Here is a 71,354-nt window from a genome sequence, read left to right on the forward strand (position 1 = left end):
GTGGAATGGTCGTTAAGACACTAACAGCTTACAGACGGTTTTCAATTAAGGTCACAGTTATGAAAACTTAGGACACTAAAGAGGCCTTTCTACTGACTCTGAAAAATACCAAAAGAAAGATGCCCAGGGTCCCTGCTCATCTGCATGAATGTGCCTTAGGCATGCAGCAAGGAGGCATGAGGACTGCAGATGTGGCCAGGGCAATAAATTGCAATGTCCGTACTGTGAGACGCCTAAGACAGTTCTACAGGGAGACAGGATGGACTGATCTTCCTCGCAGTGGCAGACCACGTCTAGCAGCACCTGCACAGGATCAGTACATCCGAACATCATACCTGCGGGACAGGTACAGAATGACAACAACAACTATCCGAGTTGCACCAGGAACGCACAATCCCTCCATCAGTGCTCAGACTGTCCACAATAGGCTGAGAGAGGCTGGACTGAGGGCTTGTAGGCCTGTTGTAAGGCAGGTCCTCACCAGACATCACCGGCAATAGCGTCGCCTATGGGCACAAACCCACCGTCGCTGGACCAGACAGGATTGGCAAAAAGTGCTCATCACTGACGAGTCGCGGTTTTGTCTCACCAGGGGTGATGGTCGGATTTGCGTTTATCGTCGAAGGACTGAGTGTTACACCGAGGCCTGTACTCTGGAGCATGATCGATTTGGAGGTGGAGGGTCCGTCATGGTCTGGGGTGGTGTGTCACAGCATCATCGGACTGAGCTTGTTGTCATTGCAGGCAATCTCAACGCTGTGCGTTACAGGGAAGACATCCTCCTCCCTCATGTGGTACCCTTCCTGCAGGCTCATCCTGACATGACCCTCCAGCATGACAATGCCACCAGCCATACTGCTCATTCTGTGCATGATTTCCTGCAAGACAGGAATGTCAGTGTTCTGCCATGGCCAGCGAAGAGCCCTGATCTCAATCCCATTGAGCACATCTGGGACCTGTTGGATCGGAGGGTGAGGGCTAGGGCCATTCCCCCCAGAAATGTCTGTGAACTAGCAGGTGCCTTGGTGGAAGAGTGTGGTAACATCTCACAGCAATAACTGGTAAATCTGGTGCAGTCCATGAGGAGATGCACTGCAGTACTTAATGCAGCTGGTGGCCACACCAGATACTGACTGTTACTTTTGATTTTGACCCCCCCCCTTTGCTCAGGGACACATTATTCCATTTCTGTTAGTCACATGGCTGTGGAACTTGTTCGGTTTATGTCTCAGTTGTTGAATCTTGTTATGTTCATACAAATATTTACACATGTTAAGTTTGCTGAAAATAAAAAATATAAAACATTTCTTTTTTTGCTGGGTTTATATAGTGTAATTGTGTTACTCTTTAAACTGTTCCTTCACATTTTTTTTATCACTGGGCAAATTTCAGATCTGCTGAGCGCAGACTTGAGCATTGTGAAAATTCTGTGCAACTTCCGGCGCGTGTTTACTGTGAACACCGAGGCTGTACCCGCTTTAAGTTAAGTGGTCAAGTAGGCTACTGTGGCAAATTGATCATAATGTAGGCCTACCAAAAACAATGTAGAAAAAGCATTCAATAACATTTTAACATGGAAATAGCTGTTCTATCGTTCAGCCTACAGTAGCAGCCAATGTGTGGTGTTCAATGCAGACCTACATTCCATGAGACTTTTGGGGAAAAAAACATGCAGGGCTTGACATTAACCTGTTTATCCACTTGTCCTTCAGACAAGGTGACTGATGCCAGAAACCACTTTACAAAAGAAAATGCATTATTATTTCCATACCATTATTACAGAGAAACAAATAAATTATGCTACCCTCTGCCTATTGGCTACTTAGGTTATTGAAGCCTGTCTCAAAATACAATATTGCCCCTTTAAGACAAAAAAAAGCTCTTTACCTGACTCGCTTTTCAACGATGTCTAGAAATGCACACGATTTGTGCTCTTTTATGAAGCAATCACTTACAAATTGCTGAATAAAAATGATCTATAACTGGGCTAATAGCTCACTAACTAGCAAAGGATATGTACAAATGTGCCAACGTCGCTACGCGTAGCTCTCGCTTTGACCTCAAAACAAGTACGTCTACTCACGACCGCTCATGCTGTTAACACAGCCCAGTTCAAAGTGAACGCCACAGATCCATATATGGCAACGGTCTATTTGCATTTAGGCCTACTGCAGCTCTGATTGGTTATGGCGCACTGGTTTGTGTAGAGTACAAGGGGAAGGGAGAATCTGTAGACATCCTGAGATAAAAGAACATACTCATTGCCAGATTTCAGCCAGCCTTCACAAGACCATAACATAAGCAAATATGTCCCCTTTTGTATTTCACACCTCCAGCAGAATAATTACATTTCTGAGTGCATGATATTCAGTTTCATTGGCATATAGTACGTTCTACGGATGGTCTTAAAGTGCAGTAATTTATGTCTGAAATTAAATGAACATGACTGAGCATTCTAACATATCTGTATCCAGTCATCATCATCAATAGCGTCTCTAAGGCTTCCTCACATTTTTGTTTTACATGTTTTGTGTCATTGGGAAAAGCCTCTATCAACACTTGATACAGTTTGGTAATCAACTTTAAAAGCTTGTCAGACTGTCTTAAAATAGTTTCATTCTTTGAAGCGTCTTGCTTGTCCAGTGTTTGCTGCACAGAGAAAATAAAGTCCTGTATCTGCAAAAATCACCTCAGCTCAGTCACAGACTGGTCTTCCCTGGCTACCCGACCCTGATGAGACCCTTGTCACCATCTGATCCCGCTCAGATGAGCCATGACAAAGAATTACATTGGGGTACATTTATACATTATATATACCAGGAATAGAATCAATGGTTATTAAACAATTGAAATGACCATTATTCCCAGATCGCATCCATCAACTCAAGATGGAACTATATTTATTCACTGATTGTTATAAAATACTGCAAAATTCACCTGAGATCTCTAGACTAGTCTTCCATGGCTGTCTGACACTGCAGGGACTCCTGTCACCATCTGATCCAGCTAAGACATGATGAGCATAGTATTGTGTACTGACTGTGCACCATGACAGTGCAGCCTGTAGAGCTGTTTATACCGTGTCAGTGTGAAAAGTAGGGAATTAGCTAGGGAAACTGACAGATCAATAACGTTACATTGCTGTACTGACTAATAAAAACATACAATGCGCTGAAAAAACATCACAATATCTGTCGTCAATCATTTGGCCGCTGGTTTCATCGGTTGATTCAAGTCTACTGTGATTTAGGCAAAATAAAGCTAGCTAGCTAACGTTAGCCAACTTTTGGCTAGCTCTGCTAACTAATGGTACAATAGTATATAATTGAATGCACTTCTGTTGAAACGGGACATAACAAAAGCTACAAAACATTTCCAAACAACAGCTGTTAGATACTGCTACCTGACAGATAGCTAGAGGCTAGCTAGAGCTGAACTGGCTGTGGTAGCTACTAGCGAGCTAACTAGCTGCTAGCAGTTCATTCACTTCAGTCAAGAGGTGATGAAACATTAGCTAACGTAACATGCCAGTTACACTACTAGCTGCACTGAGAATATTATTATTTCTGTCAAACAGCAGTTACCTTGCCAGCTAGATCAGTCAACTAAGGAGCAGACAGTTTCTGTTCTGCTTGTTTTTACAACTCTGAGAAAAAGTGCAACACAGACAGAAGCTGCCTCTGATCATCTCTCTTGTGCTGGTCCTATATGCCAGCCTTTCAGAAGCTTTGCCTTCATACATGCTGTCTGCATGCTCTGTGTTGTCTGTGCGGACCGAAATCCAGCTAGCTGAAACCAGAAAACAGCCTACCCGACCTCTCTGAGGCTTTTGCATGGTCGTAAAGCATACCGGAACCACGTTTTGTATCACACTGCAAAGATTAAACAGTGCAATTATAAAAACCCAAGGGAAAGTTGCGCATTAATACATTTATTAGTATTGGTTTGATTTTTGGTCCTGTTTTCAAACTTAATTCGATAAAAATAGATTAAGAAACATAATTTTTTAGCCCCGTCGGTCTTTGAACTGGGACTTATCAATCAAACATTTAAATAAAATACATTAATACATCTTTCTCTGGAACACACACACACACACACACACACACACACACACACACACACACACACACACACACACACACACACACACACACACACACACACACACACACACACACACACACACACACACACACACACACACACACACACACACACACACACACACACACACACTACTCTCAGTCTACACCCCCCTGCTCCAGTATAAAGTGTGACAGTGAATTGATGTCAGTCACTGTAGGATTACACTGCAGCACCAGAGTAACCATGCTATCCTGTCCTGGGAACACCTGGGATAGGCTCTCCCTAAGCCTGGAGGTCTCTTCTGCACTCCTCTTCACCCCCAGCCCCAGACCAAGGCCCATCCCTGTGACACCGCGTCCAGCCCTAGCCTGGCCATTCCCCCTGGCCTGGCTGGGCTCTGGCTCCACAACGATCCCTGGTGTCCAGTCACGGAAATGAAGGACCTCTGTCTGGGCCCTTGGAGCTTGGGGAGAGTGGAAGGAGGATGCCACGCCTGCAAATGAGTGACTGCCTGGTACAGGAGGCCTGAGAGAAGAGAAGAGAGAGACAGAGAGGGATGACTACCTGTTAAAGGTTGATTGTGTTTCCTGATTTGGCATTGTTTTAGATGTGGTTTATTAAGAAATTCTAGCGGCCATGACTTAAACTTCTTCGGGATCGGTGTCCCTTCCACGGGACGGTTGAGCTAACGTAGGCTAATGCGATTAGCTTGAGGTTGTAAGTAACAAGAACATTTCCCAGGACATAGACCTATCTGATATTGCCAGAAAGCTTAAATTCTTGTTAGTCTAATCTAATCTAACAATTTACAGTAGCTATTACAGTGAAAGAATACCATGCTATTGTTTGAGGAGAGTGCACAGTTTTGAACATGAAAAGTTATTAATAGACAAATTAGGCACATTTGGGCAGTTTTGATACAAAACATAAATGCAATGGTTCATTGGATCAGTATAAAACTTTGCACATACACTTCTGCCATCTAGTGGCGAAAATATAAATTGCAACTGGGCTGCATTAATACATTTAAGCCTTTCTCTTGCATTTAAAAGATGATGGTACAAAAAAATACAAAAGAACGGTTGTTTTTCTCTTTGTATTATCTTTAACCAGATCTATTGTGTTATATTCTCCTACATTCCTTTCACATTTCCACAAACTTCAAAGGTGTTTCCTTTCAAATTTTACCAAGAATATGCATATCCTTGCTTCAGAGCCTGAGCTACAGGCAGTTAGATTTGGGTATGTCATTTTAGGCGAAAATTGAAAAAAAGGGGCGGATCCTTATTAATTAAAACGTGAGTTGGTTTTGGGGTGTGGTTTGATGTGGGTGTCTCTTGTGTGTATTTGCAGGTGGGAAGAGTTTGCAAAATTGTTCAGCCAATTCAGCCAGCTGGTGTGCGACCGTGGAAAAGTCGGTTTGACCTTCAAATAACACAATGTGAATGGGACACTATTTTCATGATACACATGTTTTAGTTGCCTCATTAAATGCTTTCAATATTTGTATATGAATTTCTACAACTGTGACTCGTTTCAAGAAGCTAGGCGTATGTTGCACATCACTACTTCGCAGGAGAGGCATTTGAACGTTTTATTTATATTTTTTATGAAAATGCATTTTCTGGCAGAAATGTCTTCTGGAACAGGTGAACTTTAAAGTGCCTTAATAACACACTTGTATGGCATCTGCAAATACAATCGTTAAATTACGAGCCTAGTTGGTTTAGCCACGGAAGAATACAGGAACTTTCCTGCTAGCCATGATTGGCTGAGATAATGGATGGGCTGGACATGTCAAGAGATGAGTTTGGATTGGTCTGCCATGTAGCATGCTTCTGTCTATAACATGCACTGCTCAGTATGTGTGGATAATCCTTTCTACCACAGATTTTTTTGAAAGATATCATGAAGAACTGAAAAAGTGTTGCATTGCTGCCCTGAAGTTAATAGTGCCATCGGCAAAGATCAGTGGGAAAAAGTAGTGATGGACTATAATCTGGAGGATTATGCCATGCTGACTGAATTAATCAGACGATGAGGGAATTCCTGATTTAGGTAAAAACATTTTAATTGAACCAGTCATTGTAGACTTCTCTCATCACTGTCAACAGAAGAAACGGTGATAAATAGTGTTGTTGAAATGGAAGAATTTGACCGAGTTTTGAAATCAGTGGAATACCCGGTGGAAGCCAAGAGATGATTGCCAAATGCGGAGAGAGTCGAAAAGAGAACACAGGAGGCTGTTGTATAAAACACCTGTCTCTGGATTACATCTTCTAACTAAGGGCAACCATGGCATCCATGACAGAGGGAGAAACGTTCATTCATGTATACAGGTAAGAGTCTACCTACATTTTCAGATATTATATGTTTCTAATTTTGTCAGAAAGTCCTTTTCATTTAAAGCGTACTATTAGCTAGCTAATGTTAGTTGGCTGGCTCGCTAGCTAACATTACGTGTATGATCTGTGTAGTAATATTATTTGTATCTCAGAAATCCATTTGCATTGCTAGTTATAGCCTAATGTCAGCTAGCTAACAATGAACATAATTGGTTAGCTTTAGTTAGCTGCCAGCAAATTCATGCATAGTTCATGGTAGCACGAGTTGGGATTATGGTTCATTGTTTAGCTAGCTACATGTCTAAACAAAAGACTCCACTATGTAAGTAACCATCTCACGGTACCGTTTACACCTTCTGTATCCTGCGCATTTGACAAATAAACCCAGATTTTATCTGATATAGTGTATGTTTACCATAGAGGGTAATGTGAGGAACAACATGACCTGCACCAAAATCAGGTTAGGATATAGGCCAAGGACTAGATAAAGTGTATTTTTGCTACTACTTTCACCACTTTTAGTCTTGATCTTTGGTTGTTTACTACACTGTGAATCCTTAAAGAGATGGGTGGGGCTAAGGCTTAAGAGTATGTGAATGATGCTGAATGGGTGTAGACAAAGAAGAGCTCTCCAGTAGGTGTACCATAAACATTCACAGGCCATTTTCTCAAAAGTGGTAGGGTATGGAATGTCAAACCAAATTGACCACGGGCATTACGATCAAGTCGCTTGCAGCTTTGCTCCGAACTGATGATTACTTGGATGCTGCAAGCTGTGGGCAGGATTGAAATAAACCCAACCCATGGAAAACTGTTACGGTACCCTTCATTCTGTTACGCTACCCTTCATTCTGTTAAGGTACCCTTCGTTCTGTTACAGTACCCTTCATTCTGTGACATACAATTTTTTCCTCTCATCTCGCAAATCTACATTTTGGTCAAGACTGACTTTACGACCAATATTATTCTATTTACACATTGTAGTACATTTTAATACTAGAATGTTTCTGACTCCTATAGATGTCAAATACACACATTTCAAAACGAGAAGTTGCTTTTTAGGAGCAGTTGCTCTTTAATATGGGAGAAATTAAGAGAGTAAGAAAGTATCATGAAGGGTGTGTGTGTGTGTGTGTGCGTGTATGGGTTTGTGTGTGTGTGTATGGCTTTATGTGTGTTTGTTACCTGTGCTGGGAGTGTAGGAAGTCATCTAGGTGGGGTCCTCCTCGGCCCAGCGGATCATCCGGTACCATAAAGTGATCCCCCACAAACGTGTATTGGAGGAGTCTGGGTAATGAACAGAAACTGAGGTTACGGACGGATATGAGACAATTTTGACTGGATCAATTTAAAATCAAAGGGATGTTGGTTCATACACAAGGTTTACCTTAGTGGCCAAATCCACTAAGGTAGTGACAAAGATATTGTTGCACTCTAACGTTAGGCAAAAATCTATCCAAAATCTATTTATGAAAATGTTTCTGATTTCTTTAGACAATTCCTAACATACTAAATTACAAAACATATTCCATGCCCATTGTATCTTCTCCTCCATCTCTTTCTTTCTTTCTTTCACCTTTTCTTGATGATTTCTCTCCATACATGAGACTCATCCAGCAGGTCTCTGAGGTTGTCGTTTGTCACGATCACTCCATCCGTCTTCTGGGCCAGCTGCAGCATGAACCTGCAGAGAAGAGAGGGATGAAGGAAAAGAGGGATGAAGGAAGAGGGATGAAGGAAGAGTGTAAAGGGGAGGTCACTTCATCCGTTTAGAGAATATTCACAAGCCTTCTACTGTAAATTTATAATTGTAACAAACTGAAATAACGTTCATTAGTCACCTACTGCAGCTGTCTGGTGAATGTGACAATAACATGTTTTTTTTTTTTTTTTTTTAATGTATAAGCTGTTTATACACGTTTTTTTGCTGTTTATAAGTAGACCTTAAAGTTAATAAGCAGTTTATAAGCAGATATTCAGATAAAGTTTATAAGCTGTTCAAAGGTAGATATTTTCTGGTAAAGTTTGTAAGCGGTTTACAAACAAGGTATATATTTAGTATAAGAGCAGTTTACAAGCAGATCTATTGTATGACAGAGGAGAGCGACTAGAACAACCTGTCGTCGTATGAGTTGATCCTCTTCCCTTGGACTTCTCTGGAGGGGGTGTAGGAGAGCAGACCCAGGTTCTGGAGCTCACTAAGGTAGTGCTGCTCTGAAAATAACACAGACACACCAACCTCTCCTTCATGAACGTAGTACACACAGTCACACACATTTACCACCATTAATCAATGACTTAGGGGCTAAACAGGGTTGGGGGTCTATTCTAAAGAAAAATACATATGCATACTTCCTGAAGTAACTTCATTGAAAACTGAATTGATAAAACTGATGACATGAAAGAGCTAGGTGGATGTGAAGTCTGGGCTTCCAGACAGACATATAGTGTTACCTTTGCCCCGGTAGTCTCTCTTCTGCCTCCACTGGGGCAGGAAGGTACTGATTCTGCGATGCCCGCGGTTCCAGAAGTGTTGCACGGCCAGGGCGATGCCTCGGCATGAAAAGAAATGGCCCAGCCCGTGACTATAGAGAAGGAGTTGGATAAAAGCTAATTAAATGACCCAGCCCGTGACTATAGAGGAGTGGGATAAATCCTAATTAAATGACCCAGCCCGTGACTATAGAGGAGTGGGATAAAACCTAATTAAATGACCCAGCCCGTGACTATAGAGGAGTGGGATAAAACCTAATTAAATGACCCAGCCCATGACTATAGAGGACTGGGATAAAACCTAATTAAATGACCCAGCCCGTGACTATAGAGGAGTGGGATAAAACCTAATTAAATGACCCAGCCCATGACTATAGAGGACTGGGATAAAACCTAATTAAATGACCCAGCCCGTGACTATAGAGGACTGGGATAAAACCTAATTAAATGACCCAGCCCATGACTATAGAGGACTGGGATAAAACCTAATTAAATGACCCAGCCCGTGACTATAGAGGAGTGGGATAAAACCTAATTAAATGACCCAGCCTGTGACTATAGAGGAGTGGGATAAAACCTAATTAAATGGCCCAGCCCGTGACTATAGAGGAGTGGGATAAAACCTAATTAAATGACCCAGCCCGTGACTATAGAAGAGTGGGATAAAACCTAATTAAATGACCCAGCCTGTGACTATAGAGGAGTGGGATAAAACCTAATTAAATGGCCCAGCCCGTGACTATAGAGGAGTGGGATAAAACCTAATTAAATGGCCCAGCCCGTGACTATAGAGAAGGAGTGGGATAAAACCGAATTAAATGACCCAGCCCGTGACTATAGAGGAGTGGGATAAAACCTAATTAAATACTGTATAATGTTTGATACTTTGTATAGTTCAGTATGTGCTTTGAATCATGTAAACTATAGCTAGCTGTCAGTTAGAGCATAGCATTACCACTAAAACTGCCGTGGATTGAAGTACTGCAGGGGCCACACAGGTTTGTATGCTGCTGTTCTTTCTACACTGCTTTCAATGAAAGCGTTAACATAAATATCTAAATGAATGATTGAATGAATAACCGCAACATTTTGCCTGCTATTCTTGTCTGTGGTTACATTTTCTACATCTTTTTTTTTTTATCCCTTCATCCCCTCACCTCTCTTGTTCTCACATTTCCTCGTACTCACCTCATGGCAACGTTGCTCCCATCGATAATGACCATCCTGAGTCCCGGGTCTCCTGGTTGGTCGGTCAGCTTGAGGTCAAATGGAGTCTGGAGGCCTTCCATGAAGCGCTGTTGCCCTGTCACCACAGCCCCCGCTGCCATGGTCGGAAGACCTCGTCTATCAACAGCCACCGCTGTTAGGGCTGAGAGATCCCTTCCCTCTACTGCTAAGGGAAAGAGACCACGTTTCTCCTTCGCTCTGGTTGCTGAGGAGTTATTCATGGTAAGGGTGAGGGGTAAGGTGGTCTGGGGTGGCTGGGTGGGAGGGTAAACGAGTTGATGGGGAAATAAGAGAGGGTAGGTGGGTTGTGCGAGTAATGTGCTGGGGTGGGTGGGTTGTGGGGATAGTGTGTTGGGGTAGGTGGGTTGTGGGGGTAGTGTGTTGGGGTAGGTGGGCTGAGGCGGCCCTCTGACTAAAGGGGGGCTGGCTCGATGGGCGGTGTGTGTCTGTGTGGGATTCTTCTGGTGACTGTGAATCGGGAACGGAATCTGGTTTGTCATGGCATTCCATTGAGCCAGATCGGGTTCAACCTTAACTGTACCATCGACGATTCGGTTCCGTGCGGTCACTCCTACCTCATTGGTCTTCCTGTCACTCTTTCCTTTCACACTCTTTCTTTCTTCTCCTCTCTTCTCAGTAGCAGTTGACTGCGGTGCTGGTGCCTCCATCTCTTTACCTCTCTCCTCCTTCCTGTCTCCTGCTCTGTCCTTTCTCTGTAGCTCTGAGACAACCTCATCCACCTCTCTTGGTTCGTCTCGTACCTGGTCCTGGGAAGCAGCTTCTGTCTCTCTGGCTCCCTCCCTCTGTAGCTCCAGGAGTAGCTGGCGTGTGGACAGTTCAGGTAACATACTGTACACTTCTGCTACCTTCTCCTCTGTGTATCCACAACTGGCGGCAGCCCTCTTCACAACTCCCAGGACAAAATCCTCCTCGTTCCACCCTTCGCCTCCCTCCATGCCGCCCTCGCCCCTCTCCCTGCCTTCCTTCAGTGAATCCTCAGACAGGTTAGCGGTAGACCCTCCACTCTCCCTGCCTTTTCTCCCCTCCTCTCTACTCCTCGCCCCTTCCACACCTCCCTCCAGCTCCACTCCCATCCCTCCATCTATACCGCTTCTCTTTCCTCTCACTCCTTTACCTTCCCTCCCCTCCACCTCTGTGTGCTCCATCTCCACTGGGCGGTTCATGGCCAGACCGGTCTGGTCATGTTCTTGCTGGACCAGGTCCAGAATCTGGGAGGCTTCTCTGGGTCCGGTCCGGGCCAGGACCCTCATTACCACATCTTCTGCATAGCCCATAGCCGTGAAGAACTTCAGCAAGAGCCCAAACTCCTCCCTACTCCCTACTGACAACATCTCTCCCTCTCCTTCCTCCCCCTGTTCCTCATCCTCTACCTCCGGTTGGGAACGTCCTTGCCCCTCCTCCTCGGTTTGGAGGATAGAGTGGAAGATGGGAAGTCGAGATGCTGCGTCTTTCTCTATCCCTCCCTGTGACCAATCTTTGCCCATCTCTCTTTCTTGTACATGTAAGGTAGTGAACGTCTTTTGTTGAGAAAGCTGCCCAATATTCCGTAGACCAGGGTCTTGGTTGTGGGTGGAATTTACAGGAGGTTTTCTCCTTGATGTGGAAATCCCCTGCATTCCCTCTATGTCCCTAGCCTCTCCAGCTCTGGTCCCTACTCTGGTATCCATAAGTGTTAGTATGTCCAAGCCTGACTGGCTGTCCCATCGTCTCTGGCTATCAGTGTCCATTAGACCCACTCTGTCTCTAGACCCCCCAAGACTGAGGTTCGAGCCCCCAGGACCGGGGTTGGATCCCAGCCCAGACTCCCTCACCAGATCCAGTAGAGTCTCCTTCACCACCCCTGGTAGCACCAGCAGATCCAGAGTGTGCCTGTCCTCCCATCTCTCCACCAGGGATTTGAAGGCCCGACGGGAATCTAGGGTCTCGCCTGATCCTCTGTCGCCAGGCTCGGTTCTTCGTCCCTGGGTGACCTCGTAGTTCTTCACCAGGTCTGTGATGAGGGAATAGGCCCTGACCACTGGTTCTGCCAGTCCTGAGATGAGCAGGAAGCCTGGGGAACCCACCTGGAGGAAAGGAAATGGGAAGAAATTGAGATAATCTTAACTTTAGCCTTATTCTTGCCATCTCTCTAAAGAGACTTAGGGGTTCCCGAGTTGCGCAGAGGTCCAAGGCACTGCATCTCAGTGCTAGAGGCGTCAATACAGACCCTGGTTAGATTCCAGGCTGTTTCACAACCGGCCGTGATTTGGCCGGGGTAGGCCGTCATTGCAAATAAGAATTTGTTCTTAACCTGTCTAGCCCCGGGGTTCCGCTAGCGGAACTCCTCCCACATTCCACTGAAAAGGCAGAGCGCGAAATTCAAAAAATATTTTTGAGAAATATTTAACTTTCACACATTAACAAGTCCAATACAGCAAATGAAAGATAAACATCTTGTGAATCCAGTCAACATGTCCGATTTTTTAAATGTTTTACAGCGAAAACACCACGTATATTTATGTTAGCTCACCACCAAATACAAAAAAGCACAGACATTTCTTTCACAGCACAGGTAGCATGCACAAAACCAACCTAACTAACCAAGAACCAACCAAACTAACCAAGAAACAACTTCATCAGATGACAGTCTTATAACATGTTACACAATAAATCTATGTTTTGTTCGAAAAATGTGCATATTTGAGCTATAAATCAGTTTTACATTGCAGCTACCATCACAGCTACCGTCACAAATAGCACCGAAGCAGCCAGAGTATTTATAGAGACCAACGTGGAATAAATAAATACTCATCATAAAACATTTCTGAAAAATGCATGGTGTACAGCAAATGAAAGACAAGCATCTTGTGAATCCAGCCAATATTTCAGATTTTTTAAGTGTTTTACAGCGAAAACACAATATAGCATTATATTAGCTTACCACAATAGCCAGAAACACAAGCCATTTACCAGCAGCAAAAGTTAGCGATCGTAACAAACCAGCAAAAGATATATAATTTTTGACTAACGTTGATAAGCTTCATCAGATGACAGTCCTATAACATCAGGTTATACATACACTTATGTTTTGTTCGAAAATGTGCATATTTAGAGCTGAAATCAGTGGTTATACATTGTGCTAACGTAGCATCTTTTTCCCAGAATGTGCGGATATTTTTCTAAAACTCACCTATTCTGACCAAATAACTATTCATAAACATGACAAAAAATACATGTTGTATAGGAAATGATAGATACACTAGTTCTTAATGCAATCGCCGTGTTAGAATTCTAAAAATAACTTCATTACGACATCCAGCTTACATTATAGCGAGAGCGTGCCCAAAATCTGGGCGCTACCTAATAGTACACATGTTCGACAGATATATGAAATAGCATCATAAAATGGGTCCATCAGAATGTTGTACAAGGGGTCCTTTGTCGGGAACAATCGTTGTTTGGTTTTAGAATGGCCTTTTTCCCTCGCGAATTAGCAAGCAAAACTAGTCAAGTGGCGCTAAGCTGTCCATCTTCACCAAACGCAAAGAGCGCAACACGTCTAAACTCCCGAAAAAATTTCAATAATCTAATAAAACTATATTGAAAAAACATACTTTACGATGATATCTTCACATTTATCAAATAAAATCAAAGCCGGAGATATAAGACGTCTATAACGATTGCTTTTCAGAAGCCAATACTGGTGACCTTTATGCGCTTCCTGAACAAACGAATTCTGGGGTCATGTCATTCCAAGCTGTCTCTTTTGACCATAGAAAGAGATTGAGACCCCATTTCACCTCTCACAGCCTATTGACATCTAGTGGAAGGCGTATGAAGTGCATGTATAGTCACAAATCTCAAGTAAAATGATAGGGAGGCCCTGGAACAGAGCCTCGATTTGAGATTTTTCACTTTCTGACAGGAAGTTTGCTGCAAAATGAGTTCTGTTTTACTCACAGATATAATTCAAACGGTTTTAGAAACTTGAGAGTGTTTTCTATCCAATAGTAATAATAATATGCATATTGTACGAGCAAGAATAGAGTACGAGGCCGTTTAAATTGGGCACGATTTTCCCCCAAAGTGTAAATAACGCCCTCTATCCTCAACAGGTTTTAACTGACTTGCCTAGCTAAATAAAGGTTAAATAAAAAAATAAAGACTCAAACCCACAACCTTCCTCTCCTCTAATGTGCATTTCCTTCCTTTACATCATCCATCTGATCAACTTTGTGTGTGTGTGTTCCTGCGTGCCTATGTGTGTGTGTGTGTGCAGCCTGTACGTGTGTGTGTTGTCTATTTGTCTATTCTTACCAGTATGTAAGCAGAGGTGTTTCTGATCAGGCACTCCATGAACAGCCCTCGTGCTCCACAGAACACACAGTGAAGGACACCTGGATATGGAACCTCGTGCTGGGCCTCCTGGTTCACAACTCCCTTCACAAACAACTGGATGAGAGAGAATGAGAGCGAGAGGAGGAAGTGGGGAGAGAGAGAAAGATTTAATACTATATTATGTTACAAAATACAGTATGTTTTGGAGTTTTCCCTGGTCAGATGACGTGATCAGAAAAACCGCATGGCCCAAATTGTGACACATATAGGAAATTACCACCTTGCATTACTGCAAAACACATAAGGTTAACCTCAACCTCAAAACATGTTAACATAACATTAATGTTTGGAGTTAAAAACAACAATAATAGGAGCCATTTCTTACTTTGGCAGCCACAGCGTCCTTCCTCACTCCTTTTAGTTTGAGCCAGATCTGTCCATCATGGGGTAACACAGCATCCTCCTCTCTACCGATCGTAAAAGACACCCCAAAAATCCTCTCCACTGAGGGATGGAAGGACCACAGGGCACCGCGTAGCGCTCCAGAACACGCAAATTCATCCTCCACCTGCTCCTCTCCTCTTCCATCATCACTCCATCCTTCTCTCACTCTTACAGACATTGGAGAGAGATGGCTTAGGGCAGAGGCCATGGCACTGGGTAGATGTCAAAACTCACTGAGATGGTGGGAGAGAGAGAGAGAGAGAGGGGGGAGGGAGAGAGAGAACGAGAGACAATACACAGGGAATTTTTGACATGTAAATTAAGCATTTTGATATTGAATTTGAAAATTGAGAGAGAAGACACCGAGAGAGTGAACCATGTCTGTTTATTTAAAATAAAATATGAATAACTTAATATATTTATTATTGTTATTTTCTAGATTATGTGTGTAATTAGAAACACAAGCATTTCGCTGTGAAAACATCTATAAATCTGTGTACCCGAACAATAAACTTTGATTTGCCCATGTCAGCCAATGACAACCATATCAGCATAGATCTATAGGTTAACGAGATGAGATTTGGAAGGATGGCCTCGCAAGACTCATCTAGGTAATTAAGCAGTATTCATAACCCAAGTGGGACATTGGTATTTACCACATACGACTGGGAAAACCCCACTTGAACGCCCCTCCAACTGGTAATTACCAGTGATGATCCGTTATTCAGGGCAGGTGGCCCCACCTGTTTAGCTAAAAAAATAATATATATATATACATATATGCACAATATATTGGTGAACATATCTGAATCGGCCGATATTAGCTAAAAATGCCAACATTGGCATCGGCCCGATGTCTAATTTAACGCCGATGTACAAAACCAATGTCAAAGCTGACGTGCATACCTATATAATGTAGGTACATGAAGTAATGACGCCACGTAAAATTTTGCGCTGCACGTATAACACAGCATTCCTAACCTAGCCCACAATGTCTGCCGTGTGGATCGAGCAGTCAACTTGTCGAGCAGTCATTTGAAAGAGTAAGAAAATTCAAAGGCGAAATCCATTAACGCCAAGATAATGGAAGTCATTGCCCTTGACAATCAACCGTTCTCTGTCGTGGGTGATGTTGGCTTTCGCAGACTGGTCGAGCACCAAGTGCGCTATTTTTCAGACGTTGCCCTACCGGAGTTACACAGTAATAGCGTCACTGCTATTAGCTTCACGACTGATATTTGGACCAGCGATATCAGCCACATGAGCATGCTGAGTCCGACTGCACAGTGGGTCGTTGAGGATTTCGTACTGAGGAAAGTCATATTGTATGCTCATGAATGTGCCGGTTGTCATACCACTGCTGCAATTTCAATGGCATTTGAGAACATGTTTGAAACTTGGAAACATGAACACACTAGCTGACTCCATTCAAACAACTGACTTGAGAAGTAAGCTAATCAACTGCGCCTGCAGCAAACGTGATACCCTCTGTCATGGCATTGAAACGCCTGCTCAACAAAACTGCTGACAAAGGCTGTGAACAAGCGATTCGGTGGCATTCTTTCTTTACTGTGTCGCCACCATGCTCGATGCTATGTACAAGGATCTGCGATTGAGATTGCATTATCTGTGGATCTGTTGGGGCGGTATGCGAATTGGAGTGGGTCTATGGTGTCCGGGAGGATGCTGTTGTGAGCCATGACCAGCCTTTCAAAGCACTTCATGGCTACTGACGTGAGTGCTACGGGGCGGTAATTATATAGGCAGGTTACCTTCTCTTCCTTGGGCACGGGGACTATGGTGATCTGCTTGAAACATGTAGGTATTACAGACTCGGTCAAGGAGAAGTTGACAATGTCAGTGAAGACACTTGACAATTGTTCTGCGCATGCTTTGAGTGCACGCCCTGGTAATCCATCTGGCCCAGCGGCTTTGTGAATGTTGACCTGTTTAAAGGTTTTGTTCACATCGGCTACCGAGAGCGTTATCACACAGTCATCCAGAACAGCTGGTGCTCTTGTGCATGCTTCAGTGTTGCTTTCCTCGAAGCGAGCATAAAAGACATTTAGCTCGTCTGGTAGGCTTGCGTCACAGGGCAGCTCGCGTCTGGGATAGAATTATGGTCAGATTTGCCAAATGGAGGGCAGGGGAGAGCTTTGTATGCATCTCTGTGTGTGGAGTAAAGGTGGTCTATTGCCTGCATTAAAGTCCCCGGCCAATAGAAGCGCCGCTTCTGGGTGAGCATTTTCTTCTTCTCTACCAGACGTTGCGTCTCTGTTCTGCCGGTGCATGGAAAATCCCGCCAGCTCTATATTATCCGTATCTTCATTCAGCCACGTCTTGGCGAAACATAAGATATTACAGTTTTTAATGTCCCGTTGGTAAGATAATCTTAATCGTAGGTCGTCAATTTTATTTTCCAATGTTTGCACATTAGCAAGAACGGATGGTAGTGGGAGTTTACCCGCTCGCCTCCGGATTCTCAGAAGGATGCCTGATCTGCGGCCCCTTTTCCTGCGTCTTTTCTTCAAGCAAATGACGGGGATCAGGTCCTTTTCCAGTGAAAGCAGTATATCCTTTTCATCGGACTCATTAAAGGAAAAAGTTTATTTTAGTCTGCAGTGAGTAATTGCTGTTCTGATGTCCAGAAGTTATTTTCGGTCATAAGAGACGGTAGCAGCAACATTATGTACAAAATAAGTTAAAAAATACGTTACACAAACAGCAAAAAAATACTAACAAAATAGCACAATTTGTTGGGAGAATGTAAAACGTCAACCATGTTCTTCGGAGCCATCTATAACTCTAAGTGTAATACAAAGTGTATGTTGTGTAGTAAGCTGTTAGTAGCCCATGTGCCTCACCCTAATAATTTGGTCAATTTTTGTTTGCCCCATAAAGATTTACATGCTAACATCGCCACTGGTAATTACAAGTGGGGAAGTTGTCTATCATTCCTGAGCTCCTGGAATCAGGAGGATAGAATTATGGTCATATTTGCCAAATGGAGGGAGGGGGAGAGCTTTGTATGCATCTCTGTGTGTGGAGTAAAGGTGGTCTAGGATTTTTTACCCTCTGGTTGCACATGTGACATGCTGGTAAAAATGATTTAAGCATTAAAGTCCCCTGCATTAATCACAAGTGGGAAAGTCGTTAATCATTCCTGAGCTCCTGTTGGCTTCACGTTCATGAGGAAAATGGGCATGATTTTCCGACATGATTTTGTTCAATTGCTTTTGAAGTCGGAACAATTCATCAACCAATACGATTTTAGGTAGCTTGTTAATCTAGCTAACGTTGCTAATAATACAATTAGCTAGCTTGCTTAACATTGACAATATGGTCTAGCTAAATTATCCATATCGATAAGGTTGTAGTTGTCAAAAACGAATTTGTTGTCATATTTTGGTTGTAAAGGTCAAAGGTCTGTGGTGAAACGTCACAACTCGGGCAAAACTATTTTGTTTCCCACATGTAATTCGACTTGGAGGGTCTTTATATTGAAACTTTGTTGATGTCACCTACTAAGGAAATTACCTCGATAACAGCATTTTCGGCAGTTAAATACAACAACAAAACATTATTCATAAAAAGCAATCTATTGTTTATGAAAACTATCATTTGTTTACATCCATGAAAATGTATTTTTAGTTTATCTTTGACCCAGCTTGTTGTTGGCGATTGGCTAATCGACGTTTCTCAACGAGTTCAAACCACGTGAATGCATCCAATTGTTATTTACAACTTAAATAATAAGGCCTACCACCACTTGGTTATGAACACAGAATTATAACAGGTACTAACACACTCTCTAAACACAGCATCGTCCACAACAACAGCTATAATCGTTTATTTAATTTACAAAGTTAATTGTAGGCTATATTTAAATAATATTATGAACAAACTCAACAAAATAATTCTCTAACCTCATTCATCCTTTCCCCGAAGTTGCTTCTCTCAGTTTCGATTTCTAGTATTTGAAAAACTTTGTTTTGCCTTCTGTAATCATAGATCAATGCAGTCCAAAGTTCACAAGTACCGTGCACACAAAAAAAGGCGTGAATGAGCGACAGCAAAGGTTGGTACAATTATACAAGAAAGTTTGTGAATTGAGCGACAGAGTTAGGCTACTGTAGAAAGTACTGTCTGAAGTTATGTGGGCTTTAAAACAGACACTATACGGACACAACAACATAAAGGCTGGAGTATCTGCGACATACGTAATCATGTAGGCAGAGTAACACGCACGATTTAAATAGGTTATTATCGGTAATATCACCGACAGTTTAATACTTTATTAAATATCTTTGGTGCTTTCGAATTATGTGTTGTAGACCTACATAAATATCAGATTCGAAGTGACTGAACACACTTGTACATAACAACAACATGCTATCGTAAAATCCCTACCTCTATGAAAGAACATAAATGCGCAAATACACCAGGCTGTACGATAAAAAAAAACGAGAATTAACGGTCGTCACTAGTTACAACATCCACAAAGTCTCAAACCCTGCCTATTTCTACAATTTATCTCCTTACATTTTTACTTCAAAAAATCTAACCTTAACCACACTGCTAACCGTATGCCTAACCATAACGTTAAATTAAGATCAAAAAGTACATTTTTGTTTTCATGAATTTGTACGATATAGTCAATTTTGACTTTGTAGCTGTGCTATCTAGCGGAAACCAAAATAAACCGAGCGATCAGGGAAATTCCATGTACGTCACGTGCAACATAAAAACTCCCCATTCCATAGATAGGTGTACCGCTGTAAATTAAAATTAACTTCGTCTTGTAATTAATTATTTGCAACAATCTACTATTCAGTCAATAATAATGGTTGTCAGCTGAAGTAGCCTAAGGCTTCACCTTCACTCTATTTCGCAGCCAGGTGAGGCGCCCCTGCTCTGTCATTCAATCAGTGCGTCCTCCCTCTGATTCTGCCAAATCTTGATGGGAAGTGAAAGAAGTTTATGAGAAGTACACCGCCATTAGAAAAGATATCTCGCAGAAGATGAACTGACATATTTTTAACACAACGGGTTTACACAACGGGTTTGATCATTTTTGCTGCTATTTCATTGCAAAATAGTGTTTTTAATAACACCTATTGTTATAAAGAGCATGAAAACCACAAAGGTAAGCATGGTTCTGTTTGGTTCTGTGATTTTTTTCTTATTTTTATTGAATGGTAGATTACAATTGAGGAAGTTAAAAGAGTACGAAGGAAAATACCATTATAGTTGAGAGATTGAGTCTTTACTCTCTCTCTCTCTTTCAATGAAATTCAATTCAAAGGGCTTCATTGGCATCGAAAACATAATGTTTACATTGCCAAAGCAAGTTAAATAGATAATAAACAAAGTGAAATAAACAATCCAAAATTAACAGTAAACATTACACTCACAGAAGTTTCAAAGGAATAAAGACATTTCCAATGTAATATTAGTGTTATAACGATGTGCAAATAGTTAAAGTACGAAAGGGAAAATAAAAAAACATAAATATGGGTTGTATTTATGTAACGGATGTGAAATGGCTAGCTAGTTAGCGGTGGTGCGCGCTAATAGCGTTTCAATCGGTTATGTCACTCGCTTTGAGACCTTAAAGTAGTGGTTCCCCTTGCTCTGCAAGGGCCGCGGCCTTTGTGGAGCGATGGGTAACGATGCTTCATGGGTGACTGTTGTTGATGTGTGCAGAGGGTCCCTGGTTCGTGCGAGGGGACGGACTAAAGTTAAAGTGTTACATTGATGCTGTTGACCCGGATCACTGGTTGCTGCGGAAAAGGAGGAGGTCGAAAGGGGGGTGAGTGTAACAGATGTGAAATGGCTAGCTAGTTAGCGGTGGTGCGCGCTAATAGCGTTTCAATTGGTTACATCACTCGCTTTGAGACCTTGAAGTAGTGGTTCCCCGTGCTCTGCAAGGGCCGTGGCTTTCGTGGGTGACTGTTGTTGATATGTGCAGAGGGTCCCTGGTTCGCGTCCGGGTCGGGGCGAGGGGACGGCTGTAAAGTTAAACTGTTACATTTACAATAGTGTTTGTTCTTCATTGGTTGCCCATTTCTTGTTGCAACAGGTCACAAATCTTGCTGCTGTGATGGAACACTGAGGTATTTCATCCAATAGATATGGGAGTTGATCAAAATTGGATTTATTTTCTTTCTCTCTCGCTCTCCCCCCTTTGTCTTTTTTCTATTTCTGGCATGAGGGTATTCTTTATGGTTGTCTGTTCTTCTCACTTTGGCACAGTAGCTACAGTAAATCAGTTACTTTGTGCACTATTGTAGCCTACGTTCTGTACATTCTATTGTACATCATCACACATGCTGTAACAATCCATTGTTTCACTTGTGGTTTAGTTGCAGTATTTCTCCTTGGCCTCCTGGTGAAAGATGGAACTGTCCAGTTGTCCGGCTCCGTTGCTGATTGGTGATGACAGCCTGCAGAAATGGTGTGTGATTGGCTCAGGAGGGTTTGGACAGATCCACAAGGCCAGACATGTAGAGTGGGGATTGGACGTGGCCATCAAGTTGTTGCATTATGATGACGGGTAAGTATGGTCTATTTTAAAACTTTGCATAAAAGTACTTTCTTGAGTTGAGTGCATATTGATATTGCAGCGACCATAGTTAACCCAACACCTATTGATCTCATCAAGGGGTTCGGATCTCTTGGTGTAACGACTGTTAGGTTGACAGTCGTTTGACCCGGGTTCGAGTACTGGCCCAGGCAAATGAACACATTTTCCTCAATAACATGTTGCCTATATCTCTGTCAATTATTTTGTCCCTCCACACACACACCTCTACCTACCTACCTACCTACCTACCTACCTACCTACCTACCTACCTACCTACCTACCTACCTACCTACCTACCTACCTACCTACCTACCTACCTACCTACCTACCTACCTATCACACACACACACACACACACACACACACACACACACACACACACACACACACACACACACACACACACACACACCTCTACCTACCCATCACACACACACACACCTCTACCTACCCATCACACACACACACATACACACCAGCTCCAGCTCATCTCTGCTCAGAGAGGCAGACCTCATGCGCCAGGGAGGGAGCTCATATGTCCTCAGGATCCTAGGGGTGTACCAGGGACGGCCCCCAAGGTCCGGCCTCTCCACCCACCTGGGGCTGGTCATGGAGGTAAATAATACCTACTGTGAATAAGTCTGACTTAGTGACTCAGAACATGCACGGGTGGTAATTAGGAGCATATACAATGTGTGGGTATTTATTCTACTTTATTTGTAATATTTCTACAGTTTATGGAGAGGGGGTCCCTAGCGACCCTCCAGGAACATCTCTCTGGCCCCCCACCCTGGCCCCTGTCCTTCCGCCTGGCCCACCAGGTGGCTCTGGGCATGAACTTTCTCCACCACCTCAATCCGCCCCTGCTGCACCTGGATCTCAAGCCCAGTAACGTGCTGCTGGATGACAGCCTCCATGCCAAGGCAAGTCCCAGGCTCCTTGGTTTGATACAGTACCAGTCAAAAGTTTGGACACACCTATACATTCAAGGGTTTTTCTTTATTTTTGACTATTTTCTACATTGTAGAATAGTAGTGAAGACATCAAAACTATGAAATAACACATATGGAATCATGTAGTAACCAAAAAAGTGTTAAACAAATCTAAATATATTTTATATTTGAGGTTCTCAAAGTAGCCAACCTTTGCCTTGATGACAGCTTTGCACACTTTTGGCATTCTCTCAACCAGCTTCATTAGGTAGTCACCTGGAATGCTTTTACAACAGTCTTGAAGGAGTTTCCACATATGCTGAGCACTTGTTGGCTGCTTTTGCTTTACTCTGCGGTCCAAGTCATCCCAAACCATCTCAATTTGGTTGAGGTTGGGTGATTGTGGGGGCCAGGTCATCTGATGCAGCACTCCATCACTCTCCTTCTTGGTCAAATAGCCCTTCCAAATCAAATCAAATCCAATTTTAAATAGTCACATGCGCCGAATACAACCGGTCTGTAGACCTTACAGTGAAATGCTTACTTACAAGTCCTTAACTAACAATACAGTTTTAAGAAAAATAAGTGTTTGGAAAGTATTTCCTAAAATAAACTGAAGTAAAAAATTAAGAAATTGAAAAACAACAAACATTATGTACCAAATAAGTTACAAATAACACACACAATAGCACAATTGGCGCCATTATTTGTATTATTATTTGACCTTTATTTAACTAGGCAAGTCAGTTAAGAATACATTCTTATTTACAATGACTGCCTACCAAAAGGCCACCGGCAGGGATGGGGGCTGGGATTAAAAATAAATAAAAATATAGGACAAAACACACATCACGAAAAGCGAGACAACACAACACTACATAAAGAGAGACCTAAGACAACAACATAGCAAGGCATCATCACATGACAACTCAGCATGGTAGCAACCCAACATGACAACAACATGGTAGCAACACAACATGGCAGCAGCACAAAACAGGGTATGAACATTACTGGGCACAGACAACAGCACAAAGGGCAAGAAGGTAGAGACAAGAATACATCATACAAAGCAGTCACAACTTTTAGTAAGAGTGTCCATGATTGAGTCTTTGAATGAAGAGATTAAGATTAAACTATCCAGTTTGAATGTTTGTTGCAGCTCATTCCAGTTGCTAGCTGCAGCGAACTGAAAAGACGAGCGACCCAGGGATGTGTGTGTTTTGGGGACTTTTAACAGAATGTGACTGGCAGAACAGGTGTTGTATGTGGAGTACAAGGGCTGCAGTAGATATCTAAGATAGGGCCTAAGAGGGTTTTTATAAATAAGCATCAACCAGTGGGGTCTTGCAACGGGTATACAGAGATGACCAGTTTACAGAGTAGTATAGAGTGCAGTGGTGTGTCCTATGTGGAGAATTGGAGGCAAATCTGTTTGCCGAATGGTAAAGAACATCTAGCCGCTCAAGAGCACCCTTACCTGCCGATCTATAAATTACATCCCGGTAATCTAGCATGGGAAGGATGGTCATCTGAATCAGGTTTAGTTTGGGAGCTGGGGTGAAAGAGGGGCGATTATGATAGAGGAAACCAAGTCTAGATTTAACTTTAGCCTGCAGCTTTGATATGTGCTGAGAGAAGGACAGTGCACCGTCTAGCCATACTCCCAAGTACTTGTATGAGGTGACTACCTCAAGCTCTAAACCCTCAGAGGTAGTAATCACACCTGTAGGAAGCTGTGCATTCTTCTTACCAAACCACATGAACTTTGTTCTGGAGGTGTTCAGAACAAGGTTAAGGGTAGAGAAAGCTTGTTGGACACTAAGAAAGATTTGTTGTAGAGCATTTTACACAAAATCCGGGGAGGGGCCAGCTGAGTATAAGACTGTATCATCTGCATATAAATTGATTTTTTATTTATTTTTATTTCACCTTTATTTAACCAGGTAGGCTAGTTGAGAACAAGTTCTCATTTGCAACTGCGACCTGGCCAAGATAAAGCAAAGCAGTGTGACACAGACAACAACACAGAGTTACACATGGAGTAAACAATAAACAAGCCAATAACACAATAAACAAGTCAATGACACAGTAGAAAAAAGAAAGTCTATATACAGTGTGTGCAAAAGGCATGAGGAGGTAGGCAATAAATAGGCCATAGGAGCGAATAATTACAATTTAGCAGATTAACACAAGTGATAAATGAGCAGATGATGATGTGCAAGTAGAGATACTGGTGTGCAAAAGAGCAGAAAAGTAAATAAAATAAAAAACAGTATGGGGGTGAGGTAGGTAGATTGGGTGGGCTATTTACAGATGGACTATGTACAGCTGCAGCGATCGGTTAGCTGCTCAGATAGTTGATGTTTAAAGTTAGTGAGGGAAATAAAAGTCTCCAACTTCAGCGATTTTTGCAATTCGTTCCAGTCACTGGCAGCAGAGAACTGGAAGGAAAGCCTGCCAAATGAGGTGTTGACTTTGGGGATGATCAGTGAGATATACCTGCTGGAACGTGTGCTACGGGTGGGTTTTGTTATCGTGATCAGTGAACTGAGATAAGGCGGAGCTTTACCTAGCATAGACTTATAGATGACCAGTGGGTCTGGCGATGAATATTGAGAGAGAGCGTCCTACGGCCTGAGCTATGTTGTTGATGTAAATTGAGAAGAGCGTGGGGCCTAGGATTGAGCCTAGGCAGTGGCTGAGACAGCATATTTTCTGACTTTATACACTGCACTCTTTGAGAGAGGTAGTTAGCAAACCAGGCCACAGACCCCTCAAAGACACCAATACTCCTTAGCCAGCCTACAAGAATGGAATGTTCTACTGTATCAAAAGCTTTGGCCAAGTCAATAAAAATAGCAGCACAATATTGCTTAGAATCAAGGGCAATGGTGACATCATTGAGGACCTTTAAGGTTGCAGTGACACATCCATAATCTAAGCGGAAACCAGATTGCATACCAGAGAGAATACTATAGACATCAAGAAAGCTAGCCAGTTAATTTTTGACAAGTTTTTCCAACACTTTTGATAAACAGGGCAAAATAGAAATAGGCCTGTAACAGTTAGGATCAGCTTGATCTCCCCTTTAAATAAAGGACAAACACTGACTGCCTTCTAAGCAATGGGAACCTCCCCAGAAAGGAGAGACAGTTTAAAAAGGTCAGAGATAGGCTTGGCGATGATAGGGGCAGCAACCTTAAAGAAGAAAGGGTCTAAACCATCTGATCCAGATGTTTTTTTGGGGGTCAAGTTTAAGGAGCTTCTTTAGCACCTCGGACTCAGTGACCGCCTGCAGGGTGAAACATTGTAGCGGGGCAGGGGGAAAAGAGGGAGGACCATCGGGGCTTTTATTTGTTTATTTTTATTTCACCTTTATTTAACCAGGTAGGCCAGTTGAGAACAAGTTCTCATTTTCAACTGTGACCTGGCCAAGATAAATCAAAGCAGTGTGACAAAAACAACAACACAGACTTACACATAAACAAACGTACAGTCAATAACACAATATAAAAATCTATATACAGTGTGTGCAAGTGTAGAAGAGTAGGGAGGTAAGGCAACAAATAAGCCATAGATGCAAAATAATTACAATTTAGCATTAACACTGGAGTGATAGATGTGCAGATGATGATGTGCAAGTAGAGATACTGGTGTGCAAAAGAGCAAGAAGATAAATAACAATATGGGGATGAGGTAGTTGGGTGGGCTATTTACAGATTGTCTGTGTACATGTACAGTGATCGGTAAGCTGCTCTGACAGCTGATGTTTAAAGTTAGAGAGGGAGATATAGGACTCCAGCTTCAGTGATTTTTGCAATTCGTTCCAGACATTGGCAGCAGAGAACTGGAAGGAAAGTTGGCCAAAGGAAGTACCTAGCAAAGACTTATCGATGACCTGGAGCCAATGGGTTTTTGCGACAAATATGTAGAGAGGGCTAGCCAACAAGGGCATACAGGTTGCAGTGCTGGGTAGTATATGGGGCTTTGGTGACAAAATGGATGGTACTGTGATAGACTACATCCAGTTTGCTGAGTAGAGTGTTGGAGGCTATTTTGTAAATTACATCGCCGAAGTCAAGGATCGGTAGGATAGTCAGTTTTACGAGGGTATGTTTGGCAGCATGAGTGAAGGAGGCTTTGTTGCGAAATAGGAATCCGATTCTAGATTTAATTTTGGATTGGAGATGCTTAATGTGAGTCTGGAAGGAGAGTTAACAGTTTAACCAGACACCTAGGTATTTGTAGTTGTCCACATATTCTAAGTCAGAACTGTCCAGAGTAGTGATGCTAGTCGGGCGGGCAGGTGCGGGCAGCAATCTGTTGAAGAGCATGCATTTAGTTTTACTAGCATTTAAAAGCAGTTGGAGGCCACGGAAGGAGTGTTGCATGGCATTGAGGCTAGTCACATTAGAAGGGGTGGTTGATGAGGAAATGTTGAACGGGAAATGAGGCATGGCTGAGTCAAATAGGAATCCTAACTTAATGAAGTGGTGATTAAAAAGCTCAGCCGTGTGCTTCTTGTCAGTAACAACCACATCATCAACATTAAGGGACATGGGCAGCTGTGAGGAGGAGGGTTTATTCTCCAGGTCTTTAACCTTTTACCAGAACGTCTTGGGGTTAGACCCACAGAGAGAGAACTGCTCCTTAAAATAACTAACTTTGGCCTTCCAGAGAGCCTGAGTGCACTTTTTTTCCATTTGCCTGAACAAGAGCCAGTCAGCCTGAGTATGCGTGTGCCGAGCCTTTCGCCAAATGCAATTCTTTACTTTTTATTTATGTATTTTATATTTTTGTATAATTTTTAATTTTAATTTTATTTAAATATTTTACTTTTTACCCCTTTTTTCCCCACAATTTTGTGGTATCCAATTGGTAGTTACAGTCTTGTCTCATCGCTGCAACTCCCGTACGGACTCGGGAGAGGCGAAGGTCGAGAGCCATGCTTCCTCCGAAACACGACCCAGCCAAGCCGCTGTGCTTCTTGACGCAATGCCATCTTAACCCGGAAGCCAGCCATACCAATGTGTTGGAGGAAACACCATAAACCTGGCGACCTTGTCAGCGTGTATGCGCCCCGTACGCCACAGGAGTCCAAATGCAATTCTTGAGGTAGAGTAACTCAGCAAGATCACGATCGAACCAGGGACTGAACCTGTTTTTAATTCAAATTTTCATTATGGGGGCGTGTTTGTTTATAATATCACTGAAAATATAATAAAAGAAGGTCCAAGCGTCTTCGACAGAGGGGATCAAGCTGATTCCAATTTACAGAGGCCAGGTCATGAAGGAAGTTTTTAGCAAGCGTCTGACAAATCAGGACAAGCCGTTTCACTGAGCAGCCAATACGAACACAGGCTGTAAAACAGTGATCACTAAGGTCATTACAGAAAACATCAGACTGATACCTGTAAGGATTATTTGTGAGGCTAACATCAAGGAGAGTAGCCTTTTCTTGGTGTTTTTTGTGTCATATTTTGTGGGATTGGTAATAATCTGAGAAAGAGTTAGGGAGTCCCATTGCTTTAGGACTTGGTCAGGTGGTTTAAGCGTGTCCCAGTTTAGGTCACCTAGCAGGACAAATTCAGACTTAGTGTAAGGAGCCAGCAGAGAGCTTAGGGCAGGTAGGGTACATGCCGGTGCTGATAGAGGACGATAGCACCCAGCAAAAGTCAACGAAGAGCTATTTGAAAGTGTAATGCTTAAAACCAGCAAATAAAATTGTTTGGGGACAGACTTGGTGGAGACAACAGAGCACTGAAGGTGATCCTTGGTAAAGATGGCCACTCCACCACCTTTGGAAGATCTGTCTTGCCGAAAAAGGTTATAACCAGAAAGGTTAACATCAGTATTCAAAACACTCTTCCTTAACCACGTCTTAGTAATGACCAACACATCTGGATAGGAGCTGTGAACCCACACTTTCAATTGATCCATTTTAGGAAATAAGCTTCTAGTGTTCACGTGCAGAAAACCCAGGCTTTTACGAGAGCAGAAATTCTTGAAACACTAATCAGAGCACAAGTAGAATTGGGGCTAGAAACAGTAGATGGGCCAGGGTGTACATGCACATTTCCAGATATAATCAACAGTAATACAAGCAAGGTATGACAGAGGACATGGAGAGCTCTGCAGTGCTGATTTATGACATCTGAATGTGCATTAGATCATATATAGATCATAACAAGATCATATTATACAGCAATTTCATCAGGTAATGCAGAGGAGGTGTACACAGATGAGGTTATACACAGCCTGGAGGTGTGTTTTGGGTCATTGTCCTGTTAAAAAACAAATGATAGTCCCACTAAGTGCAAACCAGATGGGATGGCGTATCGCTGCAGCCATGCTGGTTAAGTGTGCCTTGAATTCTAAATAAATCACTGACAGTGTCACCAGCAAGCACCCCCACACCATCACACCTCCTCCTCCATGCTTCACGGTGGGAACCACACATGTGGAGATCTTCCGTTTACCTACTCTGCATCTCAAAAAGACACAGCGGTTGGAACCAAACAATCGCAAATTTGGACTCGTCAGACCAAAGGACAGATTTCCACCGGTCTAATGTCCATTGCTCGTGTTTCTTGGCCCAAGCAAGTCTCTTGTTCTTATTGGTGTCCTTTAGTGGTGGTGTCTTTACAGCAACCATATGAAGGCTAGATTCACGAAGTCTCCTCTGAACAGTTGATGTTGAGGTGTGTCTGTTACTTGAACTCTGTGAAGCAATAAATTGGGCTGCAATCTGAGGTGCAGTTAATTGCTGATTTCTGAGGCTGGTAACTTATCCTCTGCAGCAGAGGTAACTCTGGGTCTTCCTTTCCTGTGGCGGTCCTCATTAGAGCCAGTTTCATCATAGTGCTTGGTGGTTTCTGCGACTGCACTTGAAGAAACTTTTAAAGTTCTTAAAATTATCAGAATTCACTGACCTTCATGTCTTAAATTAATGATGGACAGTCATTTCTCTTTGCTTATTTGGGCTCCCAAGTAGCGCAGCTGTCTAAGGCACCGCATCTCTGCATCTCAGTGCTAGAGGCGTCACTACAGACCCTGGTTTGATTCCAGGCTGTCTCACAACCGGCCTTGATTGGGAGTCCCATAGGGCGGCGCACAATTGGCCCAGCATCGCCCGGGTTAGGGTTTGGCCGGGTTAGACCGTCATTGTAAATAAGAATTTGTTCTTAACTGACTTGCCTAGTTAAATAAATAGTGCTATCTTCTATATACTAACACTACGTCACAACACAACTGATTGGCTCAAAGGAAATTTCACAAATTAACTTTTAACAAGGCACACCTGTTAATTGCAATGCATTCCAGATGACGACCTCATGAAGCTGGTTGAGAGAATGCCAAGAGTGTGCAAAGCTGGCGTCAAGGCAAAGGGTGGCTACTTTGAAGAATCTCAAATATAAAATATATTTTGATTTAACACTTTTTTGATTTCTACATGATTCCATATGTTTTATTTCATAGTTTTCATGTTTAATGAAAACTATTTCACATGTATAATACATACTTGTACATCTGTGAAATAGGACAAATATAAGCACACACCAAATAATAATTATTACACTTGTGTTGTTGAATGTTGATCCCAACGCCCGAGTCTGTCTCCTGATTCTATTCTGTCAGCATTCACTCTGTCATTCTGAAAGTTTTTCTCCTAATGCCAGAAATGCAGATGACGATGTGGTCGTCGATGGAGCTTCCCAAAAAATGTTTCCAGACAAAGGGAAAACCAGAACCTCTTCAATTTGAGCCAGATTGACAGCGTTCTGACCCAATGAGAATGGGGGAGGAGGGGCACCAAGAGTGGCCAGGGACGGCTGGTGCAGAGATATGACCCCCCATGTGCCTCCCTTGGCAATTTCACCAATGATTGTGACATTATTCTCTCTCTCTCCTTTCTCCTCTCTCTCCAGCTGACAGATTTCGGCCTAGCCAGGGTTTACCACAGCATTTCCAAAGCGAACAGGAAGGACACGGGAGAGGACGGCGGAACACTAAGTTACATGCCACCAGAGGCTTTTGACATGACATACAAGCCCACCCACGCCTCGGATATCTACAGGTAAGTATACACCATTGATACAATTGTCATTTCACTGTTTCTCAAGGCATCATTCAGGATAATAAAACAGTTTACAGCAGGTATAAAACGTGCAGCGAAATGCTTGTGAACTGAATGGATACATATAGTGCCTTCAGAAAGTTTTCACACTCATATATTTTTTTCCACATTATGTTGTGTTGGAGCCTTAAACTGGACTACACTGAGATTTTGTGTCACTGGCCTACACACAAAGTGGAATTATGTTTTTCTAAATGTTTACAAATTCATAAAAAATGAAAAGCTGAAATGTCTTGAGTCAAGAAGTATTCAACCCCTTTGTTATGGCAAGCCTAAATAAGTTCAGGAGTAAAAATGTGCTTACAAAGTCATACACTGTGAGTGAGCGTTTTAAAATTATTTTTGAATGACTACCTCATCTTTTAATTACACTTTGGATGGTGTATGAACACACCCAGTCCCTACAAAGATACAGGCATCCTTCCTAACTCGGAGAGGAAGGAAACCGCTCAGGGATTTCACCATGAGGCCAATGGTGATTTATAAAACAGGTACAGAGTTTAATGGGAAAGGGGGATACCTAGTCAGTTGCACAACTGAAAGCATTCAACCAAAATGTGTCTTTCGCATTTAACCCAACCCCTCTGAATCAGCTCGGGATTCGAACAAGCAACCGCTATGCTACCTGCCGCTCTTCAATGGCTGTGATAAGAGAACTGAGGAGGGATCAAAAACATTTGTAGTTACTCCACAATACTAACCTAATTGACTGAGTGAAAAGAAGGAAGCCTATACAATATTCCAAAACATGCATCCTGTTTGTAACAAGGCACTAAAGTAATACTGCAATAAATCTGGCAAAGCAATTAACTTTTTGTCCTGAATACAAAGTGTTATGTTTGGGGTGTTAGGTTCTAAATAAACAGATTAAAACTCACAGATTCTTAATAAAGCTCAAACCAAGTTTATTCACGCACTGGGTCATATACAGTCTTATACAGCTGCATAAGACAAAGACATATTTCCACCAGTGGTATTATGTATATCCCAATTTGGGTGGAGTCTCCTCCTTCTGTCTAAACATTACATCTTTATTGCAAGGCAGGAAGTTAAGTAATGCGGGCAATAAACTGTTCCTTCTCCCTTAATCTGACCTGACCTGACCTCGGCCCCCTTCCTCACTAAACCAAATCTCTCCATACTTATCAGTGCCTGTAAACATGTGATTGCCTTTCCTTTATTCAGTACATTCCGAGCTTAATTGCCTCCACTATATACGTTCCTCCTACAGATAACCATTAACTTCTGGTGTAGAAACCAGACTATGGCACTCAATATTCCTATAAGATACCTGATAATTAACAATATTTCAAGTTTAGAGTCAGAACTCATCAGGGGCAAATACAATAGAACACATTACTGAATACCACTCTCCATATTTTCAAGCATAGTGGTGGCTGCATCGTGTTATGGATATGCTTGTAATCGTTAAGGACTGGCGAGTTTCAGGATTTAAAAAAACTGAAATTGAGCTGAGCACAGGAAAAATCCTATAGGAAAACCTGTTTCAACCTGCTTCCACCAGACACTGGGAGATGAATTCACCTTTCAGCAGGACAACAACCTAAAACACAAGGCCAAATCTACACTGGAGTTACTTACCAAGAAGACAATGAATGTTCCTGAGTGGCCGAGTTACAGTTTTGACTTAAATCTGCTTGAAAATCTATGGCAAGACCTGAAAATAGCTGTCTCGCAATGATCAACAACCAATTTGACACAGCTTGAAGAATTTTGAAATTTATAATGGGCAAGTGTTACCAAATCCAAATCTGTGGAAAGCTCTTAGAGACTTACCCAGAAAGACTCACAGTTATAATCGCTGCCAAAGGTGACTCTAAAATGTATTGACTCAGGGTCTTGAATACCTATCTAATCAAGATATTTTTGTTTTGAAAATTAATATTATTGTTATTCCATTTTTTACAAAGGTTAAGAATGTTTCTTCCAAGTTGACATTACAGAGTATTTTGTGTAGATCGTTGACAAGAAATGACAATTAAATCATTTTAATCCCACTTTGTAACTCTACAAAATGCGGGATAAACTTTCTGATGGCACTGTAGTAGGAGAAAGATACGTCACATGGCCATCCTGATGATTATTGTTCTCTTTCTAACAGCTATGGCATACTCCTGTGGTCCATTATCACGGGCAAAGAGCCATATCCTAGTGAGTGACTAGTCCTAACAGAAACATAAATACATTTACCCATCAAAGATATACCCACTTCCCTCTAATTCACAACCCTCCCTCTCCTCCTCCTCCTCCTCCTCCCCTCCCCTCCCCCTAGACGCCCGTTCCAGTTTGGTGCGGTTCCGGATCCCCCAGGGGGATAGACCCTCTCTGGATGTGTTGGACAGGGACCAGGTCGAAGGGCTGGGGGAACTGGTGGAGCTCATGGAGAGATGCTGGGATACAAAGCCCACCCTGAGACCCACATTCCTGGGTAAGACAAGAGCCTGGAGGGGAGTGGATATGTTACAAATCAAATTTGTGCAATATGTTATGATTTTTTGTGTGCTTATGATCCCGAAGTACATCTTTAACCCATATTTTCTTGTGACCCATGGCTCTATTTTTTTGGTGTTCAGACTGCCTTGCTGTGACAGAGAAGATGTACGAGAAACACAAACAAGGGATAAATGATGCCGTCCATCAAGTGCAGAAAAAACTGGTACTGAAGATGACCCTGTCATTCAAAGCTTTCAGTACCGTAACAGTACTAGTCAACTTTATTAAACAACACTCTCTCTCTCTCTCTCTCTCTCTCTCTCTCTCTCTCTCTCTCTCTCTCTCTCTCTCTCTCTCTCTCTCTCTCTCTCCCTCTCTCTCTCTCTCCCCCCCCCCCCCCCCCCCAGGACTCAGAGAGTGAGCAGAGTATTACATCCGCTTTTGCTGCCCTTCATATCTCACAACCATCAGGTACAACCCTTTATAACTCAATACATTTGCAAAAAATCTTAAATTACCACTGCAGTTATCATTCATTCATTAATTTGTTCATTCATCCATCCATCCATTCATTTATTCATTCACCTTTCACAGGAATTCAAAAACCCAAAGTGAAAATCTCTGATCATGTGAAGAGTGAACCCCCCCCAACACAGGTATGTGATGTATGGTGAAGTTGGCCTTTAACACTGGTCGGTTTTGAATTTTCCTCAGTAATGGTTATGGTTAGGATTGGGGGAGGGGACGCTGATCCTACATCAGTACCTAGGGGAAAACTTCCCCCCGGAACCAGGTATGGGTCTAAAGTTAATCATTTGATATATTTTGCACCAGATGCTCAAATAGGAAAATGGAAAATTGGTTTCTGATAAATATAAATACAAATAAATAAATATTATGCAAACGTTATACAGGACCTATTTTCTTCTTCCTATATTCAAGGAAAAACGTCTTGTGTATGAGAAAACAGAGTGGCCTACACAGAGTAACATGAGTCTGCATTCTTGTGTAACATGTAACATAACAGTTGTGACATGGTGGTGTTATGGGTATTGTTAGGTTCTAAATAGAGTAAAAACACATGGACGCTTAGTAAAGCTCAAACCAAGTTTATTCACCCGCTGGGTCACACAGCTGCATAAGACCAAGACATATTCACACAAGCACTGGTATTTAAACCTTTCTTCCTAACATCACTGAACAGCCAATACATCTCTGTTGCTAGACAGAACTTTAGTGATATCTGTTCTTCCTCACTTTATCTGACCTCAGGCCAAATTCCTCACTCCTCCCCAACTCATGGCTGTCCTGTTGACTTGTACCAGACTGTGGCCCTTTTCCTTTTCGTAGGATCCCTGATGTCCAACAATAACATATTCTGACTGAATGTAAACGTTCTACATTCCCCTCTCTCCCTCAGTGACATGAATAAGGATATTTCATATTTTCACGTTTCGAAGTCAGAACACATCAGTATAATCGACCAAGGTAAATAACTCGACTTCCTGTTCTTGTGTTTGCTACAGGAAACGGCTGGTAGTTTGACCTCGAAACAGAAATATAAAGGTATACGCAAGGAAGTTGTCGTGGGTGGTCGCCTGGTAACCGACAAGGGGTTGTCATGGGAGGTTATCTGGTAACCAATGAGGGATTGTTGTGGGTGGTTGCTTAGTAACCAATGAGGTTGAAATGGGAAACATTTCTGGCCCTTAATGTTTGAATACAAAATGTATTATCCATTCACAAGATTCTTAGTTAATTTTTTTCTCCCTCATAGAGTATCCATCCTTTCAGCACACACCCCAGCCAATGAGACGGCCTGATGCAGATCCGGTCACTTCTTCAACCAAACACAAACCAAAGATGTTCCCCCCTGTATTCAATCATGACTACAAAACAACAGCTTCCCGCTCTGCATCTAATCAAAGTTCAGCGGTCAATTATCAGGTACAGAGTCATGTTTCTGTATGGAAACGTGTTCCCAAAATAACCGTTATATAATAATAGAACAGTGAAGTGAACACTCTGCTGAATCATTGAAACCAAAGAAACCAATGTCATGACTAAAGCTCAGGTCATAGAAGACAATGTAACCAAGTACTAAACTTAAGACATAGGAGTTACCACACCCGTTCTCAGAGATAGCTAACTCTGCTGAGCAAATCAGATTTTATTTTTCTTGCACCTCATTTGTCGAACAATCTTCAAAATGTTCTTACATTTGATGAATGTGTTTGTTTTTTATGACCCTGTTTTTCTTTCTGTTTACATTTTGTATTTATATTTTGATGTGTGTATTTTCTATACTTGATGTAATTCAGGGCTCATCTGTAAAGAGACCTTGGTCTCAGTATGACTCCCTGATAAAATAAATAAAAATGATCATATTTACTCTCTAATTTCTCCTTTCAGCGCCTGTGTTCCACTCCAGTTACCACATCCAATTATCCCACAGGTATTACTTTCAGTCTATTTACTTTCTATGTATCTATTGGTTAAAGGTATAGTCCACCCAAGTTACATATTGGTCTCCTTACCCTGGAAGCAGTGACTTCAGTGCCTTCAGAAAGTATTCAGACCCCTTGACTTTTTCTACACTTTGTTACGTTACAGCCATATTCTAAAATGGATTAAATAAATAAACAATCCTCAGCAATACCCCATAATAACAAAGCAAAAACTGTTGTTTTTAAAAAAAAAATTGCAAATGTATTAAAAAGAATAAACAGAAATACCTTATTTACATATGTATTCAGACCTTTTGCTATGAGACTCGAAATTGAACTCCGGTGCATCCTGTTTCCGTTGATCATCCTTGAGATGTTTCTAAAACTTGATTGGAGTCCACCTGTGGTCATTTAAATTGATTGGTCATTATTTGGAAAGGCACACACCTGTCTATATAGTTAACAGTGCAGTTAACAGTGCATGTCAGAGCAAAAACCAAGCCACGAGGTCGAAGGAATTGTCTGTAGAGCTCCAAGACAGGATTGTCAGATCTGGGGAAGTGTACCAAAACATTTCTGCAGCATTGAAGGTCCCCAAGAACTCAGTGGCCTCCATCATTCTTAAATGGAAGAAGTTTGGAACCACCAAGGCTCTTCCTAGAGCTGTCCGCCCAGCCAAACTGACTAATCGGTGGAGAAGGGCCTTGGTCAGGAAGGTTACCAAGAACCTGATGGCCATTCTGACAGAGCTCTAGAGTTCCTCTGTGGAAACTTCCAGAAGGACAACCATGTCTGCAGCACTCCACCAATAAGGCCTTTATGGTAGAGTGGCCAGACGGAAGCCACTCCTCAGTAAAAGGCACATGACAGCCCGCTTTGAGTTTGCCAAAAGGCATCTAAAGAATCTCAGACTATGAGAAACAAGATTCTCTGGTTTGATGAAACCAAGCTTGAACTCTGGTCTGAATGCCATGTGTCATACCTGGAGGAAACCTGGCCCCATCCCTACGGTGAAGCATGGTGGTGGTAGCATCATGCTGTGGGGATGTTTTTCAGCGGCAGGGACTGGGATGCTAGTCAGAATTGAGGGAAAGATGAACGAAGCAAAGTACAGAGAGATCCTTGATGAAAACCTGCTCCAGAGCGCTCAGGACCTCAGACTGGGGTGAAGGTTCACCTTCCAACAGGACAACGATCCTAAGCACACAGCCAAGACAACTCAGGAGTGGTTTTGAGACAAGTCTCTGAATATCCTTGAGTGGCCCAGCCAGAGCCTGGACTTGAACCCGGTCGAACATTTCTGGAGAGACCTTAAAATTGATGTGCAGCAACGCTCCCCATACAACCTGACAGAGCTTGGGAGGATCTCCAGATAAGAATGGGAGAAACTCCCCAAATACAGGTGTGCCAAGCTGTAGCATCATACCCAAGAAGACTTCATGCTGTAATCACTGCCAAAAGTGCTTCAACAAAGTACTGAGTAAAGGGTCTGAATACTTATGTAAATGTGATATTTCAGCTTCTTACCCGCAACAAAAATGCTAACATTTCTAAAAACCTCTTTTTGCTTTGTCATGATGGGGCATTGTGTATAGATTGAGGAGGGAAAAAAACCATTTAATACATTTTTGAATAAGGCCGCAATGCAACAAAATGCGAAAAAGGGGTCAAGGGGCCCGAATTCCCCCCGAAGGCACTGTATGGACAAGGTATGAAAGGAATCCATGCCCCGGTCCAGTCTCTCCGGCACCGCCCCCGCGCGGCAACACCCCAGCATTTGTGGCACAAATACCACTCAAGTCATGAGACCGATACCAGCATTTTCCGCGCATCATGTTCAAATCATCTATAAGTTACTTTTTTGAGCTTCACTATCAATTTAGAATCTTTCGGATGATTTGGACATGATGCGAGAAAAAATGCTAATATCAGTACCATGACTTGAATGGGATTTGTGACACAAATGCTAAAACGTTAGCATGTGGAAACAGTGTCAGGGAAACTAAACCAAAGCATGGATTGCTGTCATACCTTGTCCATAGACTGCTTGCAAGGTAAGCCAATACGCCATTTTGTAATTTGGGTGAACCGTCCCTTTAAGAGGTGTTTAAAATATCTGTGACTTTTTCCCAAATCTTTCCATGCTGCTAAGTGTCAGAAGGAAGCATTTCCTCTTCTTGAAGACATTTTGAAAAGGAAGAAATGAGTGACAATTGAGATAGAGCTCGGTGAATATCAAAAGTATTTCCTTTATTACTTGCCTCCTAAGCACGCATTGGAGGAGAAGGTCTGAGGGGAGCGACATGGGACCTTGTTCTCCAATGTTTGTTGTGGATGACGTGAGGAATCAAGGACAGACTATTAAGATACACCCATAACCCCTTTCTCTTTCAGGGGGATTCTCCATCAACATGAGCAATGTGGAAGGACTGCAGTTTGGTGACAATAACTACATGTTCATCGGGTCACCACATCTCAGTAAACGCCACAGAAACCCCACAGCCCCATCTAGAGTTAACTTCACACCAGTGAAGCCAAGGAACCTTAAAGCTCCAGAACCATGAAGTCGCCAACACTCCCAGCCCTATGCCCGTGTACGAATCTCTGCCAGAGACCGAGGTTCACTCTTTGTCTCTCATCTTAACTCTTTTTCTAGTCTGTCTGTAATAAAAACACAAAATATTGAGATTCACTCTCCTTAAAAAAAAAAACCCATAAATGATACTTTTTTATTTTATTACTTTTTTGTAACATTTTGAGTGGTGAAATCCTGTGCAACTAGAGAGCATGGATTGATCCATCTTTGTCTTTTTTATTCTGTTATATTTGCCCACGAGGGACTGGTCTGCACTGACGTCCTAAAGAAATTATCTTTAATATCTTTGCATTAAAAAAAGTTCTCAATTTGTTGAGCTTCAGGGAAGTCAATAAAAAGCTCAGATTTACAGAATGACCATCAGTGTTTTCATCTGTCTCACCTCTAGAACAAGTCTATTTTTCCCTTTTATAATGTTTATTGTGTTTTTGTAAACCTTATCCAAAGAGACAATATAATTTATGAATAGATTGGCATTCCAATGACATTGATATGAAGTATGTATGGTTCATACAGTTGAAGTCAGAAGTTTACATACACTTAGGTTGGAGTCATTAAAACTTGTTTTTCAACCACTCCACAAATGTCTTGTTAACAAACTATAGTTTTGGCAAGTTGGTTAGGACATGTACTTTGTGCATGACACAAGTAATTTTTCCAAAAATTGTTTACAGACAGATTATTTCACTTGTAATTCACTGTATCACAATTCCAGTGGGTCAGAAGTTTACATAAACTAAGTTGACTGTGCCTTTAAACAGCTTGGGAAATTCCCAAAATGATGTCATGGCTTTAGAAGCTTCTGATAGGATAATTGACATCATTTGAGGGAATTGGAGGTGTACCTGTGGATTTATTTCAAAATCTACCTTCAAACTCAGTGCCTCTTTGCTTGACAAAAAAAGTATCTATATCCACAGTAAAACAAGTCCTATATCGACATAACCTGAAAGGCCGCTCAGCAAGGAAGAAGTCACTGCTCCAAAACCGCCATAAAAAGCCAGACTACGGTTTGCAACTGCACATGGGGACAAAGATCATACTTTTTGGAGATATATCCTCTGGTATGATGAAACAAAAATAGAACTGTTTGGCCATAAGGACCATTGTGATGTTTGGAGGAAAAAGGGGGAGGCTTGCAAGCCAAAGAACACCATCCCAACTGTGAAGCACGGGGGTGGCAGCATCATGTTGTGGGGGTGCTTTGCTGCAGGAGGGACTGGTGCACTTCACAAAATGGATGGTATCATGAGGTAGGAAAATTATGGTGATATATTGAAGCAACATCTCAAGACATCAGTCAGGAAGTTAAAGCTTGGTCGCAAATTGGTCTTTTAAATGGACAATGACCCCAAGCATACTTCCAAAGTTGTGGCAAAATGGCTTAAGGACAACAAAGTCAAGGTATTGGAGTGGCCATCACAAAGCCCTGACCTCTATGCTATAGACAATTTGTGGGCAGAACTGAAAAAGCGTGTGCGAGCAAGGAGGTCTACAAACCTGACTCAGTTACAGCAGCTCTGTCTGGAGGAATGGGCCAAAATTCACGCAACTTATTGTGGGAAGCTTGTGGAAGGCTACCCAAAACGTTTAACGGCAATGCTACCAAATACTAATTGAGTGTATGTAAACTGCTGACCCACTGGGAATGTGATGAAAGAAATAAAAGCTGAAATAAATCATTCTCTCTACTATTATTCTGACATTTCACATTCTTAAAATACAGTGGTGATCCTAACTGACCTAAGACAGGGAATTGTAAAACACTGAGTTTAAATGTATTTGGCTAAGGTGTATGTAAACTTCCGACCTCAACTCTATATCAGTACATATTAAGCTTATAATCTTATATTAACACTTCTATAAAGAATAAACCAACACACCCTCCTATATATTCTTACATGTCTCCACTCGGTATTCAAGCAGCGAGAGAAATTGGTTGTGACAGTGTACGGTATGAAACCCATAGGTTCCTGGCAACACACACACATACCTCGCCAAAAATACCATCTGCCACCGGATCCACCAGCGCGAACTGCAGAAGTCCTTACCCAGACTCCTCCACTCGAAGCGTTGAAGGTGTCCTCACTATTTACAGCACTAACCGATGCACAGATTTGGAGAAGGTGGAAGTATCCCTTTCATTACTGATTCAGGGTTAGATTTTATGTAATCTCCCTAACGGTTGAGGTTATCATAGGGAGCATAGAATCATATAATCTGATCCTAGATCTGTGGTAAGGTCAACTTCTATTATACAGTTACAGGGCCACCCTTATGATTACATTTGTGATCTGGGCCTGCATTCATAAAGTAAATCAGAGTAGGTGGGTGGGGTGGGGTGGTTCGATGCCAGCTGGCCATCATAGGGCTACCTGTCATCATCATCTGGCTCCAAGTAGCATTCCTCTGCGAAGAGGCCATACCCCAAAACTATACAATAGAATGCCTGATTACATTCCGTCTCTGTTGTTCATTCAGTTAAGCCTGTACTCGATTGAACTTTACCTACAAAGATTCCACTGTCTTTTATTACCTTTAGAACAATTATTATTTCTATGTAATTATTATTATTATGTCATTATTAGCATTTCATGCATCAAAGGAAGTTGAATACAATACACAATACATAACTACACAAGCATGACACTGTACGATCTACAGTATCATTCATATGCTGGAGCAGTGTATAGAAAAAAGTGTAACGCAAAATGGTACCATTCAGGATTTTGTAATACAAACTCCTCCTACCTTGTTATACCAACTCCTTCTCAGTCTGTCTTGTCCTCTCTCTCTCTCTCTCTCTCTCTCTCTCTCTCTCTCTCTCTCTCTCTCTCTCTCTCTCTCTCTCTCTCTCTCTCTCTCTCTCTCTCTCTCTCTCTCTCTCTCTCTCTCTCTCTCTCTCTCTCTCTCTCTCATTTCCTCTCATTTCCTCTCTATCTATCCATCACTCACTTGCTTATCCATCTCTTATTCTCATCTCCCCACATTCCTTCCCCTCTTCTCTCCCTCCCCTTCCCCCTCCCTTTAACCCTCCCTCCCTGCCTCCCTCCTTACAAAGGAAACACCAGAAACCCAGAGAAGGTGGAGTATTTCCACCCCCCCATCAGGTTCCCTCTCTCCAGTTTGAGATAAGCCTTGTCTCCTCTCTCCATGGTGACCAGGCCAGCATTGGTGGCTGCTTCCCTGGTCACGTCTTGGTCCCCGGCAAAGGCTGAGATGATCGGATGTCCATTTAAAACCAGACTCACCTGAAAGAAAGGGATAGAGGGAGGGGGAGGGGAAAGGGAGGTGGAGGGGTAGAGGGAGAGAGAGCAATATAGAATAGAGAGAGAGATAGAGGGGGCAGGAGACAAGGAACAAGATTAATCATGGTCTTTCGAATTACCTTACCTTCCTATGCACACCCTGACATTGTTTTGTTTAGTGCATCAACTTTGTATTTGTGTCCTCGTGTTTGTCTCACCTGAATGGTCTGTCGGTTATAGACCTTGACCACATTGAAACAGAAACTATAGACTCCTGTTCTAGGCGCCACGAAGATGCTCCGTGCTGGATCAAAATGGCTGCCCACATTCACAAGGATCTGAGAGAGAGAGAGGGAAAGAGAGAGACGGAGAGGGGTGGGGGGAGAAGAAGTAAAAGAGAGAGGGAAAGAGAGAGACGGAGAGGGGTGGGGGGAGAAGAAGTAAAAGAGAGAAAGAGAGAGAGAGACGGAGAGGGGTGGGGGAGAAGAAGTAAAAGAGAGAGAGAGACAGAGAGAGACGGAGAGGGGTGGGGGAGAAGAAGTAAAAGAGAGAGAGAGAAAGAGAGACGGAGAGGGGTGGGGGAGAAGAAGTAAAAGAGAGAGAGAGAAAGAGAGACGGAGAGGGGTGGGGGAGAAGAAGTAAAAGAGAGAGAGAGAGAGAGACGGAGAGGGGGGGGGGAGAAGAAGTAAAAGAGAGAGAGGGAAAGAGAGAGACGGAGAGGGGTGGGGGGAGAAGAAGTAAAAGAGAGAAAGAGAGAGAGAGACGGAGAGGGGTGGGGGAGAAGAAGTAAAAGAGAGAGAGAGACAGAGAGAGACGGAGAGGGGTGGGGGAGAATAAGTAAAAGAGAGAGAGAGAAAGAGAGAGACGGAGAGGGATGGGGGAGAAGAAGTAAAAGAGAGAGAGAGAAAGAGAGACGGAGAGGGGTGGGGGAGAAGAAGTAAAAAAGAGAGAGGGAAAGAGAGAGACGGAGAGGGGTGGGGGAGAAGAAGTAAAAGAGACAGAGAGACAGAGAGACGGAGAGGGGTGGGGGAGAAGAAGTAAAAGAGAGAGAGAAAGAGAGAGACGGAGAGGGGTGGGGGAGAAGAAGTAAAAGAGAGAGAGAGAAAGAGAGAGACGGAGAGGGGGGGGGTAGAAGAAGTAAAAGAGACAGAGAGACAGAGAGACGGAGAGGGGTGGGGGAGAAGAAGTAAAAGAGAGAGAGAGAAAGAGAGAGACGGAGAGGGGTGGGGGAGAAGAAGTAAAAGAGACAGAGAGACAGAGAGACGGAGAGGGGTGGGGGAGAAGAAGTAAAAGAGAGAGAGAGACAGAGAGACGGAGAGGGGTGGGAGGAGAAGAAGTAAAAGAGACAGAGAGACAGAGAGATGGAGAGGGGTGGGGGAGAAGAAGTAAAAGAGACAGAGAGACAGAGAGAGAGGGAGAGGGGTGGGGGAGAAGAAGTAAAAGAGAGAGAGAGAGAGAGAGAGAGACGGAGAGGGGTGGGGGAGAAGAAGTAAAAGAGAGAGAGAGAAAGAGACGGAGAGGGGTGGGGGAGAAGAAGTAAAAGAGAGAGAGAGAGAGAGACGGAGAGGGGTGGGGAGAAGAAGTAAAAGAGAGAGAGAGAGAGACGGAGAGGGGTGGGGGAGAAGAAGTAAAAGAGAGAGAGAGACAGAGAGATGGAGAGGGGTGGGGGAGAAGAAGTAAAAAAAAGAGAGAGAGAGAGACGGAGAGGGGTGGGGGAGAAGAAGTAAAAGAGAGAGAGAGACAGAGAGAGACGGAGAGGGGTGGGGGAGAAGAAGTAAAAGAGAGAGAGAGAGAGACGGAGAGGGGTGGGGGAGAAGAAGTAAAAGAGAGAGAGACAGAGAGAGACGGAGAGGGGTGGGGGAGAAGAAGTAAAAGAGAGAGAGAGAGAGAGACGGAGAGGGGTGGGGAGAAGAAGTAAAAGAGAGAGAGAGAGAGACGGAGAGGGGTGGGGGAGAAGAAGTAAAAGAGAGAGAGAGAGACGGAGAGGGGTGGGGGAGAAGAAGTAAAAGAGAGAGAGAGAGAGAGAGAGACGGAGAGGGTGGGGGAGAAGAAGTAAAAGAGAGAGAGACAGAAACGGAGAGGGGTGGGGGAGAAGAGGTAAAAGAGAGAGAGAGACAGAGAGAGACAGAGAGGGTGGGGGAGAAGAAGTAAAAGAGAGAGAGACAGAGACGGAGAGGGGTGGGGGAGAAGAAGTAAGCGAGAGAAAGGCAGAGAGAGAGACGGAGAGGGGTGGGGGAGAAGAAGTAAGCGAGAGAAAGGCAGAGAGAGAGACGGAGAGGGGTGGGGGAGAAGAAGTAAGCGAGAGAAAGACAGAGAGAAAGACAGAGCGGGTGAATCAGTTGGTGTAGCAGTTTACCTTAAACTCTCATTGATGTACAGTTGGTGGTGAAATTCGTCACTCACTTTTGGCTAATATAGGTATTCAGTATCCTGGAGGTTAGTGTTGTATTGTCACACTCACTAACCTGGTCAAAATATATGGTCATAGTACGGTTGCTCATCTCTGAGGGTTCGTGGTTGGTGTTCCTGACAGCGGAGAACGCCACTCGACCTGTCCCCGACCGCACCGACATCCCCAGAGCGTTACCCGACGGTTCCGATGAGGGGGTGGAGTCACAAACCACCAGGCACTTCCCCTCCAACACGATTGGCTCAGTGTCATTCTGAGCCCTGGCCCCCGGGGGACCAAATTGGAGGAACAGAATTAGTCCAAGGAACAAGGTGGGGCTTACGGACATTATGGGGCAGGGCAAAGATGAACAAGGAAGCGGAAGGCATGACATATTGTCTGAAATGGTTGTGAACTCTTTAGTGTTCTGGGGATGTTAGTTGATCTGTTTTGACAATTGAAAATGTCAGTTTCCACACACAATTTCTGTAAAAAAACGATCCTTTGTGAAGATATGACAAATTTCAGTAAACCAATGTCTGTCTTTGCAGTCTTCTTGTCTCAACCACATAGTAATCCGTTAAATCACAGTTTAAATCCTTCCAGAATCTGTGAGAAGGTTGAAACTCAGAGGGTCAATTGATCCAAACCCACTGAATTTAAATAGTGGATGGTAGATGCCCGATGCCTTGGATCCAACCCCTCTTGCAGCCAAGTTTGTCCAGGTCCCCAACCTGTGTTACCAGATTAGTAACACACGTCTGAGTGTTCCAAATGAACAGGTGTGCATCTCTCTCTGTCTCTCTGTCAGTTGGGAGCTGTGGAGTTGGGTGGTCAGGTGGTCCTCCCCAACCTTGACCCTGTAGTAGATAAATATATGCACTTGCTGTGGTCATCTAATACATTATGAACAACAGTATCCTAGATTATACAACAGCTGGGTTTAATCCTGGATGCTGATTGGTTAAACCACATTCCAGCCGGTGTCTATTCCACAAGCTACCACCGGCTAAATCTATGATGTTAAAATGCATATTTGCTCTGTTCCATCTCACTGCACAATCCATCAGCCCAGTCAGACAAGTTATAAACTTGATCTCCACTATGAAAAGCATCTAGACATTATCTCCCATTTCTGTTAGACTAACATTTAGTTTTCAACAGTGCAGATTTGTATAAACCTTGCTTTCTGTTTCTCCGACATATTTAAAATTGTTTCAATATCAAACTTCAATCTCCAGCTGTCCCATGGTAATGACCGTGTTGGGAGTTGGGACGAGACAGACAGGTAGGCAGCTTTTCTCAGCCAGTCGAAGTCATGAATAAGCTGGCATCATTTTTATGGATACAGTGCATTCCAAAAGTATTCAGACCCCTTGACCACATTTTGTTACTTTACAGCCTTATTCTAAAATGGATTTTTTTTTAAATTCTACACACAATACCCAGTAATGGGTATTTCGTTTTTTTTGCAAAAGAAAAGAATAAACGGAAATACCACATTTACATAACTATTCAGACTCTTTACTCAGTACTTTGTTTAAGCACCTTTGGCAGCGATTACAGCCTTGAGTCTTCTTGGGTATGACGCTACAAGCTTGGCACATATGTATTTGGGGAGTTTCTTCCATTCTTCTCTGCAGATCCTCTCAAACTCTGTCAGGTTGGATGGGGAGCGTCGCTGCACAGCTATTTTCAGGTCTCTCCAGAGATGTTAGATCGGGTTCAAATCCGGGCTCTGGCTGGGCCACTCAAAGACATTCAGAGACTTGTCCCGAAGCCACTCCTGTGTTGTCTTCGCTGTGGATGGTGAATCTTCGCCCCAGTCTGAGGTCCTGAGAACTCTAGAGAAGGTATTCATCAAGGATCTCTCTGTACTTTGCTCCATTCATCTTTCCCTCGATCCTGACTAGTCTCCCAGTTCCTGCGGCTGAAAAACATCCCCAAAGCATGATGCTACCACCACCATGCTTCACCATAGAGATGATATTGGCCAGGTGATGAGATGTGCCTGGTTTCTTCCAGACGTGACGCTTGGCATTCAGGCTAAAGAGTTCAATCTTGGTTTCATCAGACCAGAGAATCTTGTTTCTCATGGTCTAAGCATCCTTTAGCTGCCATTCGGCAAACTTTTACTGAGGTGTGGCTTCCGTCTGGCCACTCTACCATAAAGGCCTGATTGGTGGAGTGCTGCAGAGATGGCTGTCCTTCTGGAAGGATCTCCCATTTCCACAGAGGAACTCTGGAGCTATGTCAGAGTGACAATTGGGTTCTTGGTCACCTCCCTGACCAAGGCCCTTCTCCCCCGATTGCTAAGTTTGGCTGGGTGGCCAGCTCTAGGAAGAGTCTTGGTGGTTCCAATCTTCTTCCATTTAATAATGATGGAGGCAACTGTGTTTTTGGGGACTTTCAATGCTACAGACAGGTCTTTGTACCCAGATCTGTGCCAGAACACAATCCTGTCTCGGGAGCTCTATAGATCAATTCCATCGACCTCATGGCATGGTTTTTGCTCTGACATGCACTGTCAACTGTGGGACCTTATATAGACAGGTGTGTGCCTTTCCAAATCATGTCCAATCAATTGAACTTCCCACAGGTCGACTCCAATCAAGTTTTAGAAACATCTCAAGGATGATCTTTGGAAACAGGATGCACCTGAGCTCAATTTTGAGTCTTATAGCAAAGGGTCTGAATACGTTTGTAAATAAGGTATTTCTTTTTTTATTTTATTATACATTTCCAAAAATTACAAAAGAAAACGTTTTTATGGGGTATTGTGTGTAGATTGATGAGGATTTTTTTTATTGAATCCATTTTAGAATAAGGCTGTAACGTATCAAAATGTGGAAAAAGTGAAGCCGGTGTTTGGAGGATACAGTATCTTGGCACGGTTCGCCGACCCCCGACTTCGTCTCGGGCCTAACAACACCCGTGACAACATATCCTCCAAACACCGGCTTCTCTGGCATTTTCACTTAAATAACCGTAGAGATTGACAATGAACGGAAGATAGTCTATAGTCTTAGAATCATACTATTCTAAAGTAACCCTGGAAGCAGGCCGAAATGAAATGCATTGATGTAATTTATAGTTTGATGTCAGGGTTAAGCAATGATATTAAAGCAGCTTCTAAGGAGTAGCGTCTACTGTACAGGTTGTATAGATGGAGATAGAAGTGAGGGATGCGGAGGAGAGAAGGAGGAGGTTGAAGAAGAAATGAGCTAATGGATTGGCTTGAAGAGAGAGAGGGGGAGGGAGGGAGGGAGGTGAGGCTATCGAAGCCATCTGGACACAGGAAGAGGGGAGGCATTGAGGAGGAGAGGGAAGAAGAGGAGGAGAGAGGGAGGAGAGGAGGGGGGAGGAGAGGAATGCATCATCACTACTGAGCAACCATCTGTGGGATACACACTCCCGTCACATACACACATGCTCACACACACACACACACACACACACACACACACACACACACACACACACACACACACACACACACACACACACACACACACACACACACACACACACAGTATAGTGCCGCACACACTTGAACGCACACACAATTGTGCGTGTATTCAAGCATGTAGGCAATTCCATATATTCATGTACATATGAAATTGCACCAAACTGCATCCAATGGTCTATATTAGTAATGTCCTTGGAACTTAATGGATTGTAAAGATAATATCTGGGTGACTTTATCTGACTCCACCATAGAAGTACATTGTCAAAAAGCATATGTTTAAAAACGTACAAATGTACATTCTTAGAGAAGGCTACTTGCACCTTGGGGAAAAGTCTCTTTATTCACAAAGTGAGATTATTACAGAAAGATGTTCATCAAACAGAGCAGTAAAGTGACAGAAATATGCTATTATGATAATAACAATAATGTCTTCAAAAACATTTCTCCCATATTACCAATTTTGATCAAATTAAGGATAAAACATTGGGAATTAAAACTTTACAACAGTTGAAATCTAAATCTTAAATCTTACCTTTGCAATAATTGTATTTCTATGTTTTCATGTAGCAACGAGGAAGTTACTCCTTTTTCTGTTTCTTTTCTCTCACTTTTCCCTCCCTGTCTCGCATTCTCTCACTCTCACATGCTCTCTACCCCCCACCCTCTCGCACCTCTCTGTCTCTTTCCCTCCTTTCTTAACTCTCGTTTCCCTCTCTCTAACCCTGCCCTCTTTCTCTCATTCACATCTCTCTCTCCCTCCTTTCCCTCTTTCTAACCCTGCCCTCTTTCTCTCTCTCTCAGGGAACCCCTGTGTTCAAACAGACGTTTAATCGTATCAAGAGCATCACATACAACGTCTGCTTGCTTTTGCCCGCAACCGCCTACCTGTTCCACACTCCTCCCTCTCCTCCCTTTTCTCTCTATCCTCTCATATCCTTTCTTTCTTTCTCCTCAAAATGTAGGAAGCTAGTAAGAAAACAATCTCAAGGTGATTTTTAGTTACACCTGTTGCGCATTAAGCTATGAAATATAAGAATCAATTCTAACAAATCTGGATACAAAATCATCATTTAACTTTTATGCTTATGTCATTGCCAAGTTCTGATTGATCTTACATATGCATTATTGGTTCTGTCCATCAACGCAGGTAGTATTTTTCAGAAGTATCTCTCAAAGTCCCCTGTCAGATAACAGTCTCAGAAGTGTTGCGAAACAGAGCCAACAGATGATTGACGGCTCCTCCCAGCCAACGCCAGGGCTGCGGACGGGACCTTAGACCTCACAACTTCCTGTATAGGCCCCGCCTCCCCTTCCACAGAACAGATAACCAATGGGGCAGTGTTCTTCCCATCGTCATGGAGACAGGGGTTAAAATACGGATACAGTGTCTCAGTGAAGCAGCATCCCCTGTAACTATAAATATGAGCCTTCGCCTCCATGTTGTAAAAGGAGACCAATCCCTCCTCGAAATCCACAAACACTCCAACCTTCCGCGGCTTCTTTCTCAGGTGAAGGGGGACAGATGGCCCGGCGCACGCGCTAAGATGGCTGCCTTTCCTCCGGCACACAGCCCAGTAGCCTTGGTCCGGCCTCACTGTGACACTCCCCTTCCTGTTGACAGACTCTTTCGCCACGCCCACATCCCAGTCTGTCTTGTCGCCCACCTGAAGGGCAGGGGTAGACAGACAGCAGTTCAATTTAAAATGTTTCCTCTCCCTGCACTGTAATGTTGAGAGGGAGAGTCATGCCTATTCTCATATAATGTTCATAGGATTTTTGGTTGCGCCAAAGCTCACGTTGGTTAGTTTAGATTAGTTTGCTTTTTAAATCATCACCTACCTGGACAACCCAGTAGCGCCTCCCGGTGGCAAAGCCTTGCTGTCCCAGCACACAGACGCAGGAGTCAAACCTCCGAGGGTCAGCAGGAAGGGAGTGGTTCTGCTGGTATCCCAGACTCACCTGCTTCCCATCGGAGGACAGGACGAGCCACGAGGCGGCTGTGACTGGATCCAGAGTGACGTCCACTGTGGAAGGTCAAAGTCATTGTACGTAAGTTATGTAAGTTATATGTAAGATATGTATGTTTTGAAATATGATTTTTCAATGGTATGTACTTGAGTCATAATCTCATTTACACAATAATGTATCAATTGATTAATTGATTGATTGGTTAATTTATTGACTGATTAAATTATTCATTCATTCATATACACACACAAGCATAGACTCACCTGCATATTGCTGGGTTCTCCTCAGCTCTGGAATAAGAATTAATAAGTGTTAACAATAAAAATGCAATAAAAACCTTGTTGCTCTAGTTAAAACATGAGTGAATATAGCATATAAGGACAGCGGTAAAAATACTAACCCGCTTCACATAATATCTTTTCGAAGTCTCTGCAGGTGTCCACAAGCTGAGACATAGCAGCCCTCACAGTGTCCACACATAGATCAGAGTATACACTGATCTCAGACCAGTCCTTGGTGGGTGGAGGAGTGGAGAGAGAGGGAAAACTCTACAAAAGAGTATAACATTCAATTAAAATGAATTAAATTAGATTCAAATGTATTTATCCCCTCGGAGTGGAAATGAAGAAAGGCAGGGTCATTGTACAACATCACATGTTATATCAATGTGTCCGTATTAAGATAAATGACACTGACCTGTAGGAAGTGGAGATGGTCCTCTGTGTGTGAGAGCTGCTCCAGCTCAGTGCTTCTTCTCTGTAGTTCAATGATTTCCCGCTCCAGCTCATTGATGAGCCCTTCAGCACGCCTCTCTGCTGCTTTCTGCTTCTCCTCAATCACCTTCATGAGCTCAGCCTGGCTTCTCTCGATGGAGCACACCAGTTTGCTAAAGACTAGTACACTGCCCTCAATCTCTTTTTCAGCACTTATCTACAAGACCAAACAAAGGAAAGAATAATTGAATATTAAAGGCAATGGTTGTGAATGAATTGTCTTGCGAATGCACTGTATATTCATAAAAAAACAAATATATTGATTAAATAAAACTGCAGAGGACCCAGAGTTGACCCCTGGAGTACCCCACATAGATGAAAACAATAACAGTCAGGATGCTTATCATAAGAACTCACTCTTCTGAAAAAGTGTCCGATCCTTAAGAGGTTTAAAGGTGCTACATGTAGAATGTTTCACCCATGTGGAAGCTAGGTGAATTGCAACAACTATTCAGCTTTCCCCGCAACAAAGTGGAGAGGTTAGTGCTATCCGACGTCCCAAGGATTCCAGATAGCATGGACCATGGTGGAGACTACTTTAATTTCAAACAAGCATAAAAACAATATTTTTGGTTATTGAAAATAGATTTCACAGTGATTTAGATAATATAATGATTGCCTACACTATTCAGTCCTTGTGTTCTCACCTAAACTGAAATTGAGTGAAGAGTGCCAAATTCTAGCAACCAGGAAATGAAAGAGTGATTTCTACATTGGCCGCTTGCCCCAGTCTTCCATTGTTCGTTGTACTTGTGGCGGAGATGACTACGCCTTTTAGTGACGCCGATGTAAGAGAAGGAGGGTGAAGTTTTCCCATCTTGAGAACAGAAATCAGTCTGGCTTTTGTTGTCAAATAGAGAGTGTATATATTAGAATTTTGTGTTGGCCCAAAACCATTCTTGGTTGAAAAAATATTGTGAAACACTGTCATTCCACTATTACTGCTGTTGTATTATTGACATTTTCTTAAATTACAATGCAAATATTCTACATGTAGCTCCTTTAAAAACCAGTTTGAAATATTACAAATTCAAAGGACCCAGAGTTGAGCCTTGGGGTACCCCACAACAGTCAGGATGCTTATCCTAAGAACTCACTCTGCTGAGCTCCACTGAGTGTTTGATCTCATCCATCTTCCTCAGTCTGTCCTGAACCATCTTCAACAGATCTCCTTCAGTCTTCTTCATCTGAGTCTGTGAAGAAAAAACTTTAGGACTGGTCTGCTAAACTTTGATACAAGATACAATTTGGTAACACTATATTTAAAGCCTGCAGGCATTATGTTTTATTATGAACTAGGTGGTTCAAACCCTGAATGCTGATTGGCTGACCAAGGGTATGACGAAATATGTATTTTTGCTGCTCTATTTACATCGTTAAGCAATTTATAATAGCAATAAGGCACCTCAGGGGGTTGTGGTATATGGCCAATATACCACGGCTAAGGGCTGTATCCAGGCACTCCGAGTTGCGTTGTGCCAAAGAATGGCCTTAGCCGTGGTATTTTGGCCATACCCCCTCAGGCGTTTTTGATCAAATATAATATGTAAGGCTTATTATACAGTACCAGTCAAAAGTTTGGACACACCTACTAATTCAAGGGTTTTTCTTTATTTATACTATGTTCTACATTGTAGAATAATAGCAAAGACATCAGAACTATGAAATAACATATATGGAACTATGTAGTAAACAAAAAAGTGTTAAACAAATCAAAATCTAATTTATATTTGAGATTCTTCAAAGTAGCCACCCTTTGCTTTGATGACAGCTTTGCACACTCTTGGCATTCTCTCAACCAGCATCATGAGGTAGTCACCTGGAATGCATTTCAATTAACAGGTGTGCCTTATTAAAAGTACATTTGTGGAATTTCTTTCCTTCTTAATGAGTTTGAGCCAATCATTTGTGTCGTGACAAGGTAGGGGTGTTATACAGAAGATAGCCCTATTTGGAAAAAGACCAAGTCTATAGTATGGCAATAAAAGCTCAAACAAGCAAAGAGAAATGACAGTCCATCATGACTTTAAGACATAAAGGTCAATCAATCCGGAACATTTCAGGAACTTTGAAAGTTTCTTCAAGTACAGTCGCAAAAACCACCAAGTGCTATGATGAAACTGGCTCTCATGAGGACCACCACAGGAAAGGAAGACCCAGAGTTACCTCTGGCTCAGAGGATAATCACCAAGCTAAGGACCCTGGGACTTAACACCTCCCTCTGCAACTGGATCGTGGACTTCCTGACGGGCCGCCCCCAGGTGGTAAGGGTAGGAAACAACACATCCGCCACACTGATCCTCAACACAAGGGCCCCTCAGGGGTGCGTGCTCAGTCCCCTCTTGTACTCCCTGTTCACTCATGACTGCACGGCTAGGCATGACTCCAACACCATCATTAGGTTTGCAGATGACACAACAATGGTAGGCCTGATCACTGACAACGATGAGACAGCCTATAGGGAGGAGGTCAGAGACCTGGCCGTGTGGTGCCAGGACAACAACCTCTCCCTCAACGTGATCAAGACAAAGGAGATGATTGAGGACTACAGGAAAAGGAGGCCCGAGCACGCCCCCATTCTCATCGACGGGGCTGTAGTGGAGCAGGTTGAGAACTTCAAGTTCCTTGGTGTCCACATCACCAACAAACTAACATGGTCCCAAGACAGTCGTGAAGAGGGCACGACAAAACCTATTCCCCTTCAGGAGACAGAAAATATTTGGCATGGGTCCTCAGATCCTCAAAAGGTTTTACAGCTGCACCATCGCGAGCATCCTGACAAGTTGCATCACTGTATGGCAACTGCTCAGCCTCCGACCACAAGGCACTACAGAGGGTAATGCGCACGGCCCAGTACATCACTGGGGCAAAGATTCCTGCCATCCAGGACCTCTATACCAGGCGGTGTCAGAGGAAGGCCTTGAAAATTGTCAAAGACTCCAGCCACCTTAGTCATAGACTATTCTCTCTGCTACCACACGGCAAGCGGTACCGGAGCACCAAGTCTAGGTCCAAGAGGATTCTAAACAACTTCTACCCCCAAGCCATAAGACTCCTGAAGATCTAATCAAATGGCTACCAAAACTATTTGCATTGCCCCCCCCCCCCCCCCCCACTCTTTTATGCCGCTGCTACTCTGTTATTTTCTATGCATAGTCACTTTAACAACTCTACCTACATGTACATATTACCTCAATCACCTCGACTAACCGGTGCCCCCATACATTTACTCTGTACCGGTACACCCTGTATATAGTCTATTGTTATTTTACTGCTGCTCTTTAATTACTTGTTCCTTTTATTTATTATTCTTATCCATATTTTTAAAATTGCATTGTTTGTTAGGGGCTTGTAAGTAAGCATTTCACTTGTTGTATCCGGCACATGTGACTAATACAATTTGATTTGATTCGATAAGTTCAGTGTTACCAGCCTCATAAATTGCAGCCTAAACAAATGCTTCACAGAGTTCACACATCTCAGCATCAACTGTTCAGAGGACACTGTGAATTAGGCCTTCATGTTCGAATTGCTGCAAAGTGTTAGATTCTGGGTTAAACTTGGAACATTGTTATACTCAGAAGTATAGTGTCTAAGGAAGTGAAAGAGACTGGTTTTACATCAGAAGTTAATGGTTATCTGTAGAAACCAGATGGCTTTGGAATGTGTTGGGTGGACGGGAGGAAGTCACAGGATTGCTATAGGGGATACGGGTGGAGATCTTTGGATTAGGCCTCAAGGGGGTTGAGGTCAGGTCAGATTCCCTTAAGGGAGAAACAATGGTTTATTATCCTATCACTTCGTCTTCCTGTCGGACCATAACAGATGCTAGGATTGGAGAGAAGGAGGAGTGTCTAAATTGGAGTATATATATACTTGTGGTGGTGGAAACATGTGTTGTCTGAATGCAGCTGTATTGACCCTCTGGGCAGAATAAACTTGGTTAAGCTTTCATAAATGTCCGTTGAGGTTTTACTCTGAGAATTAGAACCTGACAAAAGAAACCAGTACTAAAGTACACCAATAGGAAGAAGAGACTTGCTTGGGCCAAGAAACACGAGCAATGGACATTAGACCGGTGGAAATCTGTCCTTTGGTCTGATGAGTCCAAATTCGAGATTTTTAGTTCCAACCACCATGTGATTGTGAGACGCAGAGTAGGTGAATGGAGGATCTTCGCGTGCGTGGTTTCCACCGTGAAGCATAGAGGAGGAGGTGTGATGGAGTGGGGGTGCTTTGCCGGTGACACTGTCAGTGATTTATTTAGAATTCAAGGCACACTTAACCAGTATGGCTACCACAGCATTCTGCAGTGATACGCCATCCCATCTGGTTTGCGTTTAGTGGGACTATCATTTGTTTTTCAACAGGACAATGAACCAACACACCTCCAGGCTGTGTAAGGGCTAATTTACCAAGAAGGAAAGTGATGGAGTGCTGCATCAGATGACCTGGCCTCCACAATCAGCTGACCTCAACCCAATTGAGATGGTTTGGGATGAGTTGGACCGCAGAGTGAAGGAAAACCTGCCAACAAGTGCTCAGCATATGTGGGAACTTCTTCAAGACTGTTGGAAAAGCATTCCAGGTGAAGCTGGTTGAGAGAATGCCAAGAGTGTGCAAAGCTGTCATCAAGGTAAAGGGTGGCCACTTTGAAGAATCTCAAATATAAAATAGATTTTGATTTGTTTAACACTTTTTTGGTTACCATGATTCCATATGTGTTATTTCATAGTTTTGATGTCTTTACTATTATTCTACAATGTAGAAAATAGTAAAAATAAAGAAAAACCCTTGAATGAGTAGGTGTGTCCAAACTTATGACGGGTACTTTGTGTTATGCTTCCCTATGTAGGACATGTTCAACTTACTCTCATCTTCTTGCTCTCTCTCTCCATAGGGATAGTGCTGTGGCCCTTGTGGTCAGTCTCATTGCATCTCACACACACCGGTATCTGGTCGATCCTGCAGAACAGCTCAAGGGGCCTCTCGTGCTTCCGGCACAGGCCTCTCGTGGCGAAGGTTGCTGGGTCCGTCAACCTGTGCCTCTGGAGGGCCGGCTCTCTCTGGTGAGGCCCCAGGTGGTTCTCGCAGTACGACCCCTGACACACCAGACAGGACTTAACAGCTCTCTGCTTCGTCCCAGGACAGACATCGCAGGAAACTGCATCGGGCTCAGGACCGAGCCCTGGTGAACACTGTGACGCTAATACTCCTATGTCTTGATAATCGCCTTCCTCTGTCTGCTGGGCTTTGACCTTTATAATATATATCATATAAATAATAATATAAATATAATAATATAATAGTGTAATATATACACCTCATATATGCCATACATCACCTTTAGGGACCTCTGGAAGTGCTCAGTGATGTCCTTAAACGCGCGATTGATGCGTAGCTCTGGCCGACGGCGGAAGCTCTCCTTGCAGAGGGGACACTCGAAGCGCTCACGGGTGTCCCAGTAGCCTTTGATGCAGGTCAGGCAGAAGTTGTGACCACACGGGATGGACACGGGGTTGGTGAAGATGTCCAGGCAGATACAGCACCAGAACTGCTCCTCGGACATGAGGGAAGCCATGCCTTCAACAAGACAGAATCGACTGTCTTTAACGGAGCACTTCACCACTTTTCATCATACATATTTTCACTAATGTAGACACCAGAGGAGGCTGGTGAGGGGAGAAGGGCTCATAATAATTAATGGAATGGAGCTAATGGAAGGGTATCAAATACATAGAAACCAGGTGATGTGTTTGAGACCATTCCATTGATGCCTTTGCAGCCATTAGTATGAGCCTATCCTCCCCATTTAAAGTGCCACCACTGGTAGACACTGGTATGGTGCTGGAGAATCAATGTTTAAAAGTAGTGCAGTGTCCCTTTAAGTACAGGAATCCTAAAGGCTTGGAATTTAATTTAGTGTGTTTGATTATCCCAAGGACGGAGAGAAAGAAGTCAAGGGAGAGTAGTGTGAAACAAAGCAGATGCTTTTATACAAAGGGAAACCATGCCTTTGGAGGAAGTTACAGGAATCAGGAACCAAGTAAACAAAAATGTCTCTGTTACATCACCTTTTATGTATCTTTTTGCATATGTACAATTATGTTAAATGAACCTGGACCTGAACCAGTTTCTTTATTTGCATAACATGTGTTCTTCTGGGACTACTAAACAACAACCAAATGAACCTGACAGGAACATTTACTGAAAAGCTGCAGCTGACATTTGTGTCATCATAGTCTCATGTTGCCTCCAAAATCACGTCGTTGTCACACCTGTTTAGGGAAGCCTGGTTCTCCACAAGGTTAGTGTCAAACCATAAACTGGTTTGGTAGCACACGAACTCTAACCTCAGAAAAACAAAACAAACCAGTTGCTCATTGTCACATGACAGGAATGTACTTGTCCCTAGATTTCTCCTACAGTGACTCAACAGTGTTTGGATCACGCCCTGTGAAATTGCTCAACAGTTCTTCTATTCTTGTTCTTCAATTATTATTTTTATTTTTTTACATGTTACCAACAATGAAATGCTGCTGAGCAGGTGCAGGAATGACAGTGCAGGAAATACAAACAGTCTAATGTATGAGTTTTGTATAATTTCAGCGAATGTAGCATGCTTCATAACAAGTCAATCTCTTTCAAGAATGCGTATATACATATTTCTATACCACATCTGTTTTAGAGGACTGGATTGCACAAAGAATATATGATTTATTGTATCATGTTCAAGGAGGTGATATAGTTGTGCATTCAGTAAAATTGCTTAAAAGTTATCAGCTTCAAGCTTCAAGACTTGGTAAAATGTAGGCTACATAATTAAAGTTATTTACATAATGGTCATTATCCTATAATATATGGAATAATAATATTCTATATTATGCAATAGTCTTCATTGATGTGACTCACCTGTGAGTAATCAGAACCAGGTAAGCAGAAAAAAAGTGTTTAGTCCGGTCCTATTCAACACAGGTTTGTTCAGTGTGTTGACATACAGGTGAGCTCTTCCTGTTATAGGTGGAGACATGGTGATATTCAACCACACCTATCCAATCAGAGAATAGACGGTCACCTTAACCCCACCCACATCTGCACATTTTTTAACTGTGTTTTGTATGTTTCCTGCATATGTACGAATATGTTCAAATAAACCTAAACCTACACCCTCACTGCTCTGGTAGGAGCTGTCCTTAATGTATATATTGCTATAGAAGCAACAACAAAAAAACAATCACAATTGAAATAGTCCTCCTTTATTAGAATTAAAAACTGTGACCTTCTAAACCCCACCCACCTTTGTCCTCACTGTTCTGGGTGAGAGTTAAAGTTTATGTATGTGTTGATATAGAAACAAAAACAGTCACACGTGAAGCAGTCATCCTTTATTAGAATTTGCTTCTAATTTACAACGATCAACACCAAGTCCAGCTATTTTTTAAATTTGTAATTGCATTTTCTTAATGAATGTAATTACATGATTATAATTATTTAAAAACCAAGAGGGACAAAATGGAAATACAATTGACACTATTTGAACCACAATGAAAATAACAATAATACATTTTTTAAACTTTTTTGTGTTATCCTCAATGATTTTAAACGCATTGTGTCCACATGTGTGGTTGTATTGTGTCCACATGTGTGGTTGTGTCAGACGAGGGAATCTTGTTTCCCATGTTCAGAGTCCTTTAGGTACATTTGGCAAACTCAAAATGGGATGTAATGTGCCTTTTACTGAGGAGTGGTTTCCATCTGCCCACTCTACCATAAAGGCCTGATTGGTGGAGTGCTGCAGAAATGGTTGTCCTTCTAGAAGGTGCTCCCATCTCCACAGTGGAACTCTGGAGCTATGTCAGAGTGACCATTGGGTTCTTGGTCACCTCCCTGACCAAGTCCCTTCTCCACCAATTGCTCAGATTGTGTCCACATGTGTGGTTGTATTGTGTTGTTAAATTGTCAAATAAATCTTAGCAAATCAATAATTTAACTTAACACACATTAACACACTAAAATGACACAGTTCACACAATATGTCAGATTATATCTAAAGTTAGTATAAAAAAAAACAAAGGTTTATGAGTAACATACAGTGCATTTGGACATACATACGTATTCAGAACCTTTACTCAGTACTTTGTTGAAGCACCTTTGGCAGCGATTACAGCCTTGAGTCTTCTTGGGTGTGACGCTACAAGCTTGGCACACCTGCTTTTGGGGAGTTTCTCCCATTCTTCTTTGCAGATCCTCTCAAGCTCTGTCAGGTTCTTTGGGGAGTGTCGCTGCACAGTTATTTTAGGTCTCTCCAGAGATGCTAGATCGGGTTCAAGTCTGGACTCTGGCTGGGACACTCAAGGACATTCAGAGACTTGTCCTGAAGCCACTGCTGCGTTGTCTTGGCTGTGTGCTTAGGGTCGTTGTCCTGTTTGAAGGTGAATCTTCGCCCCCAGTCTGAGTTCCTGAGCACTCTCGAGCAGGCTTTCATCAAGGAACTATCTGTACTTTGCTCCATTAATCTTTCCCTCGATCCTGACTAGTCTCCCTGTACCTGCCGCTGAACAACATCCCCACAGCATGACGCTGGCACCACCATGCTTCACCGTAGTAATGGTGCAAGGTTTGCCCAAGACATGATGCTTGGCATTTAGGCCAAAGAGTTCAATCTTGCTTATATCAGACCAGGGAATCTTGTTTCCCATGTTCAGAGTCCTTTAGGTACATTTGGCAAACTCAAAATGGGATGTAATGTGCCTTTTACTGAGGAGTGGTTTCCATCTGCCCACTCTACCATAAAGGCCTGATTGGTGGAGTGCTGCAGAAATGGTTGTCCTTCTAGAAGGTGCTCCCATCTCCACAGTGGAACTCTGGAGCTATGTCAGAGTGACCATTGGGTTCTTGGTCACCTCCCTGACCAAGGCCCTTCTCCACCAATTGCTCAGTTTGGCCGGGCGGCCAGCTCTAGGAAGATTCTTGGTGATTCTTCTTCCATTTAAGAATGAAGGAGGCCACTGTGTTTTTGGGGACCTTCAATGCTGCAGATATTTTTTGGTACCCTTCCCCAGATCTGTGCCTTGACACAATCCTGTCTCGGAGTTCTACGGACAATTCCTTCGACCTCATGGCTTTGTTTTTGCTCTGACATGCACTTATATAAACAGGTGTATGCCTTTCCAAATCATGTCCAATGAATTGAATTTACCAGAGGTGGACTCCAATCACGTTGTAGAAACATCTCAAGGATGATCAACGGAAACAGGAAGCACCTCAGCTCAATTTCGAGTTTCATAGCAAAGGGTCTGAATACTTTTGTTAATAAGGTATTTCTGTTTTTTTTAAATATAAATTAGCAAACAATTCTAAAAACCTGGTTTTGCTTATTGTCATTATGGGGTATTTATTGTGTGTAAATTGATGAGGATTTTTCCCCCAATCCATTTTAGATTAAGGCTGTAATGTAACAAAATGTGGAAAAAGTAAAGGGGGCTGAATACATTCCGAATGCACTGTATGTGATCAGCCATCATTTTACAGTGTTAGAGCTGTCTTTTCTCCACCTTCTTTCCTATCCACCTGTTCATTCTTAATGAGTACAAGGGCGTATAATATATCATGCATGAAATGTAATACATAATACATAGATGTTCACAACATTTTAATTTTTTATATCCTTGAATTCATTTTAATTTATTTATTTAACTTTGCAAGTCAGTAAAGAACAAATTCTTATTTACAATGATGTCCTACCCTGGCCAAACCCTCCCCTAACCTGGAGAGAAAGGGAGAGAAATATGCATGCCCAGTCATTGTACATTCTTAATGCAGTCGCAAAAAGAAAAATATTGAAAGACGTTTTGATGGCCACTGTTAAAAGAGGAGGATCACAGAGCTTTCTAGTGTCATTAAGCTACACTTTGATAGGTTATGATTATTTTAAGGATTAGCGTTACATAGTCAAAAAGTAAATTTTAAATATTTTTCTTATTTTCTAAGATATCAATGCCAAACTTAACATGGTTCATCATGGTAATGTCTTTGATGACGAAGGTCAAGTCATGTGTCCTCCGAAACATGACCTGCCTGGCCGCCTACTTCTTAACACACTGCTCGCTTAGTCTGGATGTCAGCCAAACGAATGTGTCGGAGGAAACACCATTAGACTGAAGATGGGTGTCAGCTTGCAGGTGCCCGGCCCTGTCACAAGGAATAGCTAGAGCATGATGAGCCAAGGAAAGCTCCACCGGCCAAAACCTCCCCTACCCTGGACAGAGCTGGGACAATTTTGCACCCCTGTCCGATAGGGCTCCCGGTCAGTGCTTTTGACCTCTACCCAGGACCAATGTTCCTTCAAACAAATTCAGCCACTGAGCAAATGTCAGGTCTGCTGAGCGCATACTTCAATGTTGTGAAAATTCTGTGCAACTTCCAGCGCGCGTTTACTGTGAACACTGAGGCTTTAAGTTACAGTTTTAACATTGGTCAAGTAGGCTACTGTGGCTATTTGATCATAATGTAGGCCTACCAGAGTGGCCTACCATAAAAACAATGGAGAAAATGCATCCAATAACATTTTAACATGGAAATAGCTGTTCTATCATTCAGCCTACAGTAGCAGCCAATGTGTGGTGTTCAATGTAGACCTACATTCCATGAGACTTTTCAAAAAAACATGCAGGGCTTGACATTAACCTGTTTATCCACTTGTCCTTCAGACAAGGAGGTGACTGAAAATGTTATTGTGTTGATGATGCAAGAAACCACTTTACAAAATAAAATGCATCATTATTCCCATACCATTATTACAGAGAATCAGATAAGTTATGCTACCCTCTGCCTATTGGCTACTTAGGTTATTCATGCCTGTCTCAAAATACAACACTGCCCCTTTAAGACAAAAAAACCCCTCTTTATCTAGCTTGCTTTTCAAAGTTGTCTAGAAATGTACACGTTTTGTGCTCTTGTAGAAAGCAGTCACTAATCTATTGCTGACTACAAATGATCTATAATTGTGCTAATAACTCACTAACTAGCAAAGGATATGAACAAAATGTGCACACGTGGCTACATGCAGCTCTTGCTTTGATCTGGTTGAATCTGTGTTTGAAATGCACTGCTAGACCTGAGGGACCTTACAGATATACAGTACGTGTACTTACAGTATGTGTGGGATACAGAGATGAGGTAGTCATTCAAAAATCATTTGAATTATTGATATTATACTATTATCGAGTCCATACAATTTATTACATGACTTGTTAAACACATTTTTACTCCTGAAATTATTTAGGCTCGCAATAACAAATGGTTGAATACTTAAAAATAAATAATAATTTGAAAAAAATGCCAAAAACATTATTCCACTTTGACATTATGGGGTAGTATGTGTAGGTCAGTGACCAAATAATCTAAATGTAACCCATGTTAAATGCAGTCTGTAACACAACAAAATGTGGAAAAAGGTAATGGGGTGTGAATACTTTCTGAAGGTACTGTACATATTGAATGTTGGTGTTATTTGGACTTATGGTTCATCAGAAGAAGCTTTTCAAAGGTTTCCCCAAAATGCTTGTATAGAAATGTAATTTTAAATCACAAAATCAATACGTGCGCGACACATGTTTAATTGAATACTGACAGAGCCTTTGCTAATGATATTACAGTGTAATTCAGATTGCCCCTTTAAATGGTCATTCCTATGTCACTACCATGTTGTTACTGCAATTAATACTAAGTAGTTACATAGGTGTAAGGGTTCGTTTATTATTATAGATTATTATTATATATTATTATTTTTTCTTTTAACAATACAAAACATCCACATACAACAGCATACAAATTCTCGTAAACATCCATAACATCACACCTGCCCAGACCCACCTGCTCACACCCCCATCTCCGGCGCCCACATCACTCTCCGCCACATGGCCTCAAACTGCACCATTTTGTCGCTCACACATCTATCAGCATTTAGATAATAAATCATTTTACCTTTCTATTGGGTTAACGATGGAGGATTTGTTGATTTCCAGTTTTAAGTTTTTCAAGATGATTGACGAGAAAAGTATCATCCAACCCATCGGGTATCTCATTGCACCCTCATATGTCATGTCTTGAAATATGCAGACAGATGGATTAAAAGTCCATGGACATTGTTGTTTTAGATTCTCATTCGCATCTGTGATAGAATGTTACTTCAGGTTTGCAAACTAGTGAACGTCAAGCAGTCATGCTGGGGTTCAAGCTATTGCCGCACAGCGCCACCATTAGGAAAAATTGGACACATCCTTCCTAGGATTAGCTACTTCTGCACTCCTGACCACACTTGCCAAATATCAGAACTCAAAACATGTAGATAGGTAATTCGATGCCAAACGAGTAGCATTTTAAGTGTTTTTAACAAAATGTAAAATGCATCACGGCGGACATTATGGTTCTTTGAGACAAATTTGTTTATTGTGAGGAGCGGGACCTATACACCAAATTTCAGGACTCTAGGGGGGCGTGACCTTTCAAAGTTTGAATCTTCAATCGCATTTTGTAGTACCACCATGTCGCTAATTGGCATGGTATTGCATGAGAGCGTGTGGACCATGGGCCTTTTCTATCACGCCAAGTTGCACCCTCCTAGGCATTACCATCTCACAGGAATTTGCATGTTAATTATCCTTGACAGAAGAACCGATTAAAAAATAATCAACACCAACAAATTCAAAAGGGTTTCACCTAGTTTCATCATCAGCAGCAGCATCATAATAATCCTAATAATAATAATAATAATACGTAAAGCAACAATATTCATATGCAAACAGTTGTATGTCTGCATACTGAAGTTACTCAGAAGATATTTACCTATTAAGTAGCAGAGACATTGACTCCACTGCATGGTTAGTGTCGGAGGCTTCATTCAACCACCTGTATCCTGTCTCCGGCACCGATTTGAGTTCACTTCAAGCACTGAGTAAGACTCATAACAATTAATAAGACTGGCGTAAAATTTTGGTTCAAGTCATTCACTACAAATAGAGTTAAAATCTATTATTAATCTATTAAAACATTAGAAATATTTTCATTGGTCTACATTTACACATAGAAATCAGTAAAGACAACAACATTAAAGTTCAAGGAAAACAAAATTAAATTAAAATTCAAAGATATGAAACTGTTGATTTGGTCTGGTCTGTGGACTGATGTCTCCCGCTTGGTGTGTGTGTCTGGTGTTGTCTCGGTCAAGGGTTGCCTCTCCTCTATGCAGAGGTCCTTTAGAGGACTGAGATGCAAAGTCACCCTCCAAATGACGCGTTACAGTATCTTTCCACTTACACAGGTGAAACAAAATGGCCACCGCTGCCGTGACTCCAAGTCATCCATCAGAGATTCCTAATGACCAGTCATTTCCCTAGCCGCGCTCACCATGCTAATAGGCTTGCTTACCATGGTAATAGGCACTACCCGTATTAGCCTATCAAATACCAGTGGCCAGTGATGAACACGGCAACCAAGGTGAGCTGGGTCACCTGTGTTCGCCAGAAGACTGTGTTAGCCCTCTAAGCTAAAGCCTATAGTTTCGGCATTAGGCTGCCAACATGGGGTGTGGATTGAAAAAACACTGTGCTCCAGGGTGAAGTTTCCCCTAGGTACAGATCTAGTATCAGTGTCCCCTCCCGCAATCCTAACCTTAACCATTAGTGGGGGAAATGCTAAACTGACCAAGGATCAAAGTCTATGTGCAACGTCATCCTATACTTTCCACTGTCCCTCCCTGAGACTGAGGACGGGCCGATGAGAGATCAAAGTGAATCAGGCCCAAACTATGAAATCATCACAGAAAGAATCAGAGCCATTATGCACCAGAGGGGCTGAAAATAAAGGAGAATGAAAGAGAGACTGAAGAAGAAGAGGAGAAAAGGAGAAGGGGGCGATTAAGGAAGTGGAGGAAAGATTCTGACCCCTGGAGTCACTGCATTATACATTCCCTAATACACAGCTTCAGTCATTCTAAATGGGACGCTAGTCTTTGTATTTATATTGGAACCAATTGTCTGGCTGGTCTGAGCTCCCATTGATCACTCAGAGCTGGAGTGGGAGGAACTAAACTGATGCAGGCAGCTCAGGTGCTGGCATCAAGTAATGACACAGTCACACGGATTCCACATTACCTCATAGTCACACCCATTGCCTAGTTAGTGAACACACCTAGAACAGTACTGGATGCATCTTTTGATTTCTGATGTGTAAGGGCCTAGGGCTTTGTGCTTGTGTTCCTGTAATGAACTTCAGTTAGTCAGTGTTATTATACTCTGCCCTCCCTGCTTGGCTGTGTGTGTGTGTGTGTGTGTGTGTGTGTGTGTGTGTGTGTGTGTGTGTGTGTGTGTGTGTGTGTGTGTGTGTGTGTGTGTGTGTGTGTGTGTGTGTGTGTGTGTGTGTGTGTGTGTGTGTGTGTGCGCGTACGTGCGTGCGTGTGTGTTCGTGTTCGTGTTCATCTTTAATATGGTAATGCTAATGACACATTCCTCTTGTCAGGTCCGTTTGGGTGTCCGTTTCATCATGGCCAGGAAACATTGCCCCTTGAACTGTATGGGCACGCCCCTGAAAAAAAACATTCAGGCACGAAAGCGTAATACAAAACAAATAACCATGACTAGTTTTGTGGTGAATGCTGTTACTGTGAGTCAGGTTTTAGACAGACAGACAGACAGACAGACAGACAGACAGACAGACAGACAGACAGACAGACAGACAGACAGACAGACAGACAGACAGACAGACAGACAGACAGACAGACAGACAGACAGACAGACAGACAGACAGACAGACAGACAGACAGACAGACAGACAGATATGCAGCACTGAGGCACATGAGACGGAGTGGTTGACTGACTTGCGAATAACTGCATTGATACCGTGAACATGGAAACGCACTGACTCAAATCAACAGATACTATTATGTTGACAGCTACAGTGCAAGGCACAGTATGATTGAATCGGAGGGAGAGTAGTTATATGCTTGAACTGTCATTTTGTGTGGATGAAGACGTGACACTGTCTCTCTTTTTTATTTCAATGGTGGCACAAGTTACACATAGTTTTTAGGATATTATAATCCGTAAATTGCAAAGCAATGCCAGGGGTGTTGTGGTGTAGTAACTGAGAAATAATCTCTACGTTTTTGTTCTAGTAGTGCTACACGGGTGTGTTTTTACCTTGGAAAACAAGGGTGTATTCAAGGTGTTAACTGTAAGAATGAAGCTTGACTCATTTGTCGGTGTAACTGTATTTGGAGAACAATCAGATAAAGATAATTAACAATTATTATCTGGATTATTAAATGATAAAGAACACTTTTTTGTATTGTTATCATGGCCCAATTGTTCTCATATTACACTTCTTGTCTTGCTAATATGTCATTGGCGTCCACTCAAAACTGACTTCTCTCAGTGATCATTATGGATTGTTTAATTTCAAACTATGTCTGCATCCCAAATGGCACCCTATTCCCTATATAGTGCACTATTTTTTGCCAGGGCCCTTAGGGTTATTGTCAAAAGTAGTGCACTATATTGGAGATAGTGTGCAATTTATAACAGTGTGCAATTTGGGACTCACAATATGGGTTCCTTTTTTCTCCCCAGAGATGGCTTCCTCTACCCGTCTGTCATCAGAGAAGTTCCAGAGATGGCTTCCCCTACCAGTCTGTCATCAGAGAAGTTCCAGAGATGGCTTCCCCTACCAGTCTGTCATCAGAGAAGAAGTTCCAGAGATGGCTTCTACTACCAGTCTGTCATCAGAGAAGAAGTTCTAGAGATGGCTTCCCCTACCAGTCTGTTGTCAGAGAAGAAGTTCCAGAGATATTTTCTTCTACCAGTCTGTCATCAGAGAGGAAGTTCCAGAGATGTTTTCCTCTACCAGTCTCTCATCAGATTAGAAGTTCCAGAGATGGCTTCCCCTACCAGTCTGTCATCAGAGAAGAGGTTCCAGAGATGGCTTCCCCTACCAGTCTGTTATCAGAGAAGAAGTTCCAGAGATGGCTTTCCCTACAAGTCTGTCATCAGAGAAGAGGTTCCAGAGATGGCTTCCCCTACCAGTCTGTTGTCAGAGAAGAAGATCCAGAGATGGCTTCCCCTACCAGTCTGTCATCAGAGAAGAAGTTCCAGAGATGGCTTCCCCTACCAGTCTGTTATCAGAGAAGAAGTTCCAGAGATGGCTTCTCCTACCAGTGTGTCATCAGAGAAGAAGTTCCAGAGATGGCTTCCCCTACCAGTGTTGTCAGAGAAGAAGTTCCAGAGATATTTTCTTCTACCAGTCTGTCATCAGAGAAGAAGTTCCAGAGATGTTTTCCTCTACCAGTCTCTCATCAGAGAATAAGTTCCAGAGATGGCTTCCCCTACCAGTCTCTCATCAGAGAAGAGGTTCCAGAGATGGCTTCCCCTACCAGTCTCTCATCAGAGAAGAAGTTCCAGAGATGGCTTCCCCTACCAGTCTCTCATCAGAGAAGAGGTTCCAGAGATGGCTTCCCCTACCAGTCTGTTATCAGAGAAGAAGTTCCAGAGATGGCTTCCCCTACCAGTCTGTCATCAGAGAAGCAGTTCCAGAGATGGCTTCCCCTACCAGTCTGTCATCAGAGAAGAGGTTCCAGAGATGGCTTCCCCTACCAGTCTGTTATCAGAGAAGAAGTTCCAGAGATGGCTTCCCCTACCAGTCTCTCATCAGAGAAGAAGTTCCAGAGATGGCTTTCCCTACGAGTCTGTCATCAGAGAAGAGGTTCCAGAGATGGCTTCCCCTACCAGTCTGTTGACAGATAAGAAGTTCCAGAGATGGCTTCCCCTACCAGTCTGTTATCAGAGAAGAAGTTCCAGAGATGGCTTCCCCTACCAGTCTGTTATCAGAGAAGAAGTTCCAGAGATGGCTTCCCCTACCAGTCTGTTATCAGAGAAGAAGTTCCAGAGATGGCTTCCCCTACCAGTCTGTTGACAGATAAGAAGTTCCAGAGATGGCTTCCCCTACCAGTCTGTCATCAGAGAAGCAGTTCCAGTGTTCTGTCTGTCTGGATGTGTGTATTGACACGGTCACGACCCCATGTGGCGACACCTTCTGCATTGGCTGTATCAGAGAGCTCTGGAAGAAAAGATACACGTGTAAGTGGCCAACCTGTGAGAGAACCCCAAATTAGCCTCAACGTGGAATTCAAAGAAATCGCCGATCAGTTGAAGAGGACTCGAGATGGCGTCTCAACCATAACTGCCGCCAAGCCTGGTGAAGTGGCCTGCGACGTCTGTACCGGATGAAGCTCAAGGCCCTGAAATCCTGCCTGGTGTGTCTGACCTCTTACCGTGAGATTCTCCTGGAGCCTCAGAGTTGCTATGCTGAAGGTCCACAAGCAGATCGACCCAGTGGAGAACTTGGAGGACAGGATGTGTAAGAAGCACGAGAGGCTGCTGGAGATGTTCTGTAAGAGAGACCAGACAAGTGTGAGTCAGTTCTACATCGAGACAGAAATAAAGTCTCCCCTTGGAACGGATGAAAAAAGTGTTCCTAGCCATCAATAATGAGAAACCACCTGATACTGACAACATAGATGGAAAGCTGCTGAGGATAGTAGCGGAATATGTTGCCACTCCTATTTCTCATATCTTCAATCTTAGTCTGGATATTTGTTTTGCTCCATCACACCTGGAGGCAACTAAAATAATTCTGCTACCCAAGAATGGTAAAGCTGATTCAAATATTCAACTAATCGTCAAGCTTTGAAAATTTGAATCAGCTGTGTAGTGTTAGGGCAAAAACCAAAACAGGCGTCCCTTGTGGAGCCCGAGGACAGAGTTTGGGAAACCCTGGTTTAAGTCTAGTGGAAAATCATGAGTAAAACAAAATAGCTCCCCTATAGGCAGGTAGCCTAGTGGTTAGAGCATTGGGCCAGTAACTGAAAGGTTGCTGGATTGAATCCCCGAGCTAACAAGGTAAAAATCTGTCACTCTGCCCCTGAACAAGGCAGTTAACCCACTGTTGTCACGGCCGTTGCTGGAAGAAGACCAAGTTGCAGCGTGGTCAGCGTACATTTTACTTTTTAGTTCAAAATGTCGCCAACAAAACAACAAACGAAAAACAACCGTGAAGCTTACAGGGCATTAGTGCCACAAACAAAGTTAACTACCCACAACCAAAGGAGGGAAAAACGGCTACCTAAGTATGGTTCCCAATCAGAGACAACGATAGACAGCTGTCCCTGATTGAGAACCATACCCGGCCAAAACATAGAACCACAAAATCATAGAAAACAAAACATAGAATGCCCACCCCAAATCGCACCCTGACCAAACCAAATAGAGACATAAAAAAGCTCTCTAAGGTCAGGGCGTGACAACTGTTCCCCGGTAGAATAAAATGTAGGCCAATCAGTGTCATTCTTCATGGCCTCTAGTTTCTGTGTGCCAAATTTTAAAAAAAGGAAAAAAATCTATGCTTGAGTTACCCTAACCTTAACCCTCTTCCTATCCTTCTCAGGTGGGGGACAAGACCTACTGGGTTCTAGGTGTGATCAGAGAGTCCGTCAAAAGGAAGGGTATGATTTATCTACCTCAACCCCAGAGAACGCCTACCGGACCGTGAGGCTGAAAGGAGGGGACGAGTACCGTGCCATCGAATCCCTCCTCTCTCTCGGACGGAGAAGCCCTAGAAGAAAATGACTGGTCATTAGGAGTGTCTGATGTATAATTTGGATTCAAGGTGGGTGTGTTTGTGGATTATAAGGAAGAGTTGGTGTCCTTTTATGATGCGGTGGCCAAGTCTCATATCTGTTATTTTATTGGGTGCTTCCTCAGTACCAGTGTTAATGATGATGGTAAAATCTCAGCCCTATTGGTCATTTCCTGTGTCAATCATGAAGCGTAGGTTTCTGATTTGCCTAAAACCATACCTCAGGCCCAGTGGGCGTGCTTGTTTTACACCACCCTGTGGCATGGGTAGGTGGGGATTTCACTTCAGGACCAATGGAATGGTCTCAATTTAGCCCCATTGGTCATCTTCCCTGTCAATCATGAAGAGCAGGTTTCTGATTTGTTTCTATCCATGAATCAGTCCCAGTGGGCACGCTCATTTTGCATCACAGGTGGCCTGGGTGGGTGGAGACCTCACTTAAGGACCAATGGAATAGTGTGCTAACCCCACCCACACGGGGCACCAGGCGATGCAAAACGAATGCAGCTATTGTAAGTGATGGTAAAAAGTCAGCCCCATTGGTCATTTCCCCTGTCAGTCATGACGGATAGGTTTCTGAAGAAGGCTACCAGAAGTTTCTGTTGTGTGTGAGAACATGTCAAATACAACATGTGATGAAAGACATAATTAATTAAATCTTGACTAGTTGTCTATGAATGCTCAAATGTATTGTTTTAGATTTTAATATTCTAATACATAAGCAATATGAAAAGTATTGCTGCAAACTTTTATCAGGCCTCAAACAAAAACTGTCCCCAATAAAGGTTTGCAGCAATACTTTTCATATTACTTATATATTAGGATATTAAAATACTCAATGTGATTAAATGTTTGGCAATATTGTGTTTATGTGCTTCTTCTTCGCTATTATGGCGGTCCACAAACAAATGACGTAGGTGGATACTGCCACATAATGTATTGGATGTGTATCAGCCTACTATTCTGTAGCAGGAATTCATTAAACGTTGCGAAAAAAAATTGCCCTACCAACTAACCCTGCACCCATTAAAACCTCACCACTTGTTGATGTGCTTACTTACTTTAAGGTCACGCCTTTCCTTCCATCTGTGTGTAACATACTGGTTTCCATCCACCCAGAGCCAGAGTTTCCATGTGTTTTGCATAAACCTACTGGTGCTGAGAGCTCAGCTGCATTCAGAGAGCTGAGAGGATATTGCCTGCATCCCAAATGGAACCCTATGGGAAAAGGATGGCATTTGGGACTTGATTATTTTCTAAATGTAACATGGATATTACCACATACTTGTTTAAAGGGGCAATTTGGGATTACAACAACAACAAACACTTGTTTAATGTCATATTCAAAGGCCTCAAATTACAGATGATAGTATTATTACGTCTTATCAGTCAGTGAACCATGCCAGGAATGCTCAACAAATGCTACATTCTCAGGTCACAATTACAGTATTTGTATATAAAGCCTTCGGACAGTATTCACACCCCTTGACTTATTCCACATTTTGTTGTGTTACAAAGTGGGATAAAATTGTAATTTTTTGTCAACGATCTACACAAAATACTGCACAAAATACTATGTCAAAATACAAGAAAAATTGTAACATTTGTAAAAATAAAAATAATCTTGATTAGGTAAGTATTCAACCCCCTGATTCAATGCATGCTAGAATCAACTTTGGCAGCGATTACAGCTGTGAATCTTTCTGTGTAAATCTCTAAGACATTTGCACACCTGGACTGTACAATATTTGCACATTATTATTTAAACAATTCCTCAAGCTCTGTCAAGTTGGTTGTTATAGACACTATAACTCTAAAGGCACACTGAAGATGAGCTACTGTATGCTGAAGGTCAGGTTGAACTTGTATACTATTGACTGGAAAATATGTCTTAGAAATTGCATGTTAAACCTGTTATGGCTGCAAGGGAAAGTATTGAGTAGCCAGATAAAAGATGCCCATTTCAAACGGCCTCGTACTCAATTCTTGCTCGTACAATATGCATATTATTATTACTATTGGATAGAAAACACTCTCTAGTTTCTAAAACCGTTTGAATTATTTCTCTGAGTGAAACAGAACTCATTTGGCAGCACTTTCCCTGACCAGGAAGTGGAATGTCAGAAATATATGCTCTGTTCAACTTCCTGCCTATACATGGTCATTGCACGTAGGAGTCTACGTACACTTCATACGCCTTCCTCTGGGTGTCAAGAGGATGTGAGAGAAGAAATTTTGTGTTCATCTTGGTCTGAGGTGGAATAAAAGCTATTTCTTTGACGTGACCGTCCACTTCCGGTACTCTGAAGCGCGCGACTTGGAAGTGGGATTGCCTTCTGTTTTGCTGCCGTTATGGACGAAAACTATCTCCGGCTCGGATTTTATTTGATACATGTGACCATATCATCGTAATGTATGTTTTTTCAATATAGTTTAATCAGATTATTGAAATTTTTTCGGGAGTTTTGCCGTGTTCCGTTCTTTGACTTTGTTTACGTTGGAGAGATCCGTGCCACTCGGCTAGTGCCCATGCTAAATGAAGAGGGAAAGTTGCCATTCTGAATCCAAACAACGACTCATCTGGACAAAGGACACCTTGTTCAACATTCTGATGAAAGATCAGCAAAAGTAAGACCCAATTTATGATGTTATTTCATATATCTGTCGTGCATGTGAACTGGTCGTGGGCGCCCAAGTGTTTCTGGCTATTGTGGCTACGCTAATATAGCGCT

General features: G+C 42.7%; 4 protein-coding genes across 5 annotated transcripts; 1 reads left to right on the forward strand and 3 right to left on the reverse strand.

Annotated features, from left to right (window-relative positions):
- Nucleotides 1-4,164: 4,164 nt before the first annotated feature.
- Nucleotides 4,165-19,087, reverse strand: LOC120030332 (NEDD4-binding protein 1-like). Its single transcript, XM_038975702.1, has 9 exons — nucleotides 18,863-19,087; nucleotides 14,878-15,169; nucleotides 14,472-14,606; nucleotides 10,116-12,238; nucleotides 8,889-9,019; nucleotides 8,552-8,648; nucleotides 8,011-8,118; nucleotides 7,620-7,721; nucleotides 4,165-4,614 (listed from the first exon to the last, which is right to left on the reverse strand). Exons 2-9 carry the CDS (start codon nucleotides 15,142-15,144, stop codon nucleotides 4,245-4,247), a joined length of 3,333 nt encoding a protein of 1,110 aa, XP_038831630.1. The 5' UTR covers nucleotides 15,145-15,169; nucleotides 18,863-19,087; the 3' UTR covers nucleotides 4,165-4,244.
- A 768-nt stretch (nucleotides 19,088-19,855) lies between these two features.
- ripk3 (receptor-interacting serine-threonine kinase 3) lies at nucleotides 19,856-38,446 on the forward strand. 2 transcript variants are annotated; one of them, XM_038976148.1, is made up of 14 exons: nucleotides 19,856-20,082; nucleotides 21,302-21,492; nucleotides 22,002-22,137; nucleotides 22,257-22,445; nucleotides 30,383-30,531; nucleotides 32,714-32,763; nucleotides 32,885-33,040; nucleotides 33,186-33,268; nucleotides 33,453-33,516; nucleotides 33,640-33,701; nucleotides 34,572-34,611; nucleotides 34,823-34,992; nucleotides 35,458-35,500; nucleotides 37,887-38,446. In XM_038976148.1, the coding sequence occupies exons 2-14, from the start codon at nucleotides 21,335-21,337 to the stop codon at nucleotides 38,054-38,056; spliced, it is 1,470 nt and encodes a 489-aa protein (XP_038832076.1). In that variant the 5' UTR covers nucleotides 19,856-20,082; nucleotides 21,302-21,334; the 3' UTR covers nucleotides 38,057-38,446. The 2 variants fall into 2 exon arrangements, with proteins under 2 accessions (XP_038832076.1, XP_038832077.1); XM_038976149.1 differs by lacking the exon at nucleotides 19,856-20,082 and adding an exon at nucleotides 21,017-21,052 and having other exon boundaries at nucleotides 37,887-38,436.
- A 2,695-nt stretch (nucleotides 38,447-41,141) lies between these two features.
- si:dkeyp-74b6.2 (cerebellin-1) lies at nucleotides 41,142-44,074 on the reverse strand. Its single transcript, XM_038975632.1, has 3 exons — nucleotides 43,802-44,074; nucleotides 41,555-41,674; nucleotides 41,142-41,339 (listed from the first exon to the last, which is right to left on the reverse strand). The coding sequence occupies exons 1-3, from the start codon at nucleotides 44,072-44,074 to the stop codon at nucleotides 41,142-41,144; spliced, it is 591 nt and encodes a 196-aa protein (XP_038831560.1).
- Nucleotides 44,075-48,390: 4,316 nt separating this feature from the next.
- LOC120030296 (probable E3 ubiquitin-protein ligase TRIML1) lies at nucleotides 48,391-55,516 on the reverse strand. Its single transcript, XM_038975633.1, has 8 exons — nucleotides 55,280-55,516; nucleotides 54,807-55,172; nucleotides 51,033-51,128; nucleotides 49,859-50,092; nucleotides 49,563-49,674; nucleotides 49,426-49,452; nucleotides 49,034-49,218; nucleotides 48,391-48,858 (listed from the first exon to the last, which is right to left on the reverse strand). Exons 1-8 carry the CDS (start codon nucleotides 55,514-55,516, stop codon nucleotides 48,391-48,393), a joined length of 1,725 nt encoding a protein of 574 aa, XP_038831561.1.
- Nucleotides 55,517-71,354: the final 15,838 nt, after the last annotated feature.

This window comes from Salvelinus namaycush, chromosome 36 (genome assembly GCF_016432855.1).
Source record: "Salvelinus namaycush isolate Seneca chromosome 36, SaNama_1.0, whole genome shotgun sequence".
NCBI classification, from domain to species: Eukaryota; Metazoa; Chordata; class Actinopteri; order Salmoniformes; family Salmonidae; genus Salvelinus; species Salvelinus namaycush.

Coding starts and splice junctions, on each gene's coding strand:
- LOC120030332 (XM_038975702.1), bottom strand. CDS start 15,144: ATGGCCTCTGCCCTAAGCCATCTCTCTCCAATGTCTGTAAGAGTGAGA. Junction 8,649..8,888: donor GAGAGACTACCGGGGCAAAG/GTAACACTATAT, acceptor TGTTATTTTCAG/AGCAGCACTACCTTAGTGAG. Junction 8,119..8,551: donor ATCAACTCATACGACGACAG/GTTGTTCTAGTC, acceptor TCTTCTCTGCAG/GTTCATGCTGCAGCTGGCCC.
- ripk3 (XM_038976148.1), top strand. CDS start 21,335: ATGGAACTGTCCAGTTGTCCGGCTCCGTTGCTGATTGGTGATGACAGC. Junction 34,993..35,457: donor GTTCAGCGGTCAATTATCAG/GTACAGAGTCAT, acceptor TTCTCCTTTCAG/CGCCTGTGTTCCACTCCAGT. Junction 35,501..37,886: donor CACATCCAATTATCCCACAG/GTATTACTTTCA, acceptor TTTCTCTTTCAG/GGGGATTCTCCATCAACATG.
- si:dkeyp-74b6.2 (XM_038975632.1), bottom strand. CDS start 44,074: ATGTCCGTAAGCCCCACCTTGTTCCTTGGACTAATTCTGTTCCTCCAA. Junction 41,675..43,801: donor TGACCATATATTTTGACCAG/GTTAGTGAGTGT, acceptor TCTCTCTCTCAG/ATCCTTGTGAATGTGGGCAG. Junction 41,340..41,554: donor ATAACCGACAGACCATTCAG/GTGAGACAAACA, acceptor CCTTTCTTTCAG/GTGAGTCTGGTTTTAAATGG.
- LOC120030296 (XM_038975633.1), bottom strand. CDS start 55,516: ATGGCTTCCCTCATGTCCGAGGAGCAGTTCTGGTGCTGTATCTGCCTG. Junction 49,675..49,858: donor ACCATCTCCACTTCCTACAG/GTCAGTGTCATT, acceptor CCACCCACCAAG/GACTGGTCTGAGATCAGTGT. Junction 48,859..49,033: donor GGCGCTACTGGGTTGTCCAG/GTAGGTGATGAT, acceptor CCTGCCCTTCAG/GTGGGCGACAAGACAGACTG.